The 72,089-nt window shown below is 40.2% G+C and overlaps 2 protein-coding genes across 2 annotated transcripts in view; one reads left to right on the top strand and one right to left on the bottom strand.

Annotated features, from left to right (window-relative positions):
- lrig3 (leucine rich repeats and immunoglobulin like domains 3) overlaps window positions 1-10,067 on the bottom strand; it is a 28,956-nt gene extending 18,889 nt beyond the window's left edge. The window contains exons 1-3 of the mRNA XM_022749396.1: window positions 9,648-10,067; window positions 5,390-5,461; window positions 5,217-5,291 (exon numbers count right to left, since the gene is read on the bottom strand). Of these exons, the coding sequence (XP_022605117.1) occupies window positions 5,217-5,291; window positions 5,390-5,461; window positions 9,648-9,844 (344 nt within the window). The 5' untranslated portion in view covers window positions 9,845-10,067. The remainder of the gene's footprint in view (window positions 1-5,216; window positions 5,292-5,389; window positions 5,462-9,647) is intronic.
- A 19,240-nt stretch (window positions 10,068-29,307) lies between these two features.
- On the top strand, window positions 29,308-55,123 carry slc16a7 (solute carrier family 16 member 7). Its single transcript, XM_022749081.1, has 5 exons — window positions 29,308-29,671; window positions 38,641-38,886; window positions 46,604-46,747; window positions 47,813-48,616; window positions 49,383-55,123. The coding sequence occupies exons 2-5, from the start codon at window positions 38,670-38,672 to the stop codon at window positions 49,655-49,657; spliced, it is 1,440 nt and encodes a 479-aa protein (XP_022604802.1). The 5' UTR covers window positions 29,308-29,671; window positions 38,641-38,669; the 3' UTR covers window positions 49,658-55,123.
- Window positions 55,124-72,089: the final 16,966 nt, after the last annotated feature.

The raw sequence follows: 72,089 nt of genomic DNA, 5'->3' as shown, positions 1-72,089 counted from the left end.
AAAACCGGCCAGCGCATGTCTCAGTGCTGAGGGGCTTGAGTCAAACTTGGTGCTGTGCCAGGGACATACGGTGGGTTGGGGGGCTGGCAGAGTGGGGGTGGGGGCAGCAGCTACAATAAGTGTCAAGCTTTCCCCAAATTGCATGAATTTGAGATTTTATGATGCACTGAACCGGCTGAATGAATTTGAATACAATCAAATCATTGCAGGATTTGGTGTTTGCTGTATAAACACAGTCCTCAACTTCATTTGTTTCTGCATAACTTTTCCTCTCTTCTCCATTCAGAAAATATGCTTAAAACATTACAAATATACATTGGCTCATTGTTTGCAATGAAAATGGCACAGGCAGCTCTTTTGTTTGGAGATTTGCAGAGGGCTTTCCACGCACCACAGCCCCCAGGTCCCAAACAAAAGCACTGCACACCACCTGTATCTCAGTTTTCATGTTCCCCTGACTGGTCGCTGAGAGAAGGAGGGCCTCCCGGGGAGAGAGAACCAGTCTTTCCAGTTTCTCTTAGGGGGAAAGTGGAGCCAAGGAGAGAGGCTGCTGTTCACTTCCTGCCTGAGAACGAGGAGATGGACCCTGAAGTTTGTCTTCCAGAAACCTGGCCAAGTAATTATTTCATTATCAGCCCTCTCAGATACATTCTGCAATGAAAAATATTTTCCACAGTGCACCTTAGAAACTTAACCATGAACTAACTGTATGTAACTGCATGGCCAGACAGCTCCCTTTAATCTCAACATCTGCACTGAGTGAGTACTCCTCACACACACAAACACTTCAACTCCACACTCTTCAAATTTGTTCATCCAGTTTGCTAGCAGATAACGTGATTATGGAGTCATTACGGCTGTGGTTGCGGGGCTTTGCTGCTGTTAGTGGAAGTCAATAGAAGGCCAAGCATGTGTCAATAACAGCCCGAGGCATTGATAAAATATGTAGTCCTTCTTAAACGGAGACAAGCAGCAGACAGGTACTAAATAAATGCTGCTGAGCCAGTGATCCCAACCACAGAGAGCATGTTACCGAAAGCTTCATCCAATGTAATAAGAGTGGATACAGCCTTTTCTTTTTTATTATTACACTGATATGATGAGGGTTTCACACAAGCACATACCTGCCAGCAATAGACCACATTCACACACTCAACAGTTTTGTTGTTATGTAGAATCCTGTGATACAGCATGAGGTTGTTGTTGTTGTTGTTGTTGTTGAGCTTTTAATGGGGGAAGTTCTTTAACTGGAAAGTTGCTTTTAATAAAACTGTCTTGCTTGTCTCTCTGTGTGTGTGTGTGTGTGTGTGTGTGTGTGTGTGTGGTATTTCCTACTGGAAAAAGAACAAGAGTTTTGAGGAGCCATCTGATGACTCCCCCTCTCTGCTGTGGCGCCTGTAATGAAAATCAGGGCTGGGACGCCATATTAAACCCTGCACATATCTCACTGTTGATCATCTTAACACGACGGTTCGCTGTCGGAGTGGAGAGAAGCACGGATCGTATTATATGTGAACTGAAGGACCTTTATGTGCAATGAGAGAGGAGCTGTAAAACACATCAGATTATGGTAGTTATTTAAAGTACAAAAATGCATTTACATTGGAATTTTTTTTTATTTTTCTTTGTTAGTACTGGGGTGTTTCTGCACTGCAGCTCTCAGAGATCACCTGTCAATCAAACGATGTGGGTGGGACTTGTCGTCATTTAATTTTCTCTTAATGACTAGCTACTTGGTTCTTCTTCTTCACATAACAAAAGCTAAAAGCTGTCATAAGCTTGAACCTAGTGCTGAAACAATTGATCGATTAATGGATCAACTGAAAATTAGGGTTAGTTTAAGTCAATACTTGTTGGTTCAAGGTTCTAAAATGTCAGGATTTGCTGATTTTCTCTGTTGTATCACTGTAAACTGAAGACCTGTGGGTTTTATACTGTTGGTTGGAAAAAAATGTAAAGAAATCTCCTTGGATTTTTTAACAGACTAAAAAATAAATTGATCAATCAAAAATAACCAGAAAATAAAAACAATATTCATTAGTTGCAGCCCAAGTTAAATCCCTACTGGACACATATGTGCTATAAATATGTCATGGATTATTACTATAATGGCTACCGTTTTGGTTTGTAATTCTCATTTTCAACAAGATTCCCATTTCCTCAGACATACGAAGAGGTTCGCCTCCTTATATCAGACCTGGAATCTCCAGGTCATTTGTTGAACCCCCCCATGAACACAGGCAGAGGGATTTAGCAGCGGTGGGGTTTACCCCCTCCATAAATTCCTGGGAAATTGTTCAATTAATTAAGATGATCACGACTCAATTACTACCAGCTGCAGGGTTATTGCCGTTTGTTTTTACTCGGAGCTGCGAGGTCAAAGGAGTCGGCGAGAGCTGCCGCTATGTCTGACTGGCTGTTTGAATAAGTGGTATCCGATACCCCGAGGTCTTTTTTTTTCTTTACTACCCTCCCAGCTCGGAGAAACTGAAGGAGGGAGAGAAATTCTGGAAAAATGTTCCACTGGAGGGAAAAATCACACTACGCCACTTAATCTGAACAAAGAGGGCAGCAGCCAACACCAGCAGTGTGAGTGAGAGCAAGTGTGGATGTCAGTTTCTTCTTCTTCTTCTACTGCTTTCTACTCATTTGAAACACAGCATGCTCCTTGACTTCACCAGCTGACACGGTTTAAAGGCAAAAAAGATGTCTGTATTCACTTCACTCTAATAGGGATGAAAAAGGCTTTACAGGAAGTTTTTCCTGTTACTCAATTCAAAACTCCAGTTATTTCACGTTACCAAGTTTTTGAATAAACACAACTTTTGAATTGCTAAACTTTGAATGGCAAATGTGAAACTTAAAATCTAAATATAAATGTCATTCACTTCCTTTTTCATAAATGACAATGACATCAGCTGTTTTTTTCAGGATTAGCATGTTAACAAGCTTGTAGCTATTAGCAAGAATAGCTATTTAACACTGTGTCTGAAATCATTCTCTTACTACTTACAGCCTTTTGAAGCTAGCAGTGGCTAATGTTTGCTAACGCTATTAAAGTTTAGGTAGACAAATCTTTTCTCCTTGTGCTTTTGTCAAACTGTACTTTTATATTTATCATCATCCTACAACTATCAACTATGGTTCAGCAAAGGTTACATCGCTTTACATATTGTTCAGTGACACCAAGCAATTCAGCATAAATTAGCATTGGCTATCACACAAACTACACACTTCCTGTCTTACTCCCTGTCCCTTTGCCTAATACATGTTGTTCATTAGCTTTGGGTGTCGTGTTATTCTGTTCTGTACTTAGTAAAAATTCAATCTGGAGTGTGTTAAGGAAGAGTTCACAATGACGACACAACTTTCAGTAAACCAAACTGAACAACATCCTCAAATCAAATCAAGAAATTATGGTTTGGAGAAAGTCTGGAATTTAAAAGAGAATCAGTGCAGGAACTCTGCACTTTATTACAGAGTTGCTCAAGGGCACTTGGACACCACAGATAGCAGTTGAAAATGATCAAGTGACCTCTTTCTAACCATTAGTGGAACAATGCAGCCATTCACGCCAGGTGTTTTTTTTGTATGTGGAACAAATAATGAAGAAAACAATACTTTTTACTTGGTTAAATCAGATATATCATGTGTTCCAAGGTCTACCTCAAATAATAACAGTCAAATATAACAGCTGAGGCATAAAAAGCTGCTTTAAATAAAACGACCATCTTGCGAATCTTCCTCTGCCGAAACTTATAGCTCGAGGTGACACTCCTGCGCTAAACGTGCAAACAAATTGTTGATGGCTGCGAGCCCTGCGGCTGCCGCACAGCGTCGTGTCAGGGCTTGATGAGGAATACGCCGCATCCAGCCAGACGACAGATACATTCTTCCACAATAACTTCATGTTGCTTGGTTTTGGAGAGGCACGCCACAGAAAACAAACAAAACTGTTGAGGTTTCACACACTAATATCTGAAGTTGCTCTGAAAGCAGGGTCTTCTGGTTAAAGTCTGACTGGGATGAAACATGATAATGGTTTCGAATGGTTTGTACTGAATTTTATCTGCAGGATACTGATCCTGAGTGAACAACAGTCAAGGTTGAAATGGCGCATGGAGCCCTTAAGGGGATACGGGGGAAAAAAAAAACTTGTGGGGAAAAAAATTTCTTTTGAGTTTCTGGTGTGCACGTGAAAGTTTTTATGGTCATGTAAATTCCGGTTCCAGAGTTGTCAAAGGCTCATCTCGACAGAATGGCAGCAGAGGTGAATTTACATGGAGCCCCAAAGGGGACATGGGGGGAAAAAATTGTGGGGAAAAAACAATCCGAGTTTCTGGTGCGCAACAGAAAGTTTCGTGTGCGCACGTCAAAGTTACGCTTGCTCACGAGAAAGTTCCGCGTGCGCACGTTAAAGTAGGCTTATATATGGGAGGCCGATTAGGGTGAAACACCATGAAAGTGTGCACATACACATCAAATTAACCACATACACAATGAAAACTTTACATACACACCAAAAACATGCATATACACACTGCGCATTTACACACCCCAGCATCTTAACACAGCATGATATGGGCTGCTTGTGTGTGTTAATGTACTGACTTATGGATCCATATGGGCTCATTGCGTTGGCACTGAGCTTTCTTGTACGCACGCGAAAGTTTCTGGTGCCCAGAAAGTTTTTTTTCCCATGTCCCCTTAGGGGCTCCGTATCTTTAAGATAGACCAAGGTGTTAAGAAAAACTGCCTTATGTCCAGATTGACCAGCGTTCCCATAACAGAACCATGTAATGGTCCTTCCAACCTCAAACACACAAATCACCAAATTTGGATTTTTGTCATTTTACATGACAGGTTTTCTTTCCTTCCAGCGTCATGTCACTGCCTCCAGGTTAAAAATACACCACCAGAAGCAAAAGCCACCAAAAAAAACCTTTCCATTTCTGTTGATGGCATTTGTCTTCGAACACGTGACCCGTCTGGGGCCGGCTGCCATGTCTCTGACTGGCCCGTCTGGGAACCGGCTCAGCCAAAGGGGTTGCTCTCTAAAGGGAATGAAGGGTGGTGGTGGTGGTGGGGGGGGGGTTTGGACCACTTCTCAGCTCACGATTTTAACCAGCAGTGACAACCCTGGCAGAGGATTACAATCCAGACACTCAGGAGAGTCCAGAGAGGTGTTAATCAGAATAAAGAAGGTGTTTACTTACAGAATTAGTGTTGTGATGTTTGAAGCACAAGGGCCCAAGTCAGGTACTGCCTCCAGTTCATTGTGGTTCAGTTTTCTGTGTGCAACAACAGTGAAAAGAAAGGTTTGTAAGATGTAGGACAGTGATGGAAGCTCTTCTCTTAGCTCCTCTATGAGAATACAGGGCAAACTTACATTTCACTTAGATGTTGCAGTTTGGAAAACAAAGTGCCGTCAAGCACCTGCAATTTGTTATGGCTCAGGTCCCTGTGAAAGAAAAAAAAAGAAAAAAGTAAGGGAAAAGTATACACCATGGACCCTATTTTTCAACTGCTGCAGTCTTCCATCTGGGTCTGCACACCAAACGTAATTACATACAAATTCTCTGTGTTATTGTGTCTCAACACTGTGAACAGAGGAAGTCGATCAAAGAAAGTCACTGTAATTAAACTGCAAGGTTCAGAGAAATGTTGCAAGATTGACGGTGATGAAATTAAAAGGAAAAAATAAGCTGAGATTTATTACTGACACAAAGTCAAACAGAGAAACCTGACACTGTCACCTGAAGTCCACTGTCATTGTCTTTTCTTTTTCTTTTTTTTTTTAACAAACTCTTTGACTGGGTGTGACTTTGGTTTCAAAGTGCATTTAACTTCAGGATAAACCTTGTCAAAGTACTTCTCTGAGGTCTTCATGAGAGACACCAGAGCCCGTCTCAGACTGAACTGAGTAACATCTGAAAGCAACAGAAGAACTTCCAAAACAAACTGCTTTCACATTCAAGCCCAAAAAAGGTTATTATGGGGTTTTAAGTTAAAGGTCTAGTGTTGGCTTTCCACCCCTTCCTTATAACACAGAGAAGTAGGACCATGCCAAAACAGCTCACTTCATATCCAGGCCTCTGCTGAGAAGCCAAAACAGACAAGCTGATAAGTTATTGAGGGGCGAGATTCTTTTGTGCTTAAAGGAGGGAAGTCATTAAAAGTGCTGGAGTTCAGGTTTCAGTACTCAGTCCAGACCTCATTTCTGGTGTCTGGACTTTCCTCTTATAACTTTAATATATAAAAATCTTCAAACCAAATCTAACCGAATTATAACATGCACTTTTATTTATATTTGTATGTGTTATATTCATTTTCTGCCTTGCACTTAATGCATTTTGAAGTTTTTTATTGAAGCACAGGACCTCAGACCTCAAGCAATCGATGTATTGAGTAGTCATTACCTGTGCATTGATGTTGAATGGTTTATATCAGAACTCCTTTAAGATTTTGCACATCTTTAGACCTCATCCTTTGTATATATAGAGGGATGTGTATGTTGGTTGGTTGTTGCCTGTTATAGTCTTGCGTTGTACTTGATTAGCTCTGGTTTGTGTCTTGATTTTGTCTGATCCCCCCTTTGGATCTGTGCCTGACTCAAACTTGACTGAGTCTGGTCCTGGACTCGACTGAGGCAGTCTTGGCTGCAGCTCACTGGGGGTGAGAGTCTTGTTTTTGCTCCCTGTTTTGAAAAGGAGACTGAAAACCAGCTCAAGGAGTCTGGCAAGCGGAGCCTCGTGCGCCATAAAGTGGTGGAGTTATTGACGCTGCTGCGCACGATCAACACCGTGGTGCCAGACACTTCTCTTTTTTTTTTACACCCTACTCGCCCCCTACCCCTCCTCCCTCTCCTTACCTCCCTCATCTGGAACCCATCAAGGAGCTCCGGGAGGAGGGGAAGAACCTAACAACTGGTAATGTATTCACAATGCCGGGAAAAGCGAGAGGGACGCCTTTCATACATCTGAAACACCCCTGTCGGATTTTCTGGGGCCTGTTTTTGTTCTTTGGTGGAAAGTTTCATAAACCACTCAACCAGAGTTTTACTTGCTTCGCTAAAGCCACCAACCCCCCCTCTTCCTCCTCCTTTTCTTTCCAAGCACGCAGCTGTGTGTTGTTGTTGTGATTCCAGCGCTGGGGGCCATATGGGAAAGGTGTCCTATCATACTCCCTAGATAAACCCTGAGTAGCCCTGACACTTCCACTTCCCTCACAAAGCAGCCTCTGAACAGAGCGAGATAACACACAGAGCTGTGTACAGGCTTCAGCCTGTATCTGCTGCTCTGGTGACTTTCTTATCAGGGACTGAAAAGTGAATGAATGAGCTTCTCTTTAGGCTGAGAGCTGTCATTAATGCTTTAGATTATGATAACAATGGGCCAGAGCAGCAGATTTTCAAATGAAGGTCCATAAATGTTTTTCAGAGGCAGGAAGAAATCTCATTGGTTGAGTTACACCACCTTCATGGATGGAGCCAAAGATTTTTTTTAAAAACGGCATGTGAACTAAACAGCAAAGAGCAAAGTTTGCCAAAAGCATAAATAGAAGTGTGTACATGTCTTTTTAATTAATGATGTTTGGAAGGGAGGAATGATAAACTGAAGCTTACTGGTTTACAGCTACTAGCTACAGTAGCTAGTTAAAACGTCTGATGTAAATTAGCATTAGCTATAAAGAACTAGAATTCCTGGTCAAAATCTATCTCTTTTTGTACTTTCTTGTCGTTTTCATTTGGCATTAATGTTACCTGGTCAAATAATTGAAGTTCTTTAACTTGGAAAAAAAAAGTTTGTTTGTAAAACTTCAATTCTCAAGGGACAAAACAGTTTATGTTCCTATTTTAAAATAAGCAAATTCCTAAAATTCAAGGCTAACCTGGAATTTAACGGTACATTAGCATTGGCTAAGATTCCTAATATCGTCTACCTCCTCTTGTACTTCCTGCCTTCTTCACTGAGCATTGATGTTACAAAATACAATCTTTAACTAAAAAAAACATCAAATTTCTCTGATAAATGTTTGTAAAACTATCAAAGGAGTCAGTATACACCCTGCTGAAAGAAACAGTTGTTACAGGTATTGTTGCGTATTTATTTAAAAACTAAGTGGTGGTGTAGTGTTTTGATGAACATATTGTTTTTAAGATGAAACTACTCCAATGCCTCTCTCTTAAACCGTAAAAAGTAAAAAAGCATTAAATCTTTAGCCTGTTTCCCTGATAGTCATGGCTTAATCCTTTCCCTTCGTGCTCTTCTTTTTTCTCTCCTTCCCCCTTTTCTTGCTGTGAGTTTGTTTCAAACTAATCCTACACGCTCCTCCTTAATCAGTACCATCGCTGGCTCTGGAGTTGCTAATTCAGCAGAAATAATGGGGTGCTGGAAAACAAAGGGTCGGGTGGTTTAAGGGGTTTAAGATGTGCTGGAGAGCCACTCGTAAATTAGCATGCCAGAGTGAAAAGAATTTTTCCCCCCATGTGGAACTTTTTTTTTTTTTTTTTTTTTTTTTTTCTTTGGAAGGCCGCCTCGGTTATGAGGCTCAGGCTGGGTCTGTTTTCTCTGGCAACGTCAAGTTTCCAGAGCAGCACATTTTAGAAAGAGAAAAACTAAACTCAACAGCTTCAACCAGGCACTGAATCAAGCTCTATCGCCTAACACAGGACAATAAAAACCAAGCACTCCATCTTAACGCAGGGCAATAAAAATCCCGTAAGAATAATTATCTGTAAAGTAGAACACACTGAGGACCATGCCATTAAGATTGTGTTTGGTATCTCAGCTCCAGCAGGCTTCAGGCCGAGCTCAGCCCCGTTTCATCTCATGGAGATATTACTTTAGGAAACTGTCCAGTGCTGCATCTGATTTATGCTTTTATGGCTTCGAGGGCCTCCAGGTCTGTGAAGCTGAAATCTGAAGACTGAACCAACACTTGAAGGCACCAACTTCAATCACTGCAACTGTGGCTGCGACCACACTGTCAAAGCAATCGAAACGTTATGGATGACTTTGAGTGAGGAAACCTGATAGGAAACTGAGTTTACAAACCACTAATAGCGTTGTTATTACCCCTACAATTACACATACTAGCACCATTACTACTGCTACAACCAACTACAGTGATTCACAGGGAAACCTCATTTCAGCGGAGAACCTGCACTGGAGGCCACACTTGAATAAAGAGGTTTGGAGGAGCTGACAAAAGCACACTGATGTGTAAAAACACACATTGTGCTTCCCTGCTGGTCTTCAGAAGAACCAACACACCGAAGAGACACACAACTAGATTAATGACTGGGTGTTAAGGAGGAGAAGTGAGGCAAAGATAAGACTTTCCTGATGCTCCTCAACTTCATCCTGTAACTTCACGTGAAGCAGGAAAGTTTTTACAGACTGAACCAAATCAAAGCAACTTAGTCAATCAAGTGTTGTTCCTTCTGCAACACCAGATTCCTTATGTGGTTTACAACCCGTCCCGATTTCACAACGACAGGAATGTAAATCATCCCATCTGAAGGAAAACAGTAAACTAAACCTCCTCAAAGAGCAGAGGTGTGAAGGGGTCGTGAAATAAACTTGATAAATTTAGGTGATCAATGACAGTTACAAGATAAACAAAGTCTCTTTAACTGGACTCACAGTTGAACTGTCCATTCCGGGATCGTGTCTGGAATTTGGCCCCTTTTCAGCCGACTGCAATCCACAAGCTCCCCAAAACACGCGCAGGGAGGGGGGCACGTCCCCGTGTTAGCACCAGATCCAGGCTGCAGAGTCAAAACCAGCAGAAAAACCACGACAAACCCTGCAGAGCTGCGAGGCTGTGTAGAGGAGCACATTTTTTTTTCCTCCTGGCCACACGAAGAGAACACCCCTGTGTAGTTCAATCTTCAATCCAAAGTGAGAAATCACCAAAATAAAAAAGAAAAATCCCAAATCTGACGGTTTAACACCACAGTCGGTCCTTATATCCAGTCCCGTGTTGTTGTGCGGGTCGTAGGTGTGAGACAGAAAAGAAAAACGCTCTTCTGAAACTCGTCCATTCCTGTGGAGAAACTTTTAGTGCCGTGCGCCTCGCTGCTGCCGCTGCTGCTGTTGGGGCAACTGGTGCCGAGCAGGATCCCCACAGCGCAGCGTGAGCACACACCAGAGGTATGTGGAGGGAGGGACCACAGGGGTGACTGGGAAATGTAGTCCGTAGTGTTGCCATATTGTTAATCCCTGCAGTTTCGGGACTACATTTGCAAGACCAGAGTGTGTTCTGTTTGTTGCACTTACATTATGTACTTTAGTTTAAGTAATGCAGTCCAATACAGCGACTGTTTGTTATCTGAAAACTGAACCATGTAAAAAGTTTCATATTCACATTCAGTTAAAGTCAGAAGTGTAATTTATTTCTTCTTCTTTTTTTTTAAACTTATTTTTCTCCTGTTTGTCTGACAGATTTAGATTTCACAATAAACACTGTTGTAATCTGGTGAAACATCATTTCTCTCAAGAATGTGAAATGATGTAAAAGGTGTGAGAGTTGTCCTCAACTGAAACTGTATGTTTTATTCAGAATAAGCTTTTACCAGCTAAAGTAATACTGCTTACATTTTGATTTATCAATAATTGAAAATAAATGAAAAATATTATTCCTGTACATTAACGCCTTTAATATAAGATATTAATATTTAAAGAGACAATCATTAAGATATTCATGAAATCAAACCCTGTTTTTGATGCTATTTATGGCCATTTTGTAATGACCTTTTGATATAGTGGTTCTCATCATTAGTGATAGATTCGTCTCCACCCTGGAGTCATTCAGAACATAGGTTTGTTAGGTTGCACTGTAAACAGATACACCAGTTGGTCTTCTGTTGTATTTCTGACAGAGGAGCTGCTCCAGATGTGTTGGCTGTAGTATTATACCACACTTTCTGTTACCATGGTAACTGCAAATCAACCAGGACTAAAACTTAAAGTAAAATTTGAACTTTAGAGAGAGAAATTAGAACTGAACAAAAAATTCATGAGAGATTAATCAGCCAGTAGTTTTCTTGATTAACTGACTAATCGTTTGTTCTATGAAATATCTGATAACAGTGGAAAATGCCCAAAGCTCAGACTGAAATATTTAGATTATGTGTTTTGTCTCACCAACACTGTAAAAAGACATTCTGGAACAAGTCAGTCTGTTATCAAAGACACAAAAGAAAACTAGTAATATCCACATTTAGGAGCTGGAACTTGCACATTTTGCATTTTGGCTTAAAAAACATTTTGTTTATTGATCGATTTCTGCTGATTACTTTTCTGCAGAGTATTTTCTGTAGTGGTCTTGTTAGTTTTACTTCAGTAAGTTTTAGCTTTGTTCGTCTGTACTGGTTGTTGTTACAGACTGACGTTGGTTAATTAAACCGTGACCTCTAACATTTGTGTCTCAAACTTTAATAAACCCACAAATTCTTTTGAAAACAGAAACATAGTTTTTTATTTTTTTATTTACATTTTATAAAAGAATAATAGGTTAATAGTTTTTTTGAAAGTAGCTTTAGTGATTTTCTAACACCAGCATTCAGTTGCAAAATAATTCATAAATATCAAGCTAATTAGAGGAAGGCTTTCAGCTTGTTGTAGGACACAAATCAACCTCATTCACCTTAAATGTAAAGTCACTAATAGAGGCTTTAATTGTCATTCTGCCCCTGAAAGCCAAAAGATATTTTCTCATTTGCAATTTAAAAGGTGTGTGCTTTTTTCATTTCCACATTAAAGGGCCCTTCATGGGATATTCATGTCCTGACAGATGTGTCAGGTTCCCCTCAGGCAAAGTGTTCAACAGTTTCCTGTTGACCAAGGTCATACTCTCACTGTCCGCTGGCGCTTCCTCCTCTCAGTGAGGACACAAGCTCATTAATGTGTTGACATGCAGATGAAAGTCAGACTGATCTTGATGGTAAGTGAATGAAATAACACATGTAAATGAGTCACTTTGTATGCTATGCTTGAAAGATGCAACACACACTGTGATAAGTCATAGAGTGAGTGTCAAAAACAAAAAGGGCTTATCAATAGTCAACCCTGCTTAATTTATTTAATTTCTCAACATATAGACAGGTATGTTGAGGTGTGCAGGTTGAAATAAAAAAAAATGCTATCACATTTTCAAACATTTAAGGAAATATTAATCACCAATTGGGTTATAACAGGTTTAAGTTTGTGTGTACAGTCTTGCCTACGTTCTTAGTAGCATATAGCAAGTTTGGTTGCATCCGGTTCCAGTGTTTAAACTTCAGGAATGTCTTAGTTAGCAGAAACTTTAGTAACATGTAAACTGGTTGTAACAGATGTTACAGTCCAGCTGCCCAGTCAACAAAAAGCTCTCTGCAGCATTTAGAGCTAACAGAATCGTCTAAAATGCTGTATTAAACTTAGCTACAGGCTCCTCTGTGAATGGTGGTCTCACTTTGTTTAAAGCACACATGTAGAAATGTGTGCCAGTGTTTTTAGTATCTGAGATGTTATTCATATAGTGTAGAGTTAGTTGGAAATATCTGCTAACACTAGCTGCTAGGCTAATGCATTAAAGGTTGAGGTATTTTTTAAAAGAATAATTAAATAGCATTTTATTTTATTTTATTTTTTTTTTACATTTTTTACATATGTAGCTACAATTAAACTCTGCAAGAATGAGTTTGAGTGGTCGAACACATAATTTAGTGACGTGTAACTAGGCTAAATTTGAACATATAAACAGCTGCTGCACCTGAACACTGAGGTGGTTTAAGTACATCTAACATCCTGTTGAAAAAAATAAGCATTCAGAGTATTTTCATTTTGTGGAGCAGACATACGGTTCATTATGACTACACTGTTATTTCTTTATTAAGACCTTGGCTGCAGCGCTCTGATCACAGTTTAACTGGCTCCACCATATTAATGCACATGATCATTTGATGTTGCTGTGCTCAGAATACACATCTATATAATGCTCCATCCATCAGCAGACATCAGCAAATACACATGCTGTGATGCAGGTTTTATTTATTTTACAAGGCAGGTGATTGGTGATAAGCGATGCTATTGTTTTCTGAAAGGTGTCTAGTGAAAGGTTTATTGCCTCTGTAACAGCTGCCCACAGGTGTGAGACTCGTCCTTTTGTCAGGTAGCGACTCATTTCTATTCAAAAAGGGGCAAATGGGGCCGCTTCAACAAGGAAACCCACACATGCACATTGCACACACACACATTCCTACTTAGTGATAAATGTTCTAACATTCAATCCTGTTGCTGCATCTGCTCCTGTCTTAACTCATCTGTAATTAACAGTTGTCAATAGATTGGATTGTGCCAGAAAAGAAATTGGGCCGCTGAGCAGCGTATCGATTCTACACTGATGAGCAGGGTTGAACAGGAAGGAGATCTGATGTAGTTTTCCTGAAAATGAATGAAAACTTTATTTCCATTTCCTGCTGTTACAGTTTGAAATGCCTCAATCTGATAAGAGCCGTGTGGTACGATTCCAGTTGGCTCGTCAGCTGTACACTGGCTGAAACATAATGAAATTTCATTCACTCTCAGCAGCTGAATAACTAGCCACAGATGAACACCTCCCACTAGACTCAGCTGATCAACTCAGTGGATAACAACTAACTTTTCTTTAAGGAAGCTGCTGTTTTTTTTGTTTTTTTTTTACAGTGTTTGCTGACTTCTCAGTGGGAAAAAAAAACACAAACTCTAGGGCAGGAATGGCATGTCTGGGTGTTTTGACTGCCTGGAGTGATTGATTGCGGTGGGGGGTGGGTCCCAACAGGCCCACTCATCGATGGGCTGATTGCTTCCTCATGGCCTCCTCTGCGGAGGCCTCATGCTGCAAACCAACACCAGACGGCAACAACACCTCCCTCCGAGAAGAGTCATGAGCCTGAAAACAATAGGTTCTGATAATTTCAGTTTTTTCCAGTCAACTTGTTTATCGTTTTTCTTTTCATCCTTGAAAGTCAAGGACAACCTGAAACATTTCATGAAAGGGCGTAGCTGGGAATTTCAGTCAAGAACCCCCGCACCCACCCCCACAATCTAAAGGCTGTAAGCCCCGAGAATCATCCCCAAAACTGATGGCGCTGATCCCATCCCATCTTTCTTGCAGTGTGTACAACAGCCTTTGCAGCGTGCCTCAGCACTCGCATTCCTCTCCTGGTGAAATCATATTTTCTAGCCGCCGCTGATTTGTTTGGTCACAGCGGCGCCTGCATGATAGATGTTTTTCTGGCTGTGAAACATCTCCCGTACCCCTCGCTGCACCTCCCCTCCCTCACACAGTTTGGCGGGTAGTGTGGAGGTATGTGGAGCTGCACGTCGGCCCGTCAGCCGAGTTACAGTGCCAGAGCCTCTGCAGTCTCCATGAAGCACGTACAGATGTTGGCAGCGAGCTCACCGAGTTGCTAATGCTTCGCGTGGCTGGCCGCCAAACATTATACTCAGAATAGCAACGGTGCTGAAAAATGCCTACCCAGCATGCTTAGCTCCAGGTACTCCTCTCTGCCAGTAACAACATACAGTAGAAGGCCAAAGTGGCAGGGAAGGTATATCTGTATACATATATGTTTTCAAAGGGTAAAACTTATATAAAAGAGCAGAATGACGCACAATGAAAAAAATTTTATACATCAGATTAAAACTGTTGTTTCTCAGTTCGGAGATGTTGATTGTGACATGAAGCTTTGACCTCTACTGTCAATCAAATCGTGTGGACAGGGTTGATAAAGTATTCGTTTCTGTAGTGGCTCTCTTTTTTTGTCAGTGCTGCTCATATTAAAGCTGCACTCATCAATTTGCTTGTACCAACATTTGGATAAAATTACTGTACAACATGGAAGGGGTCACTCATAGCAACGAACCCACAAAGAATCAACACTAATCATTCAACTATTTTCAATGGAAAGCAGTTAAAGCTTGATTAAAAATCATCCTGTTCCCAGATGATGTCACACACCAATTTGCATATACATTACATAAATAATATAAACCTATAAAATTAACAGACTGTGTATTTTGAAACAATAAAACTTACATAGTCAAGCTAAATCGTTCCGAGTTAAACAAAAGGAGGAGTTCACCAGACAAACGGTGGGGATCACTGATTGGTCATTCATGTGTCTGTCTGGCTTATGATCGGCCAACTGAGGCTACGTCCACACTACTATGTTTTAGTCTTAAAACACATCGCTTTTGCTACGTTTACGCCTGGCGTCCACACTACTGCAGAGTTTTCAAGTGTCTAAAATGGAGACGTGGCTGTACCCATTTTAGTTTGAAAACTCTGGGTTATTGAGGTCTGGGCGGGCAGAAACTGAGACTTTTGGAAACAATGATGAAGACACCCACGGTCGCTCCCTGATTGGGTCTCATCAGGCTTGACTACCAGTGGTGAATTCAACATGGAAAATGAATTACAAGCGTCACCGACCTTGTTGTCTTTGCCTTTAGCTGTTGAGGAGTTAAATTCTGTATTTTAACACTACAAGTGTCTTTGCTGTTCCTCATTTGTAGTATTTTGTGCAACTAAACAACTGCAGAGTTGACAGTCTCCTTCCTGTTTACACCGGCTCACCCATGCCAAGTGTATGTGATTGATCATGCATGCATATGTCTTCATGTGTGTTAGGGAGGGACAAAGATCATCTCTGATACGGAGCTAAAGCACTTTTCTGGATGGAGACGGTCGTTTTTGAAACACTGTTTTAAAACGAAAGTGTATTAGTGTGGATCTAGCCTGAATGTGGTGCTGCCCTTCCCCCCTCACTGAACACAATCAGTCAAATGAGCCACAGCCACCTCAGAGCACATTCACTGAGGAATATTGGTGACTATCCTCGAGGAGGGCCTGCTAGGTTCTTTGAAAAAAAAAAAAAAATATATATATATACATATAGGGGTCTTAAAAGTCACCAAATCTAGTAAGAAAGTTGCTAAATTAGTGACACTTTATGGTCTCTCTCGGCTTTCAGGAGCATTTTAGTGTCTTTTAGCTCATTGTTTCAGTTTTACCAAACCAATCTCATGTACACAGACCATTTAATGAGAAGGACTTTTGATTATCAATTAAAAAAAACTACAAACATAAAACTCATAACTTTCTGCACTTTCTCCACTGGACACTGATCAGCTTTCATGAACTTGAGAAGACTGAATATCAGTGTTACATTACAGCAGTCTATCATTTACTTGCATGAAAACATTATAAGTTATTATTTTAAGTCCATCATGCATCATGTCTGAAGGGTCCAGGTGTCGAGCCGTATTCAGGTTCTCACTGCCCAACACAGGAGCATTTAAACGTCAGAACAGTGTGTGTGTTGTCCGGGCCGTGCCTGTGTGAGGTTGATGTTGACGGGTGGCTGAGAGGCTCCAAAGTGGCCAGTGTTAAGGTCTGCGTTGTGTGGCCGCCGCCAATTACAAGTCTCATAGCCCGAAACAAAATGTGTGCTGTGTGAACCGGTCAGTGGGGATAAACGAGGCAGTGTGTGGAGCTCAGCGAGGATGCCTGCCTCTTATAATTAATGGGACGACTGACTTGGTGTGGAGTGTGGTGGCCCAGACTGATGGCCATATGGTCCACTTCTCTGCTCAACAGTTTTGCCTTTGAGCAGGTTCCTGATCCAGGACGAGCTCGCTCTTGACACCAGTGTGAAGGGAAATTTCACTCCTAATATGGAAATCATTACTGATATCAATATTAGTTATCTAAATGTGAGAAACACCAGCGAACACAGCACAGATTCATTCAACTTGGGTTCAAGGTCAGAGTATATAGGACTTTAGCCTGAGGTTTAAGTATTGATTGTAATTATCTTTCACCCTGAGGTGGAATTGCTTCTCATTTGTAACCCAATCATCCTCTATTTGTTTGCTCTTATTAGACTTGTGTGCTTTTTATCCAATAATAACTGTGCTGCACACGGACACACCAGCCAACATGCATACAAGTTTGTTCAATATCCAATTTAACTTCCCAATCAACCTTTGGCACTTTCCCTCACTGACATTTACTTCACAACATACTCCAGTTCTTGGCTTAATTAGTGTGTATCTATGCGTGTTTCACATGTAGATACATGCCCAGTGCAGCAGACAACCACAAGCAGATTGAGACGGGACACGATGGGCACACTTCCATCTCTTTATAAGACCACACAATCAATCAAGAAAATATCAGGCAGATCAATCTATAACTGCAATAATCAATCGTTGCGGCCCTACTTTTCTTTGTAGAGCAATAAAACACAAAGATGGCACAATGACTAGACTGTTTCTTTGACTTAGCTGCACACCTTGCCTCGAAGGAAATGTTTTTTGAATGCAGGTGTATGTGCTTTAATGGAAGTGGATCAAAGAAATATGAGAATGTTTCATTACAACAGTGAAACTCAAAATCAAGTGTTTAACCTCGTTAATATCCATATGATGTTTTGTTATATGATACAGACATATCATGAGCGAAATAAACAATCGACACCATGGCTGAGTGTTTCCACCTTGAACTGCAGTGAACCAATGATAGGCTCACAAAAACAGATTCAGGGTTTCATATGTCACAAACCTAAGGAACCAATCATGTCAACTTGAAGGGACGGGGGTGGGGCTTAATAAACCCAACATTGTCAGTACAGAGAGATAGTTAGAGTTAACAAAACCACTAACTGTGTTAGCCACTGTCAGTTTCAAGCTAACACACAACATTAACAAATAAAAGATGCTAACTACGCTAACTGGTCTAATACGTCTGCTTGTCTCTGATTCTGTGTGTGTGTGTGTGTGTGTGTGTGTGTGTGTGTGTGTGTGTGTGTCGTGACTCTCAAACAAGGCAGTAGTCACACTACACCAGTCCTCCTTCCTGCTGGGAGCCTCCAACTCCGGGACCCCCCACCTTCACATACTCACTTCACTTACCCCTCCCACCAGGAAGAATCAGCGGTGGGTCCACTGCAGTGATAAAGAAAGCCCAGCTGTTCAAACAGTTGGGAGCAACACAGTGGGGGTGGCTGGAGGGATACATCAGCATATTTAGTTTACATCAAGCTCCATTGTCAACAGACCAGAGAAGTAACCAAATGAATGAAGCTTTCACCTCTGTACTTGAAGGGTATATATATTCAAGTGATCTTCATTTATTGTGTATGTGTGGGTTGTTAGATTTGCATTTCAAAGAACACTCGTTAGATTAAACCATGCAGCGGTCAGCTCAGTGACGGGTTAAAGGGTCATTGCTGAAAACAATGCCCTGTTAACAGGTTAGTCATTTTGAACAGGGCAGAGGAAGTGAACACATCTTATGGGAGATGAGTGGGAGAACTCTCTCACCAGGCTGCTTATTATTTAATTTCAGGAAGGTGATGGTAGTGTTTCTAATTTCGTAAACGTGTGTTTGAACATCCGATTATTTATCTTCACTTTTAAAGGCTTTAATTTGGTGTCTGCTGCACAGAAACATGAAGCTTTGCGTCATTTTAACTTTGAAACTTTAAAACCACAAAACAATTGGTTGCAGGTGATCAACCCCCACCCACCCCACCCCACCTCCCTCTCCCCAGGATCGCCCACGCCCCCTACCAACTTTTATCCCCCGCAAACCTCCTGCTGCTCCTCTCCCAAGTGGATGCCCTCCTCCTCCTCTCACCTCCTCCATCCTGGCCTATTGTTTGGTGACTGACGATGCATGGTATTCAGGCATTGTGTCTCCGGAAAGGGAGGAGATACCTGGCCAACCACCTGAAAAAACAAGAAAAAAAAAGGTCATGATGTTTTTTTCTTTGATATTAAATATTACAATTAACTTTGAAGGAAAGGGCACATAATGGAAAGAAGGGTACCTCCTCCATAGGGCAACACAGCCCATCACTAGTCTGATCACTAACCTACAGTCTTTGTATATTGCTGCATTAAACCTACGTATATAGCACTTCAAATATTGCCCATGTTTGTTTCTGCAGCATGTATGAACACAACCTGGCAGAATACACCAAACAAAATCAGATTTAACGTGTGCACGGAGACAAACTGGAGGGACTGCAACCAACATGAAGCAATGGATTTGGCTTCAAACTCTAAAGTACAAACTTACCTCAACAAACATGTTGAAATTTTCACATGGCCTCTTTTACAGTGACTCTCAGTGACTGCGCCTAGAACTGGTTCAGCAATTAATGCCCCACATAAAACCACATGTCATTTTTACAATTTGGTTTTTTGTACAAAAGAGATTTAATGTGTAAATTAATGAGCTGTAGAGGTGCTGGTAGGCAGTTTTTGTTCCCTTTGGACAGAGCCAAGCTAGCTGTTTCCCCATATTTCCAGTCTTTATGCTAAGCTAAGCTAACCAGCTGCTGGTGGTAGCTTCATATTAATCGTACAAACATGAAAGTGGTATGGAGCTTCTTGTGTAAATAATAATAAACAAACTATTCCTTTAATTTGAATTTCTAAAAAGATAAGCCTCACACATAGGGACCTGAAGTGCAGACTTATTCTACACGATAATACAATCGAAACAGCTACTGAATGGACCTTGTGGTAAGATGTTTTGTCAGCAACTGTTTACAAGGTTCAGAGTGAACTTTAAAACTTAATCTTAATCTAACATGCATGAGAAATTCTTAAACGTGCCATAACCCTATTTTTGGTCACTTGGGGGCATTTGAAACAAACTTTAAACACAGCTCTCACATTGTTAGCTGGTGTTAGCAGATGTTAGCAGTCAGGGATTAGTAAGTACACATCCAGCAGATAGAGAGGAACATTTCTCTTTCATTTAGAGTCACATGATGAATACAAGTTTAAATTTCACTCTGCTTTTAGCTCTGACTTTGGTCTCCACCACCTCCCAGGGGAAAATATCTGGCTCTATAGCAGCTAAATGCTCCATTTTCTTTATTAGCTAGTTGCTAACATTGTTAGCCTGGTATTCAGTGATGTGCAGGTAGCATAGAGCTGTTTTATTTATTTATTTATTTTATTTTTTGCCCAAAACGTCTGAAAACAATGGTAGCGAGTGCATCAAGACTTGCCCAAAACATTAAAGCTACAAGTCGTCAAGTCAAAACAATGACCTGAAAAATGCTAAAAAGCTGCATAGAGTTGAGGGTAACTGCAGTTGCATCATATTCATTATTGAAATACATATAGCAGCTAGATAATTATAGAAGCTTAAAATCTGAAAATTAAAAAAAAAAAGAAATTTCAGTCTTTTTCAGTTTTTTTTTTTTTTTTTACAACAACATAAAAAACAACAATTTCAGGGCCAGACCGAAACGGAGCAGCAGGTGGAAGATGTCTTTGGATACAGCTATTGGATATCTCTTTACCCCTCCACCCTGCTCCCACCCCAGAGGGAGGTGTTGAGGTGAGAATGCAGCCCTCCCTGCAGCTGCAGTCTCTTCCTGACCCAAACAGTCACAGTCCTTGTTGCCTTTGTGGAAACAAGCTGACAGGAAAGGTAAACATCAAGGTGTGGACAGAGCCTCTCCCTTCGTTGGTGTCATCAGTCACACTGCTTTAAACATGTGAACATGAGCCAGTAGAGAGGAGGAATGGATGGTGCGAGAGGTGATGTGGTGATGTGAGAGCACAGAGCTGCTCTTCTCCTATTGTGTGGAGGAGATTTCTGGTATATAGTGACCTCTAGGGGTCAAGATAGTGTAGAGGAATCAGCTGCTGGTCTTTACTGACTCAGAGCTTCAAATTTCTTCTATGATTCATCTGTTTCTTTTGATCTAAATCTCCTTTTTTGTTTGGCCTGAGCTTATGTCATTATGGAGAGAGGCAGCTCCTCCTGAAATAAATAAACTCACAGCACAACTACTTTACTACTACTTTATTTGAGTATTTTTTTTATTTTTTTGGAAACTTTTGACTTTTACTCCACTACACTTAAAAGATATTTCTTGTACTTTTGACTCCACTACATTTCTATGAAGTACTCGTTACTTTTTTTTTCATTAGTGATTAATTTGCTTTTATTTTGAAAAATGCAATAGGCCAATCAAAGCCAATTTATACGCTGTCAGTCATGTTGTTCAAGTTCTTTATTCTCCAGGTTCTACAGTCAGTCCATTCATCCGATAGATTGTTTCAGAGTCATTAGGTTCTGTAAATGTAATTAAAAAAAAGTACTTTTGAATACTTTTTTAAATCAAGTACTTTAACTCTAGTAAAAATTTGACTGAACAACTTTCACTTGTATTGGCTTTGACCAGGAGGATCTACACTCTGACTCAAGTAATGGAGTTGTGGACTTTGCCCACCTCTGATCATATATAATATAATATAAAGTATAAATAAAATATGAAATAAAGGAAAATGACATTTTTCTACACCGCTTTACAACATCATGCATTTTTTTTATACCTGCAAGTTTCAGTACTTTGAATATACAGTGTTCTACATGTAGTAGTTTTAACATAACATTATCTTGAAAAAAACAAGATATTTCATGCATCTTTTATACATCTATTCTTGTTGTGTTCATCACATATCTGGCATCCTTGAAAGAGTTTGGATCTCAAGTGGAATTTAAAACCCTGTGTTTGTTTGAACACAGAATGCACTGTAAATGTGATGTGCAAATATGAACTGTGGGTCCTGGACTATCACCTGCCATGTGTATCTACTGTATGAACTTACACACATCTAATATATCATGTATTATAGAGTTGCTGCTTAAAGCCACTTTTTTTTTTTTTTTTTACCACATCAGTGCTCATAAAAGCTCGTAATATTTATGTTTGTATTTGGTGCACCTTGATTTCCCTCAGTGTCTTTTTAACTGTGAAACCCTGACAGCCCTAACCCTGAGTCTGATATCCATGTTTCATCTTCAGGGGAGGAGTCCACACTGCTCGGTTGAATTAATCTCCAAACCCACTGGATAAACCTAAAGACACACGGTGGTCCAGCTGAAAAAACACCACTTGAGACAGCTGAGACATGATGAATAAATAGAAATGCTTTTAAATATAGCATTTAATGACACGTCCTCAAGCAGAACGGACGGTGAAGATGAAGGTTGCTGGATGAAGATGGACCTGAATAAATCCTCCACTCCTCACACTCCTCACAGCCTGTTCATGTGTGACCTCGTGGAGTAATTGACCACACCGCCCTCTGCTGGTGGGATATGTCTGTCCACTAGTTGCTCCTTATCCATGTGTTGGAGTCTTAGCTTAGCTCCTCTGGAGTAAAGGAAAAGATATTGATGAGTTTACAGCTCTGAGCAATATAACTGAGAACATGTCAGTGTGCTGAGACTCACCTCCACTCTGTCTCTAAACAGAGTAACAGATGTTCTCATCCGACAGTCACACAGGCTTGTTACTGAGAGGACATCCGTCAGACAACTGCCTCTCCATCTAAGTAGGATGAGTCTTTGTCTCTTCAGTCTCTGTCTCTTCACACTGTCTCTTCAGTCTTTGTCTCTTCACACTGTGTCTCTTCACACTGTCTCTTCAGTCTCTGTCTTTTCAGTCTCTGTCTCTTCACACTGTCTCTTCACACTGTGTCTCTTCACACTGTCTCTTCAGTCTCTGTCTCTTCACACTGTCTTTTCAGTCTCTGTCTCTTCACACTTTCTCTTCACACTGTCTCTTCAGTCTTTGTCTCTTCAGTCTCTGTCTCTTCAGTCTTTGTCTCTTCAGTCTCTGTCTCTTCACACTGTGTCTCTTCACACTTTCTCTTCACGCTGTGTCTCTTCAGTCTCTGTCTCTTCACACTGTGTCTCTTCAGTCTTTGTCACACTGCAGTTTCTTCTAAATTTGTTGACGTATTGTTTGTAACTGAAGGTGGTTTCTGGACTTCATTACGCAGTCGTCTATGAAAATGTCTCAAACCCCTTCAGATAAAGTGAAATACGCAGAGCTGACTTTCTTCACTCCTTTCACACATCATATTCTCCTTCCTGTTTAATCATTTATGACATCACAAACTTTCTTCTGTCTTTCATGTGTCTGATTTAGACCTGTGCAGTCTGCCGTCCTCCTCTGAGACTACCAGAGAAGGATGACTGTGACACGCTGGTTTGGATAGAGCCTGGAGTCCGGTCAAAGTAGAGAAGAGGATGAGACGAGGATGTGATGTTTTAAGAATTTGTCTGGACAGTTTCTCTTGAAATCGGAGCTGTGCAGGACTATGAACCTTGTGATCCACAGGGAGACTGGTCAGGTTTTTACCATGAACAGATGAAGCAGCGGAGCTTGACCAGAGGTTGGTTGGTGGAGCGTGACATCCTCGCCTTCCCTGACACAGAGGGATCGGGTGATGGAGTCTGTAGGAGAGAGAGGAGGCTGCTTTGTGATGTGTTTGTTGTGTCCCCTGTATATTTTTTGGACAACACCCACTCTACACATCTGGCACTAAGAAGACCTGAACATGACACCTGATTCTCTCTCTGTCCTCATGGCTCCCTTTGACTGTGCAGGACATGGCACGGCTGGTGAGACTGTCTGAGTCCATCCACAGCTGTGCCATCTTGCACTGAGACTTTAAACCTAGCAAGTGAGTCCTCAACTTTACGGCAATATTTAGGATGACATCTGTCTGAGAGTCTACTCTCATCAGTTACTGTGAGGCATGTTCATTTCTTCAGATTATGATACTGAAGATATAAACACTGTTTAAAGCTTTCTTTTTCTTTTTTTTAACGTGTTCACTCTTATTTATTTATTTCTGATTTGAGAAATTAAAAGCTTTACAGTCCTGCCTAGTTATGTCTGCTAAGCTATGATTGGGGGCTTGGGGTATGGCTGAGAGCGGTGACTGCTTTGTGGTGACATCACAAAGTTACAGAAGTCCTGACATCTCGTATTAAGGCTTTTGAATACATATCTTAATAATTAAAAAACACAGAGGTGGTCAACCATAAGCATCTTTTTCAATTCATTATCTTTCTGTGCATTTATCTTTCTAGCACTTGAATATTCTCCTACTATATGATTTAATTTTCCATAAAAGCTTTCATTTCTCCATTCTTTTAGATTCTTGATATTAAATCTTTATACTTTGTTAATAATGTTTCCTCTAAAGGAATTCTGCCATTCCCCTCTGCTTGTTTTCCAGAGAGGCGTCTCTGGCCACAGGGGGGAGGTGCTGTGCCAGCTGATGTCCATCACCTTTCTCCTGAAGAAGAACAGTGAGAAGCACCTGGGTACAGGTAAGTGGCAGCTTTACGAAATGATGGACACAGAGAAATAGGCCCTTGAACTCCAGGTAGATTCCACACATGAGAGCCCTGATTTAATGCCACCACTGTGACTGTGTGTGGGCTGAGATTTGAGATGTGTGAGCCTCTAGATTGTCTACCACAACATAGGCCTGCGCTTGTAACAGAGAGGGCTCGAATACCAGGGGCACAGCAGTAATCTGCCCCCTGAGGTCCCAAGATATCCAGTGTCAAAAAATACAACTTTATTCTGTCCTGGTGACCAGAGAAACAGACATTCAGTTGGCCTCAACTCTACTAGATCAGTCAGTAACAAACCTGCCTACTTATTCAAAGCATGTGTTTGTCACAGCTAGATGTCAGTGAATAGTAAAACATAACTATAGGTCGCAATATGCTGCTTGCACAAACGACTTATGGGGTTGCTTTTTAATGGCAGGACCGACTCATTATGAAACATCCATTTTTGGGGCTCTAGTTTGACTGCACTAATTGCACTTTGTCATATTTTTTTTTTTTTTATGCTCAAATTGGAAAATGCACAGAAAACGCACTCATAGGTATTTTGTTATTCTTCAAGTTCATTTTTAATTTTGGTTAATTTCTTAACCTGTTGTGTATTTAGTCTGTGTGTGTAAATAAACGCTCTTGCGTGATACACTCCCTTGTACTGAACTGAATGAATCACTCGTTTTCCCTCTTTAACTTTCTGATTCAGGTTCTTTCCTGCGTGACCAGTGAAACCAGTCTGCCCCTGTCTGATCCAGTGCAACAACTGACTGGGTAATGCCTTGCTCGATGCAGGGACCCTGAACGCCTCACTCTGAAAGCTCTTCTTGTTCATTTTCCACACCACCACCACCACCACCACCACTGTGTTTCAAACCTGTGACTCTCCTCAGTGTTCGGAGCTATGAGGGAACTGAATAAGGCTCAACCAACCAGCTGCTGATATTTGGATATTTAAAACCAGAGAAATAATGAAATTTAATTAGAAACACAACAGGTGTTCTGTCTGCATCAGAGCTGACAGCATCAAACCAAAGCATTCAGTGATAAAATATGCAACTGATCTTTATTTATCAGTTTTAATAATATCCACAGGTTATTCTGATTGTCCCCTCAGAGACAGAAAAACTGTGGCAAAAGTAACATGAATGTTCCTAAAACAATAGCAACATTTACACTACTCTCTTTTCTTGGCTTTATCTCATGGATCATGTTCACCCTAAAGGTTCCCAGCTTTGGTCTAAGTTACACAAAAAACACCTTTTGTCTCGGCCTCCCCTGCGGGCCTCACCTCCATCTCCACAGTGCGAGCTTGTCTGAAGTTTCTGTTTGGATTCTGGGAGCGCCATACTTCATAATCTGAGCTCCCATGTTTGTGTTTTTATCTACAACCTGAAAGCCTATTGTTTACAGTGTCACACAGTGAGGATCATGTGAATTCTAACACAGTACAGCACATGATGTTGTTGAGATTAAAGTACCAACTGGAATGCAGTGCTATGTAGTCCCATAATGGCTGCTCTTAATACAGAAACTCATCGCTGTATCAGCTCATTCAGGCAGTTGTATTTTACTCTAGTTTGGAGTACTATTTAGTAAATTCACCTTTAATTGGATTAGAATAAAGATCCTGGAACAGGTAAATCTTCTCTGATTCCCTGTTCAAACTGTGAATTCGTATTTCAGGTAGGCTAAATCAAAATGTAACAGCCAATACTCCTGACAGTAGGAACGAAGAGACAGCATCACCATCCGAGTTATATCCAGCATATTCAGCAACTTCACTGTTGATGCAATTTAGGAATAAAACTTTAATGATCAAACTCTCGGGGAAGCTAACAGCCAGCATCTCCTGAGCTCAGACAACTGCAGTTTCCTCCTTTAGTTTGGTCCATATGAAAATGATGCAATTCGCCAAATAACAGCACACAGACCCCCAAAAGACCCAAAACGCATAGGTAAAAAAGAGAGAGATGCAGTTCGAACACAAAGAGGCCAAACAGAATAAAATGGTTTGAACTCAGCAGTTTTTATCTATTTGTCTGTGACTTGCAGAGTTCAGACACGTCCCTACTAAAGTTGCAGAAAGCAGAATATGATTAATTCTGAGTAGAAGCTGCTGAACCGAAATAAACCAACTTTAAAAATTGAGCAACATAAGAGGCGACAGATTATTCAGGATTTTTTTTCTGCTACTTTACAGTTTTTGTTCTTGACACATACAGTCGTCTAACGCATTAAAAGGACGACTCACACGGGGAACTGAAGAAATGACTCAGCAGCTTTGAGTGATTATCTTGCAAATCCTCCTGAAAATGAATTAACATTGTTATCATTAACATGAGTCAGTCACCCCCCAGAACCGGAATCAGTTTGGCCCACAGACGGATGACCGCGTTAGCAGCGGTGAGAGAAAAATCCTTTAACAAATTCAAAAAAAGATGCACTAATCAATATTTTTACATTAAAAATGGATCAAATGATTACATTTAATATGAAAGAGGTCACTCATAGAGAATATCACCCAACTCTGCAGTTCCTCCACAGCTCTACAAAGCACTATACTGTCTTTCAGCTCATTGTTTTAGTTTTACAACCTGAAACTTTCGACCGCGTCCACACTAATATGTTTTCATTTTAAAACTAAAACTATTTCTGTCCGTATCACGTGACCATTCACATGCACTTGGCATGCTCGTGCCGCTGTAAACAGGAAACAGATTATCTAATCTGAGGTTGGTAACAGAAAAAACTACCAACGAGGAACAGCAAACGGAAGTTGTAGCATTAAAATGCAGAAATTAACTGCACAAAGGCTGCTAGCAGAGACAACAAGGTCACTAACGCTTGTAATTCGTCATCCATGATTTTTTCACCACTGGTAGTCAATGCTGATAAGACCCGATCAGTGATTGACTGTGGGTGTCTACGTCATCGCTTCCAAAAGTCCAAGTTTCTGTCCGTCCAGACTAAAGCACAATCTGCAGTTTTAAAATAAAACAGGTCCAGCGGAGCTCCCAAAAGTCTCCGTTTTAGGGGCTTGAAGACTCGTGTGGACGCCAGGAGTAAACATAGAAAAATGATGCTAACTAAAACAGACTAGTGTGGATGTAACCTTAATGTTTTGATTCATTCTCATCCACTTTATCTCAAGCAGCAGCAGCAGCTGTTTTTAGCAACAACAACAACAACAACAACAAAAAAAAAAATCAGCAAAAACCATCTGTACATGACCTGCCCAGCACCGAACAGCTGTTCATGTGTGAGTGCTGGATAGGCAACTGTTAGCTAACACCTTCAGAATATCAACTTGATAAGGTGATAATATGTCTGTGTTGTGTTTATAGTTTGTTGCGTTTCCCCAAAGTTTCCAAATAGTCAATTGAATACTATTCTCTATTTCTCTGTACTCTATTTAAAATCACTATAATATGGCTTAATATATAGTCAACAACAAATACAGTGCCCATATTTTCACATTGAAAAGTGACAGCTGTATTTTGTAACACTACAGTTGGAGAATAATTTGTGTTTACAGCAGGAAAGTGGGGAGTTAAATGTGAAACAGCTTCAGTATAAGGCTGTGGTACTGTTAGTCTACTATTATATTCCCATAACAGAGATACACTCTACTCTGCTTTCACCTCCTTAATTAGACTCCATCAGTTGACTAATTATTTTTCATATTTTTACTTTATCTAACTCCCACTGCTGGTGTCTTTTGTTCTGACATTTCCTCTTTACATTCGCTAAGTCACTGTCACCATATGCACAGGCTCCACTGTGACCCTTTTAAATTAATCCCATGGATTGAGCTCAAATGACCCAGATTGAGTTTGTGTGATGCCAGCAGCTTTGTGCACACAAACATTTAGGAGAACGACTGCGTCTGAATCCAGATGTATCAGATGTAGTCTCTCCCACAGAAAAAAAAATCAATCTTCAAATATTGTCATCTACATTTCAACCGCTTTCAAGTCAGTGTTTTTATGTAGCCCAACATCTCAAATCACAAAGCGTTCGTCTTTTACCATTTAAATGACAATTCAACTGCGTTTACGGTTTAAACATTAAGTCACATTTCAACTGCTTTCAGCACTTTCACTTCAGCTGGTGCCTCGGCTTCCCTCACTGCTCACACTTGACATTTCAATTTCATTCAGTGTGAACGAATCGATCGCTGCTATTTGAAATAACTTAACCGCAAAATTTCTGCAGCAAGTACATGGGAATCTTCTTCTGAAAATGTTGCAAATAGAGATGAAACTTAGTCAATTAGTCAATTAACAGAAAAAAAACAACTATTTTAATCACCACTTCAACTGCTTATATATTTTACACTTAAACTGACGTTTAACCACTTTAATTTCTCACACTTTAAGTAACAGTTCAGCTACTTTCGGTGGTGACACATCCACTAACATTTCAGCTGTGTTCAGTACTTTGGTTTTCATCCTTTTCAGCGCTGCAGTTACAATGGAAATTCACCTTCTTTCAGCTCTGTCATTTCAACACACAAAATAATATTTTATTTCCTCTTCTGAGAATCACATCTTGAGTTTTTAGAGCTGAAACGGTTGATTTCTAGTAGACAGAAGATTTTTCTTTAATTATTTTAACCAACAATTGTTTTCATATTTTACACTTCGACTGCTTTCCTCTTTCACTCTTTAAATAACAAAGTATCTGCTTTCAGGCTTAAAGTTGAACTGAATCATCTTCGTGTTAGTAGTAGCAGTATTCAGAATAGTATGATTAATACTTTTTCTTTCTTCCTCTGTTTGAGTTTCAGATCCTACTTCAGTTGACATTTGAAACCCTTTCATTTCTCTTTCCTCTTAAAATAACATTTCAACTCCGTTCAGTGCTTCCAGTTCAACTGATCATTACTAGTGTCAGTACTAGTATTCATTCAAATGAAAATATTTCCAGCTTCTTAATTGTGATCATTTGTTGCTTTTGTCTTGTGTGATTATTTATTAAATATTTTTGCATTCTACAAAATTGTGATGTTCAGCTTTGCAATTTTCTGAAGATTTAAATACCAAAGGAATAGCTGAGTGAGATCACTGGTTGGTTTTCAGTCCTCGTGTTTCCTGCTGCTGTAACAGCATTATCAGATGAATGGCAACGGTTTCATTGCCTGCGTGGGACACACTGTGGAGGGGAAGTACTACAGTACCCAGCAGCAGGGTGGAGGATCAGGGCTGTAACGAGTAACGTCGACTGGAGGACTGGGTCAATCCTCCGGAGCTGCTCGGGGTCTAAAATAGAAACGGAGGCAGCGCCGCCCTCTGCAGCCGAAGCAGCTCCACGTCAGGCAGCGGCTCGCTCAGGAAATTTAAACACAGCCGGCCACGACGCGGACACACACGGGCATCTCTCTGTTCCAAGGTCACCGAGCCCGGCAGCCTGCACCGGACACACACACGCGCACACATACCTTCATCCCGCAAAGGTAAAGTAACATTTACTGCCTGTTTATTGGTGATCGGCAGGATTAACCGAGCTTTCGGCGTGCAGAGATGAGCATGTGCTGCGATGAATGAGAAACATATCAGGACCGAGGCTGAGAGAGGATGTTTGAATTCATTTCATGAGGCGTTCAGGAGCCTGTGGACAGAGGTGGAAATCCCTGCCCTCAGCTGCCATGCGGCCAGTTCGTGGAGGAAAGTCAGTTGGATAAAATTTATAATGTTAAAAACAAACTCCTCTGACTGTGAGCGGCCGGTTTAGCTCATGTAGGCCCTGGGCATTAAGACTGGCTTCATCCGGTCGCTGTCCTTACATCAGCAGCATCATATGATTAGGCTGCAGTGCTGAGGAATCACTCTGTTGTTGCATCACCCTTTCAGCTCTAGTTTTCCTAATGGAGGTCCAAGTTTTAAAGGTTTTCTCAGACTGGCACGTCACATTGAGTCTATTATTACCCAACTGATGTGATGAGGAGTTTTTTTCCTAAGCAGACTTGGCATAAGCTGAAGATATCTGACTCCTGGTCAGCTGGTGAGCTGTAAAAATAACTTCACATGGCACATTGTGCTGGTTTCCTCTGGGAAGAGTAACGCTGCTGTTCTTCAAGTCAGCTGAACAATTAGACACCAGTCATACCTGTTATCAGGCTGTCAACCAGATACTGAAAGTGAAGTAAACCATGAGTTTACACTGGCATGCCCAACTGGTTTGCTGCAGTATGGCATCACAAAACTTAATTCATTTTCACTTCAGAGCACCCACTGTGGCCAAAATAAAAACAACAACAAGATAATAGTAAACATAAAAGTAGAAGGCTTTATTTCTCCTCTGACAGTCAGGTACAAGAAGTGGGATAAAAGCTTATCTTTGCTACGTTTAGCTTAGCATGAGACTGGAATCTGGGAAACAGCTAGCCTTGTGTCCAAAGGTAACACTTTCACCTGCCAGCACCTCACAAATTGAAGCTCAAATAAAACTCTCAGATTAACATGTTATATCTCCTTTGTTTAATCTGTACACAAACTGAAGTATAAAACTGACACATAGTGGTTTTATGTGTCAGGCTATGGCTTGGCCTGATGAGGTCAAGTCCTGGAGCTAAACTAACAGGCTGCGGCTAGTTTTATTATTTACAGCCATGAGGGTTGAATCAATTTTTTTGTCTAACTCAAAAAAAAAAGAAAAAAAAGAGTTGGCATATTTCCCAATGGCAGACTTGATACTACAGGATGAAAGAGTGCATCCTTGTTGTTGAGGACCCTCTTTGAAACTACAGGAAAAACAGGAAGAGCAGTGTCCTTTGGCTGTTTGAACGGTTGAACTGTGATGCCCTCTGCTCATTTTGACCTCCAGTCTTTCAGTTCGTGCCTCTTGGGGAGGTGGTCTGCATTTGTTCCTGTTTTGTTTCAATCTTGTATTTCTTGTTTCACGCTGTAGGTAACCTGACCATGTCCACACTGCTTATTTCACTTCAGAGCAACCACATCCTTCATATCCTTCAAACACACTTGTGTCATTCTGGTGTGAATGGTTCACACTTTTGCTATGATATGATTTATTGTTGTTAAGGTTGCTCTCAGACACATGTATGACTCTGTTGTGCTCCAGTCTACCTTGTGGATACACGTCAGAGGGTGTTTCTTTAGGTTTGGATCAGATTTCATGACCAGGACCTCTTTCCATGTTCCATCAGGGAAGTTTGTTGTGGACACAAGTCTGCTGTGTGCAAACAACACCGCCTGATACAGGACAGGGATCCAGACGGAGAACACATCACTATCACACACATCCAAATCAGTTGTTATTCCTCATTTTAATTACCATAATGAATGGAGTCCAAGCTTGAAAACTTTGTGCTCTGTTTTCTCTGGAAGAATAGTGCCCTCTTCCTATTCTGTAAATATGTTTGCAACAGATCTCCCTCCAAATTTGACCTCATGTCTAACAAGGTGAATAGATATGATAATTATATACTGAGGCTGATAGAAGCTGACACCCATGAGAACATTCATAAATCTGTCAAGCTATAAATCATAATATTAAGAATCAAAGTCAAATGTCATTCATTTGTCATTCATGCGCTGGTTTTATGACCTACAGCTGGATTTGTGCCACTTTTTTTGGCATTCAGCACAATCTGAATACCCTCTCCGGTGCTGGATGTTTATTTAATTTTGAAGCACATACCTATGGTTTCGCCTGAAGTCATAACAGCCACAGAGTCAACATGCACAAACACAAGATGTAAAAAGATCCCGCGTCTTTGACCTTCACGATGTGTTCGGAGGCGTGTAGCAGAGCTTGAGCTTCGGATTGGGTGTTGAATGTGGGTGTTGGCGGCCCACATGGAAAAGTGAAGTGGATGTGTCCACACAGGTGTGTAGCTGTGTGTAAATGACGGGTTGATTTATCCTTTCATTTCATGCTGTAATGATCCAAATGAACACAACTGATCCAGAGACCACAGTCAGGAGAAGTATATCGTGGAGGTTTTCCATCCAGTTTTAGTGGTCAGAGGTGTGTTGATGGAAATTTATGGGACCACTAATAGGTTTTTTAATCAAGGCTCATTCCCAGGAATTCCCAGCTCAAAGACTTCAAACTATATGGGCTGACAATTAAGTAGAAAGGGTATTAGAGTCCTGGGACATTTTATGGGAAGACCCCCTGCTCGGTGGCCCTTTTGATCAGAAAGCAGCTCTTAGAGGGAGCCATTGTTCCTGTCGTATTTCACTCAAGACCAAGAGCAGGAGTGTTTACAGGATCGCTGTGGTGAGATTAGATGTCCTGTTGATAAAGAATGTCTGATTGAGTTAATGATGAACTATTCCTAAAACAAAGTGAGTTGTGTTACTTAGAGGTTACCTTAGCGATAATCTTGGGTTGCCATAACCTCCCAAAGTCCCATGAGTCCAAGGTGGGGTAGGGTTAGGGGGGCTAACTATAGAGGTCAAGTTTCCTTTTGTAGAGCTTGACAGGGCTAAACAGCACCAGTTTATTTGATTGACATTTAACTGGCACTATTGAATATTTCTGCTGTTCAAGGTCTCAATAGATAGCTCCGTCAGGCTCTTGGCGCGAGGTTTCAGGACATGAGACGTAAAGAAAAGCAACTGAATATGCTTGCTGTTTAATGTGAAGGCAGCTTTTGTGCTCGACAAACGTTGAAATCATTGAGCTGTAAACCAACCATTAGCTCAAAGCTACGTTCAACAATCTCGATGCATAAACTGACTCTTGTACAAAATCTGACTGACTGACTCAAACCTGAAGAGAAAGAGAAGCAGATCCAGCCGTCACATTGGAGAGGTTAGTGTGAAATATCTGTTCAATAATTTAGTATGGCCCCTGAAGAATGGCCCTTGATGTGAAAATGGTTCCTCACCCCTGCTTTAATCAGTGGGGAGTAATTCTTCTTCTTTGTCTGAGTGTAACCGTTGCTGTTCTTTTCTTCCTGCTGTAATGGGCTGACTCCATAATACAAAACTAGTCATCCTTCCATTAAAGGAATTTATAATGAAACATCATCTAAAAATAATGCTTGAATTAAACAGATATGAAGGCTTAAAGCTGCACCAGTCAATATTTTCACAATAAAGGTGGACCAGATGACTGTGTAATGTAGTAATGGGTCGATTGTAGTGATGAACCCTCAGAGAATCTGCAGTTCATGGTGCATTTTAACATTTTACAGCGAATCGTTTTGATTTTGAGCCACAACTTTTACTGTTTTGGTTGAGTCTCATGGCTCTCATTAGTTTTGGTTCCAGACGCAGGCAGCTGTTTTTAAACCCACTCTACACTTTCTCACCCAAAAGACAGAGTTGGTGACTAGCTGGTGAATGTAGTGTAGCGTTTAGCTGCACTGTGAGATCCAAATATTTCCCTCAGGAAGTGCAGAACAAACGGAGCTAAAAGGAAAGTAATATAAAATATTGGACTCAAAGCTCTGAATCAATGCTAATGTTGCTCCGTGTAAATAGACAAGTGCTTGCTAACAAGTTTGCCAATGTCAATAATACAGGATGATATGTCAGTGTTGTGTTCAGAGCTTGTTGCGCTACCCACAAGTAGGTCAATAGGCCACATTATATATCACACGAGAAATAATAAAATGACAGTGGCTGGATTGTGTCAGTTCAAGAGATTTGATGCAGGGGGATAACATAAAAGCTTATCCTGATGATATAACACACATCTTTTTGAGTTGACACTGTTAGTGTGTGGGCCTACAAGGAAAACAGCCTTAGTGGTGCTGCTGGTGTGTGGTGGTCTTTAGTCGCTGCTTGTCCCTCCTCCAGGCTCCAGGACCTGCCAACATGGTCTCAAAGTCAAATCCAAGCTTCCAATCCAAGAGTTGTGTTTTTGCCTCTAGCCTCTCACCTTGAGAGCCACACCCATCTACACCTGCTTCACTGAAGCTCACCTGAAATCCAACACTGGGGTCTCAACTTGGTCCCTTTTTTGAATTAAACCTGAGATCCTCTGTCTGTCCATGCTACAAAGAATGCAGTCTTTTAGGCTTCCTGCCAAGCTACAAAGTGATGTCCTTGGAGGACACGCACACACATACTTTCTGGGAGTCAAGTACTGAGTAATTTAGTCTGATGAGCTTTTGCCAGTTGGATGATGTTATTTTTTGGTTCTTGTTCTCCTGTCCTCCTCTTGCTGCTCACTCACTCTGCTCTGTTGTTGGGATAGATTCACCAAGGTGAAGGCAACTGGTCATTTCAAGTACATGCAGAGGACACTGGACCAAAACAAAGTGTTCCCAGCCCAACAACACATAAGGGTGTGCGTGTGTGTGTGTGTGTGTGTGTGTGTGTGCGTGCGTGCGTCCGTGCATCCGTGGTTCATGTATTTTTAACTGCGGTTCTTGTCTACCTTCAGTTTTCCCAGCCTCCTAACTGTGAGGATTCTTTGCTGTGCTTCATTTAGCAAAAACTTTGTTGGTTTAGAATTTGAGGCTTGACTTTGTATTCTGGTGACTTGTGGGTTCTGGTCATTGTTTTTGACACTTTAAATGAGCTATATGTAAGTTTTAGCTATTGCTACATAGCTGTTAGCGTTTACTTGCAGAAAAAAAGTGAGCACCAAACTAGATGGGAGAGACGAGAGGAACTGTCTCCAGTGGTGGAAAGCAACCCTCTTCTTTTGCTTCTACTCCTTTTTTTTTTCTACTGAAGTTAGCGTGCTAACCAGCTAACCCCAGTCTGGCCGGCCTGCTTCATCACTTTCTGAAAGCGAGTCACTGTAGCCTCCAGTAAGGCTGCTCAGAGGCTCAGATTATAACCTCTTGTCTTGTAAACGCAACAATGGCTGAAGCTCTTGGCGAACAGTAATCACCACCACCCGCTCCCGGAAAGAAACCCCGTTCGGTGGTAGAGAAAACTTGCATATAGCACCTTTTTATATTGAATTGATCAAATGAATTAATGGCAAAGTGATATGGCGCTATGGATGGGAATGTCTGTTCATTTAATCCACCTCTTTGGTTCAGACTGAAATATCTGTAGAACTATAGAACTTTAGAAACCAGAACTTCCAGTTTCCAATTACCTATACTGAAACCGCTGCTGCTGCTCTGCTATTGTGCTACCATCACTATATAGATGCTGTACAGAGATAAGATGGAAAAACAGAGTCAAGGCATAACATCTTTAATCACATTTTATAATGATAATGGTAAGTAGGCCCTTAGTAATTATGGTAGGAAGTGATGCAGAGATACCCACCAGGGCTGCTGGTATTTCCAGGCACCTTGGTGTCTCCATAGTTCAGTTGACTTGGTTCTTAACTAGGTTTTTATAAACCTGCCGACCGTGAATGCAGCCTGTCAGTCATTAGTCTATTAGCTGTTCTTAGTGGCGTCAGGTGAAGGACACAGCAGAGGTTGCACATGATGAGGATGTCGGCTTTGAATCCAAGTGTTGACATTGTAGTGACTGAGTGGTGACTTTGCTTTGCTTTGACGTCTTATGTACTTATATTGGTTGATCATAAATTTGTCACACTTGTCTGAATCTTTCCCTCCACCCCACAGCTGCTCTTTTTATGGTCAGTCTTTTTGGAGCTTCCTATTCCAACCCATCAATTTAAGCTGCTTATGAGTTCCGAGGCTCCTTCGTGTATTGTCGTCACGTTCAATCAATCAAAACCAGTATCTCCACCGAGTGCCGCTGCGGACAGCCTGTAATCTGATTAGTATAGATTAGACCCACTGTATAGAACTCTGGAAAAAAAAAAAGGCATAATCTCTAACTTTGATTAAAGGGGCAATGCATGGGTGATACACAGAGGATTATATTTCTACTCAGCAGGCTGGTTTTAGCAATTAGATATGTTTTGTTCAATCCAGCTCAGTGTTCCAAAGCTGCAGTACTATAATGTATAGGTCACCACCATTACAAGATAGACCCGGGACCCAAACAAATGCATGTTCCTCTTGCTGTTATTCCAAAAAATCAACTTTAGTCATTCATATTTTATTCATCATTGTGTTTATTGTTTCAAATTTTTGTCTTATTTTGAAAAAAACATTTTTGTAATGTGAAAGGGGTCACTTGTAGTGACCTTCACACAGAATTATCACCCACCTCTGCAGTTCAGCATTTAGCTGCTGAAAGCCAGATATTTCCTTCAGGAATTGTTGGAGACTAAAACAGACTTACATTTACACTTACATTTGTCAGGCAGCCTCAAACATAAATGAATACTATGTTCCTTTGTGTCTGCTAAATGTATAAATAGACAATTGTTTGCTAACAATTATGCCATAATAACTTTACAAGATGATACCATGTCAGTGTTGTGTTTACAGCTTGTTCTTCTTTCCCCCAAGTGGCCAAAGAATAAATCAGCACTGGTTTAAATAGTCAAGTCAAAGCCAACTTCAGTAGAATATTCATATGTAATTTCATTCATTTAAAATAAAAATAATCCATGGTATACTATTTAGGCAATAGAATACCGATTGCTTTGTAAGTTTAAAGACGACTAAGCAACATATAAATATATAGAACACTATATAAAACTATTAAAAAGCAATCAGAATCATAAATGAAATATGATATTTAATCATCTGAATGCAAATATGTGATGAATTATTTTTTATAGTTATTGTTTGTAATTATTTTGGCACTCTCGGGCCTCCGCTCAGGCCTTTTCCTCTACTGCTAAAAAACTTCAAAGCACATCTATTTATGTTTTTAACTAATAATTTCCTGTTGACACTCGTGAGACTCATGTGTGACTCTCTACAACACATTGCAATATGATCTTGCGAGAGTGGCAACAAGAAAAGAGAACTTCATCATTTATTCAATATTGGTCGCTGATGTTCACGGGTCATTGACGGACAATCTGCGGACTGAAGTGTGCTCTCCACTTGTGAACGCCATGTTTATCTTACATTAGGCCTGCAGCTGTAAAACGTAGCTTTTACACCAGATTCCATTCCACTGGAAATAGAGTCGCTATAATACATTGGTAAATAAACCTAAACTATTAATAGGGATGTTTGCCTAGGAGATAAAGCCCAGGGTGATTAGTGTTTAAGTATAAACCAATGATATTATGAATTTTTTGGGGGATTTATTTATTTTATTATTTATTTTTTAGGTTTGAGTAGGGGTGTTGTTTGTGTATTCTGTGGTGGGATAATGTTGTAGACAAGGCTGACCAGAGACTTGTTGGAACAGATGAATGGCAAAGGGGTGAGGTATGTATGTCTGCAGGTGATAGTGCCTAGAAAAGAGTCTGGTGTGAGCATTTAACTGCCATGGGGAAGATGTTATCAGTGGGAGTGGTACCTACCAGAAGAGTAAAAGAAGTTAATATTTACCAGTGGGGAACAAGAAACTCCCTCCACAGCAGACATCACACTGTATTTATTGCGTAATCATGAGGAGTAAACTGACCTTGATGTGAAAATGAGCTGCTGCAATCACTGGTGTCAATTATTTCAAACCCACATCGAGTAAACCACGTCTAGCTTTGTTAATCACAAATAATTGCTCACTTTGTGATGCAGCACAACAAACATGAGGAGACATGTTGATTCTTCCACAGGCTGTTCATTTATGTGAAACCGTCATCTCAGTGTGAACTATCAGATAATTATACAGCTGTAAATTGTTCATGGTTGATTTTAGAGGTGAAGCTAATGAGGTTAGACAGAGCTAAAACATAACAGCTGCCCTTTTTGCTCTATGATGTGTCCATGAATATGTGTGTCTGTGTGTGTGTGTGTCAGTCACAGTGAGGTGTGGCTGTGGACAATTGCCACTGTTGGTTTGTCACAGGTAATTAGGGTGTGTTTGCTATGTACACAGCAGCACCTGATTCTGAACGGCCTCTATGTTTCTATCAGTTGACGCCTTGTTTCCATTACTTCCTGAGGGCTTTGCGGGGGGGGGGGGCTGCTCAAGGTGAATACTGGGCGGTTCAGGTATAGTCTTGAGTGACTGCACGCCCTCTGGAACAGATGATTACTACTGCGTGTGTGAGTGAGTGAGCGTTTGCACACGTCATCTCCAGGATACAGACCGCTTGTATGTCCTTCTCCCTCTCAGTTTTTCATGTAAACGTCATATGAAGGACAAAGCTTCTGACCTCCTTTGTAATCCAACAGCCATCTGTATACTGTCAATATGAACTGCTGCTACTGGTCATCTGATTTATCTCTATATTGTAAGTAATGATCTGTGACATTTTCATGTAAGCAACTGGTCAGGTTCAGGTTAATTTATTTCTAACCCTTAAGTCCCTAAAGACTTTAGAGAATTGAGAAAGCCTCTGCCTAGATCTGACTAATCGATAATCAATCACAGAACAAAATGAAGTCATGCATTATGTAAGAAATAAAACACAAGGAGGGAAAACAGCAGTTTTAGGTTTTCCATGCTGCAATTTTTAATGTCCTCTCTGTCCTTTTCTTGTCTGTCGTTGCAGTGAGTAGTTTGCGTTGAGCTGGGCCAGTGATGCCGCCCCCAGGCACAGGTGCCCCCACTGTGCCCCCACCGGACGGCGGTTGGGGGTGGGCTGTGGTGTTGGGATCTTTCATCTCCATAGGCTTCTCGTACGCCTTCCCCAAGGCCATCACGGTTTTCTTCAAAGACATCCAGATCATCTTCAATGCCTCCTACAGTCAGATCGCATGGATCTCCTCCATCATGCTCGCAGTCATGTATGCTGCAGGTGAGTCATCGGTCAAGGTCAAAATTTTTCCATAAGGCTATGAACTATGATAATTTTGTTTTTAAATATTCTCCCATTTTATAAAGAACACAAGCATGTTTGGACATATTTGTGAAAACAGTGTCTCACACCTTCAAGCCTATGTCAGCAGATGACTGACATGGGAGAACTAACAATGCTAGTAGATGTGCTGTCAACTTCTGTGGTGCGCTGCTGACTGAACCATATGAAAATGTAGTTTATCACCATTCATAAAATGTATTTTTTTCCTTTTGCAACAAGCCAATGTAGCATTTTAGCCATCAGTGACTGAAGCTATCGGTCCCTTCACATTCAACATTGAGCTAGCAAGCTAGGCTAACTAGCTTCCACTCTTTGTGCTAAGTGGGACCTAATTAGCCTAGCTTGCTAGCCTAAAAATGGATTCCCACTGGATATTAGCCTATTTTTTGTTCATTAAATTTTAACACAAAAGTGTTAAAGGGACAATCTCCTTTACACTCGTTGTGTAACACCACAAAGAAGGGTGGCTAGCTAGCTGTTAGCTGTCTCTCTTTCATGGCTCCAGTTATAGTGATGGAAAATGACCACACTGCCAAAACACAGAGTAATGAGCGACCCTGTAGCCTCAGCACTTAGATTCTACTACGTATTGAGTCACTGGGTAACGTGCAGAGAGTTAAAATCACAGACGGGGCTGTTGGCAACAGCTAACAGTGTCTATGCCCCAGCTGGTTAACCTCCTGTGGGCCTGTTGCAATTTAAGTGATACTCTAAACTAATTTTAGTCCACAGGGATAAGGCAGCAATCACATAACCTGTAGCAACACTGTCAGCTAGTTGCCCCTGGAGCACACTAAAAGATATATAGATATACTATACAGCAGAAAAGAAATCCAAATCTCAGTTTTTACCAAACAAGCTTCTGGTTTTTATTTCAGTCCACTCCTCAAACAGGAAGTGACTCATCAAAATTCAACCAGTTTCCTCAAAAGTATGAGGTTAGCTTATGGAGCATTTATTATAATAACAGTTATGATATTTCTAACCTCAATATGACTAAGGAAATGAATTCTTGTCCTCTGTTTTAACGATCACCCTCCAAATCACAGTGTTAGGCTATTTTTAAAGGAATCTCTTTAAGATTTCATTTATTACCCGTCGTCGTTGTTAAGGATTACATTTGTTTTAGGGGGGGAGATGTGTTCTTTCCTGGGAACGTTTTTTTTTTGTGCCTTAAGATACAGAGGCCAATAACAGCACAGAGATAGAAGTAGGTTGTGTCCTCAGATCATGACCTGAATCTGAAACCATAGTGTCACAGGATGCAGGCACAGTGTCACATGCTGGGCCTCCAGGAAACCAGAACTACATGAACAAATGACAATTCATTTGACTATGAAGGCTTCATTGACAGGCATATGATATAGATGTTGATTTTGGATAATAATTTACTAGGAGTCTGTGGATTTTGCAACGATAACAGGTGGTGTGGCACAGGGCTTTAGTTCAGCATCTATTATAAAAACATTCAGCATGCAAACTAGCAGAAAATGTGTATATCACATGTTTCTAAGGAGATTGAAGCTGAATTTTCCACACATTAAAAATCGAGCTGAGTCACTAATCACATTCAGACCAAAGGCAAATATTTTCTCATGTGAAATACTGACTAAGCTGGTCCTTAGTTGTTTCTTGAATAAGGAACCTTTTGAAGGGTCAGAATATGTTTTCAGCAGGTCGTGTTCTCCACCATATTGCTCCAGTCACCTGCTGTGTTCCTCACTTTGGCTTGGGCCCTGTACCCTTCTGCTTGGCAGTGCCACGGTTGCCATCTGTCCACGCTGTAATCCTCCTGTCACTCGATCTACTGCTGCTGTCACCATCTGCACTGCTCGTCAGCCGGCCTGGAGAGCTCCTCTCCTCCTTTGTATATCAGAGAGTCCACCAAGAATTTAGCATTTAAATGCCTATTTTCTTCTAACTATAAATACTCAAGAATTGAATAGGAACATGTGGCACAAGCTGAGGTAAAACGCTGACTCATATTCTAAAGAATTATAATTATGTTTTGTGATGAGGGCAGTCAGAAATAATTGGAATTTCTATATGAAGTGCTGGTAAATTAAGTTAATTTACCACTTTCTGAGACTCATCTGAGACTCAGAGACATCCTCTGTTGCACCTGACACTGTTCCATTACCTGTACTAGAGTTTTGCAGGTTATCGACAAGTCATTTCAGCTCTAGTCTCTGCTGTTTTATGGTTCACTGTACCTGCTTTTATACAGTAAAACACCACTGAAAAGGGAAATGATTTTCCCTGAATATTAGTTTGACAAACATGATGTATATTCTGTTTGTGGGGGAGAAAATGTGTCTCTGCCTCATCAGAGGACTTCACTTATGACCAGCTGCCGCTGTAGCTTTACAGTGACTGTGTCATTATCACGTGGTGATGGTGACGGTGTGTGCAGTTGTTAGTCATTCATTCATATTGATCGCACTCATCAGCCATTCATTAAACACCTGCTCTCTTTTTCTGTCTCTTATGCTGATGAAGAAATCACTATCTGAATGTTTAGTAATGCTTACTAATTCTAATTGTGTGTGTGTGTGTGTGTGTGTGTGTGTGTGTGTGTGTGTGTGTGTGTGTGTGTGTGTGTGTGTGTGTGTGTGTGTGCGCGCATGTGTGTGTGTTTACACAGCTCTGTCATTACTGCCTGATAACGAGCAATGGCTTCAGACAGACAGGAAAATAATAACCCAGTCAATCCAAATTACACAAATCCTTTTTAACTTTCCAACATCATCCATCTCAAACCCCGGTGTCTGCAACCTGCCAACCAGCTTCTTTTTAGAGTATCATTAGCCAGAAGTTAAGGAGTGTGTCATCCCTCAGTTTAAGAGATGACATAAAAAATGATCTAAAACAGAGACGCAACGTCAATGGATGACGGGAACTTTATCTGTTGTAGAAGACGCAATATTCAATCAGATTCCAGACTGAACGATCAATAATCATTTTAGTGCTTCATCAAGTAGTAAAAGTGCCACACCTGTGCTTGTTAGAGCCTCATTAATGTACTGTGTATTCTAGCAGCATGGCTGTAGTGATGGGAGTGTTGAAGCACCACTTTGGTGCAGACTTAAATATCCTGGTTTAAAGTTTTGTTCAGTTATTGATTTTTGTCACTTTGTCCCACACTTTAGTTCAAGGTCTGCGAAATCAATGACAGCTGTACTTTGTCTTTGGTGCTGATACGTTTACAGTAGAGTTTTCTTTGCTGATATGTACAATATATCATAAATAATCAGTTCATAAAAATATGGATAGATGAATCAATAATGAACTGCTAATCTGTTGTGTTTGTTTAGTTTGTGTCTTGAGCCAACACAGCTGCTCAGTTTTGATGTAGGACCATAAGAGGCAATGTTCTGTGAGACCTTATCAGCTTCACCTTATCAACAGTATAATATAGTGTTTTCACAGCCTGTGAGATCTGTGAGACTGTAACTGAACTAACCAACCAGACTCCAAAACTAATTTAAAACGACATCACTCACTGTACATTTATGTCTGACTACCTGTTGGAGAACAATGTTATCTGCAAACCTGCACATGTTCCCACCAATGAGATATGACAACCTTATCCCCTCTGAAGATTTACATAGTCAGATGACTCAGCAGCCATGCAAATCAACTGGCTAACAACGGGCCTTCCAACAAACAACCTTTTTAGGGATAAAGAGAAGAAGAAATGTTTAAAATCCATGCTAAGCGTATTTCTTTATTATATAGCCTAATATATTTTAAAGCACGATTAGTATTGTAATAAGCAAGTGCCCTGTTTGTCTGAATGAGGTATAAACTTAGAGGCATGTGCGGTTCAAAGCTGTAAAGAAATTAAGTTAGTTACCATCTTTCCTATGAAAATCAAACAGGACTGAGCACGTCTCAATCTTTCATAGCATTACATCAGACAGCTGTGAAGCAAGCGTCTGCCTTCCCCTCAAAACAGCGACTCTGTGACGTCAGGATCACTCAGTGCTTTAAGCCATTTCACCAGAGCTTGTCCCCGAAGAACGTCTTCTTCAACAGCACCTTAAGGTTCCCTTGATTTTGCTGCATATAAAACTGACTGAGCATTTATTCTCTGTAGTCTTTTAGTGTCAGCTGTTACAGACATGTTGTTGAGATTCTTAATTTGACCTTTTAAATACAATTTAATACAATTCAGTGTGTTTTTGACTGTTTTATGAACAGTTAAAATGTAACTAAACAACCAAAATCCACAGCTAGGTTTGTTTAGTTGCCATCAGGTGCATTACCACCACCTCTCTGGACTAGACTGGTGCTGATCTGCATCTAACCGGAAAAAACCAAGACAGACTGGAATCAGATATGAGATCTGGCCAACAGACATCTGGGTGTGGCCAAGTGTAAATAAGTCTTAGTATCATACCTTTTTAAACACACCCTTTCAACCAGCTGTGTGTGTCATATACTACAATGCAATGTTAGGCTAGTGTATCTTAAGTGTGCAATTTCCTCATATTACAAATAACATCTTAATTTAAAGGCTTTTTTTTCTTACCTTTCATACAACATGAGATAGATGCAGAATTATCAAGATGGAGGCCGTTTACTCTTTAAAAATCTTTAATTTTTCTATTCGCTTTGGATCAAAGAGGTTCTTCAGTGTCTCAGGCCTGAGAAGAGAAGATATTCTCCCTCCAACCTTCTGCTCTGAAGGCTCTGCTCTCACTCAGCAAACATTGCTGACATTTGTAGAAGAAATGGAAGCCGAGAACATAACCCCGTAATATTTCAGTTTCTCCTCTTTGGTAGTCGTCGACAATGACTGACTTTGATTCAGGCAGGTGGGCTGGGCTGATATTTGATACTAGATTGGATACAACTTACTGTGAAAATACTCAATTGATATACCTTGATCAAAAACAAGCTTTGTTCATACAGGGATGTTGAGAGCTCTGTCATTCAGGAACAACTTGCTCAGTTATACACGTTCACATGTGGAAGCTGCCCAGCACAACCACAGGCTTATCTGCCGGCCTCTGAGCAGCTGCACGAGAGCAGCGGTGGTGGTAACCGTCCCCACCCGGATTTATCTTGTCAAACTGGCAACCTTCCTGTCAAGACCCTGTTTCCTAAATCCTGAGGCCACCATGTGAACATCATCCAGTTTGCTACGCAGCTCTAAACTTTACCTCAAAGCCTCATGTCAAGCCCAGAAATATGGATAAACTCTTATCAAATGAATGAAGTAGGTGTAGGCTGGTTTTACTGATCTCTTTTAAAGGCTTTTAAAAGTTTCTTTACCCTATTTGAAGTGTGATGGTTGGTCAGCATCCTCACAACATGAGCTGTACCAGCCTCTATGCTGCAGCTCACATTAAAGGGTTGTGGAAAAAACTGTTAGACACATTTCTATATGTGTCATTCCCTTTTGGGATATAGGTGGTTATATTTAGTTTGGGGTTTTGTCCACTGTGTAATGAAGTCCACGCTGTGTCTGGCCAGGGGACGATAAGCCTTTTTGCAGGGGAGGTAATGTGCAGGCTCAGGGGCTTCCTCATCTCAACCGATTCGGGTCCCACCGAGCCCCTGAGAATACTGATCACTGCTGTGGATGCAAATGAGGGGAACTTTCCTCAAGGTCGAAAAAGATTCATGCAGAGCAAATTAAGTCAGATGACTCCTTGCCCGTAGTGACTTTTTGAATTGCACTGGGCCTGGCAGAAATATGATATATCTTCTGGTTGGTAATGAGAGCATTATTATTTTTTTTTTTAAAGAATACATTTTTCATTACTTTTCTCTCTCCCTATTTGATTTACATCTCCTGTTCTTAAAATTCAGGGATAGGAGATAGTGTCAGTTATGAGATGCATAGATTCCTCAAAAGTTTAAAGCAGCCATATTCTTCATAGTTACTGTATGTACAAAAATGTATTCAAAACAGATCAAATGTTCTCATATAAATGTAAACAAAAGAATGTAAAGCAGCATTGTAATGTAAAATACAATGACTCCACCATTTTACTTAAGTGAACAGAGTCATAATTCAGAAACTTATTTAAAACATATTGAGTATCCAAGTATAAAAAACACCACAGTCACATATTGGCTTTACTGAAGTTACAGGTATGATTCATCTTGTTAAAAGATTGTAACATGGAACATTTACTTAGATGAAAACTGAGAATCCAGATTTTAAATCCTTATTATTGACAAAATGAATGCTCAGAATATCATATACTGTATTCTGTGACTGATTTTAATTTGTGCAACTTTAATCAAACAAGTCCTGTAGTTTTCATCCCTGTCAGTCTAATGATAAGATTTTAAAACTGCACTAATCAATATTTTATATTAACTTTGGGTCAAATTACTATATATAAAGTGCAAGAAGTCATTAGTAGTGACAAAATTAGCAAAGAATTATCACCTGTCTCTGCAGCTCCTATTAGCTCAACTGTGCAATTGAGCATCTTGAATCTGAGCATCTTTTGGATTTCCAGCCTGCAGCTTCAACGTTCTGGTTCACTGTTACTTGTCTCATCCACCTCAGCTCCAACAAAAGCTCTCAAATAAATCTACTCTAAGTTACCTGCCCTGGACCAAACAGCAGACTGACAGAGCTAGTGGTTAGCTGCTGAGCATTTAGCTGCTAAAGAGCCAGAGTTTGGTGGAAACGGAGCGAAACGAAGAGTGGCTATTGGACTTGTCAACTTGACTTGGATTTGTCAGATGGCCAGAAACATGAGTCCAAATAAATGCTAATGTTGCTCTATCTGCTGGGTGTGTAAATGGGCTTTGCTAACACTATTGCCATAAAACATTATAAGATAACATTATCAGTGTTGTGTTCTTACCTTTATACACCATTTGGGAGTTCACCATCATCTGAACCAAATTTTTTTGAAGTTTAAAATGAAGGTGAATGGATGCACTTTTTAATGTCCATTACAATTCATGGCATATATTTCAATAATGACAGTTCATAGCATAGTAAAAGTGTATACACAACAGGAAGTGACAGTGCTTGGCCTAATAGATAATTACTATGGAAGGTCAGGGTAATAATATTAAGATTGACCCTTGTTTTCACTTCTAATTAAATCATTTATATAATATGGCTAAACTGGGATTTGGTGACAACCTAATTAACCTGATGTAAGGCAGAAACATCTCTGACACGACGTTGCAGTTGCCTGAATATAAACCTCACATGTTTACACCAGGTGATTCTTAATTAAGTGACAGGGAGAAAAAATTGCTTTGTTATTTGCTATTCTGGGTTTGTGAATGAAATGTATTTTGATGCAAGCTGCACATTAAACACAGACTGGAGGATTAATAGTATCTTGATGCACCATAACATATATACTGTACTGTATGTTGCATATTATGCACAATACATATTATATACAACATGAAATGATATTCTTATATGCAGAGCTTTTCTAATTTGTTACATTGTCACTTAATTCTCTTAAATTGTCGTGACAGAGGATGACGGGAGTGCTGTGTTTAAAAAATTTAAACGGCCATATTGCTGCTATAAATAGAAGCGAGGCTCCCGCTGGCGTGCAGCACTAACCAGATTAAATCATTATGCATTCACTTTCAGTGATCCTGTACTGTAAACATGCCACACATGGGTTAATTTTCTGTTTTCCATTTGTTCCAGGTCCCATCAGTAGCATACTCGTCAACAAGTACGGCTGCAGGCCCATCGTCATGATGGGGGGTTGCCTGTGTTCCACTGGCATGATCTTAGCTTCCTTCTGCGTCAGCGTGGTGCAGCTTTATATCTGCATAGGAGTTATCGGTGGTAAGTCCTTCTGAATCCACTTAAGTCCAGTTTCAGTTAATTTGATTAGCCTCTGCTTCTAAATAGCAGGTTATAAATAAAACTGTCTAAGCAGGAGGAGCGTTTGTTTTGTTTATTCAGTCTATTTCGGTTTTTGCCTTAGATAAAAAAAGTACAGCATAATAAAAATGATGTGCCAATTTACAACTTACAGTGGGGTTTGGTAAACATCATCTTAAATCTTAAAAATTACCTGGTCCCCTCATCAAAGATGAAATTTCCATAATTGGGCTTCATGTATTCTTATTCTAATATTTCACTCTACTGCCAATACAGTACAACAAAGCATTCCATAACCTATGAGAGCAAACATATAACTGTCTTGTTCAGCACCAAGACTAATTCTATAATAAAACATATTTTCATTAATCAAGCTTTTATGGCATCGTATTGTGATCGATGTGTGCAAAATTCCTTTTGATTACAATAAATTATTTGGAGATGTATCACATAAATGGAAACAATACTCTCAGGTTTAAATTAATTTATTTACTCCCAGACTTTACTTATTTTTGTAATAACTCCACTATCATCACAAGTAAAATCAAAATATGATAATAATAATTTTCATGCATAAGTTGCTGCTAAATGAGAAAAAAAAACACCAAGGTCAGGTTATAAGTGAGATTGGTTTGTTTTAACAAGACTAAGAGTCTGCAGCCATGCTAGCTGCTCTGTGAGGTTGTGCTTAGGCGCAGTGGTGCTTTGAACTAAATGCTAACACTAGTATGCTCGTATGCTCAAATTGACAGTGCTAACATCCAGGTGTTTGTTATTATCCTTTGTTGTTATTGTTATAAGTGCTAATTAGCAAACAGCTTAGGCTGATGGGAATGTCATTAGTTATTAAAATTCTGGAACTTTCGCATTTGGGGCAACGAAGTAGCTTAGAGGTGCACAGTTACTTCTGATGAAGTGATGTTTTCGCTTGGTTTCTGCCTCTAAGTGTTCTTTTTTGTTATTACATTAACAGTTGTAGCATGACTAGCATGAAGTTTTATTTCCCTCTGCCATCTGTCCTCATAGGACTTGGACTAGCCTTCAACCTGCAGCCAGCGCTGACTATGATAGGCAGATACTTCTTCAAGAAACGTCCCATTGCTAATGGGCTGGCGATGGCTGGCAGTCCAGTGTTCCTCAGCACCCTGGCTCCTCTCAACCAATACCTCTTCAACCAGTTTGGCTGGAGAGGCAGTTTCCTCATCCTTGGAGGTTTGTTGTTGAACTGCTGTGTGGCTGGTTCCCTCATGAGGCCTCTGGGACCTCCACCCAGCAAGGCCAAGAAGGACGAAGAGTTGGCTGCCATCGCCACCACAACGAAAGAGAAACGCACTGCCTGGGAAACAGTCAACAAGTACCTAGACTTGACGCTCTTCAAACATCGTGGCTTCCTCATCTACCTATCAGGCAATGTCATCATGTTCCTGGGCTTCTTTGCACCTATTGTATTCCTTGCAGCCTATGCCAAGGACATGGGTGTGGATGAGTACTCTGCTGCTTTCCTGCTCTCAATCCTGGCTTTTGTCGACATGTTTGCCAGGCCGTCCATGGGACTACTGGCCAACTCGCGCTGGATTCGGCCCAAGATCCAGTACTTCTTCAGCTTTGCTGTGTTGTACAATGGGGTGTGCCACATCCTCTGCCCGCTGGTGGAAAGTTACACCGGTTTGGTTGTGTATGCGATCTTCTTCGGCTTTGCCTTTGGCATGGTAAGCTCAGTGTTGTTTGAAACACTGATGGACCTTGTTGGGCCTCAGAGGTTCTCCAGTGCTGTGGGACTCACCACCATTGTGGAGTGCTGCCCGGTGCTCTTTGGTCCACCACTAGCAGGTACGATCTTTCTCTCTAAGAGTATATTTCATTCACTTACATCTATGATTTTAACTGTCTTCACTTTCAAGTGTTCCTGGTTTTGTTGTACATTAATGATGTTTATTCTTATGTAACAATGTGGCACATATCTTTTGTTGCCATTTTAGCTAGGTCTAATTTTGAAAGATGTAATGCATCTCAAAAGAATTATTCTTTAAATAAAAATGAAATTTAATTAAACTTAAAACATTATCAAAGCCTGGTCACAACAGAAAGGTACAGTGCTTTTAAAGAAGAGTAATCGCAGTAGTTAGATGACCAGTTGCTGAGCTAACCACTAAACCTGAACGTTCCCACATTTTGTTTAAGAATCTCATTTATATCATTGTCTTTTCTCATATCTGTCTGAAAACCAGGCCTCTTTTACTGTGGCAGAGGAGGGTAAATAAAAGTGGAGAATTGCAATATAGCTAATAAGTTACAATAGAGCCTCCTGTTTGGGTTCTGTAGCTTTCTGTAGCTGAACTTGTTGTAAAAGATTGGTACAGTATACTTCCCTCCATGAAATCAAATGATTGTGGCAATTTCTACTGAAGTGAATAGATCTCACAACAAGATTTTGCTGTTTTTAAATGTGGATATGACCAGGCCTTTACTCACATATTAATAATTGTCAATAGTTGGAATTGAGAAATGTTTTCTGTAAAATATATCTCAATTCTATGTGGCAACACTTTCAACACGCAGATACTTTAATATTTTTAAATTTTGTGCTGTCTTACAGGGAAACTGGTGGATGTCACAAAAAACTACAAGTACATGTATTTTTGCTGTGGAGCTATTGTGATTGTAGCAAGTATTTGGCTCTTCATTGGAAACTTCATTAACTACAGACTCTTGGAGCGTGAGCGCAAACACGCCGAAATGTACAAACGGACTGAGACAGAAGATCCAGACCAAGTTCAGGATCAGAAGGGGTCTGATGGGGAAGCCCAGGCCTCTGAGGAGCTGGTAAACAGGAAAAATGAGGAACCTATGCAGCGGGAAACCAACATCTAGATCCCTCTGTTCTGCCAACAGCTCACCTTCACCTCCAGAGCAGACCTTGCAACACTTTCAACCACGATCAAACTGAGCTCCCAGCCAAGAGGTGCCTCTGGGTGTTCAACCAGGCTCAACTTGGGGTCCTCTGCACATCTGTAAAACTAACTGCCAAAGTAACACCTGTGTTGTAGGAAGCTGTGAGGAGTAATATCTGTTTGTCAAAGAGCATCCGCTGTGACTATAACAGAAATATTAACCTGAGAGAAAAGTGTAAGATACTGTATGCATGTGAAGAGGCTAAAAGTCAGAAAATGTTTGTGGAAAACAGTGTCGTACTAACTCCATTTTCTTTCTTGCCACGTTCACCTCATATCGGATTTACTGTCAATACAAGACTGCAACTGAGGGACTAATACCTTCACGGCAGATACCTAGTTGTAGTTAGAGACAGGATATGGGATTATCGTTTCTCTAGGAACTCCAAAATTGTGTCAACTGAGAGCAAACAAAGCAGCAAATCCACAGATGTTGGCAAATAATTAGGAAATCGGTCACTCTAAGACAATCAACTCTGCTTAAGAAAAGTATTATCTCTGTTTAGTCGTTTCTGTCCCAACAAGTTAAAATATTCCAAGTAGCAACAAGCGTCATTCTGTCTTTCCTCTGGTGTCTTCCGATATGACGTGAATGCAGCATCAGCGTGTTGCCAATGTTCCAACAGCACCAGCAAACTGAGTTCACAGGTTCAAAATGAGATCTCTTCACAACACACGGAAGTCTTGGTAAAGAAAAACGGTTCAATTAAGAAGAGGACACAGTGAAAGATTTCTTGATGGTAAGAAAGACCTTTCTGTGACTGAAAGGTCACTGGGTAAGAGCCAGTTTTGTACAGCATCGATCCCTAATGGTGCGTTCACACCACAAGCAACATGGTTTACGTGTTGCATTTTTGATGAGTTGACAGAGTGTGGCAAGTTAGAGGCTCTGAATGTACCAACTGTACACTCAGATCAGAGCTAATGCTAGCTAGTGCTAATTCATTAGCATAGAAAATGAACAGATACAGAGTTTCACAGATTAAGCATCAAACTTTAAGATGTCTCATAGTCAAAGACCACAACTTTAAAGCTTTCAATGGTTGGAGTCATCTGCTCCTATTTTAGTCTAATGTTCCTGAATTCACATCGATAGGAAACAGTGGAGGAGCTTGTGATATGACTCGATGCTGGCAGCTGTTGAGAAAATTTAGGTGAGTTTCCCTGGTTGCTCAGCTCTGTAGGAAGCAAAAAACTTCTTATGACTTGTCGGATGTGTTGCTTGCGCTGTGAATACAGCGTTAGCAATGTCAGTGCACTGGAAATGGTTGATCCATGCGGCGATACGTGTGGAGCAAGAATGCAAAATCCTAATTGCAGTGTTTCATATGGCAGTCAAGTGTGCTAAAATTCCCACTTCCATAAATAAAAAACAGATGTGTTCACAGCTGGTGACGCTGGTGCCCACGTATTATGCTGCCCACCTGAGCACTGTAACATTGTGTAGTAAAAAGCTGCACCAATGTACCACTTTAATACTTTCTATTAAGTCATTAAATGGAAGTTGTCACATGCTCCATATTGCACTCATATACAGTATGCTGCATTAAAAGAGAAATGGCCATACTTCTCCCCAAACATCTTTGTAAAACTGCTGCAATTCAATACATTTAATTATGGTTGAATGTAATTTCCTCTGTGGGCCTTAATAAGGTATTAATGACCAAAAGCCATCTGCATAATAGTGGTTTTACTACACAAACAGCCCCATGAGCAACATACTCTCTCATATTTAAATGCAGATATACAGGGAAATGTATTTCTTGTGGTGAGTTTAACAGTCCCTTCTATTATACATTGCCTTAAATGTGATGTAATGTGGCGACAGTTGTACAGTGAATACTTGATAGTATTATATGAAGCTGATACACCTTTGTGTTAAATGTGACCCACTTCTTTTGCTGTTAACTTAACAAGAAATCAATGTAATCTGCTCCATTTGTCTCCTAACATGTACTGAAACATTAAAATAATGAGATGCTGTTGTTCTATGTACTCTCTCCATTAACTAACATCTGAAGGAATAGTACTGATACTAATGAATGCTAATCAAGTCCACTTGTATTGTCGTATTGTGTGCATTTACATGTAATGGGTGAACATATCATGTAACAGTTTGTCTATCGCTATAAATGTCAATATTGTTCAATATTCTGTCCATTCCACATGTTAATTTTTGTATATGTCACCCTACTATAACCTGAAGCTAAGCGCTGACCAAATGGTGTCCTGTCTCAGATGTCCTAACAAAGCCTGACACATTTTAATAACAAATGCTGTTTTGTTTTTTGTTTTTCAAACCAATCATGAATGAAAAAAAAAGTTGTCTTTTTTTCATCCTGCATTCAATGGTTGAATGTGTATTCAGACTTATGAAAATAGATTTCCAGCTGTGCAGCAGTGGCTCTCAACAATGTACCATCTTTACCCAAGACACCAAGTCACAGAGGAAATGCTCTGAATGAGATCAATCAGATTTATCCTCTGAGGGTATCAATGGACCACTATTGAGAGAAACTGCTCTGCTATTTACTGTTAATGAGATCACTTTGAAAGATTTTCACAGTATTGTGTTCTTAGTTTTCTGAAACACTTGATCTGAGCTTGCTTTTGGACCTGGACTAGGTCTCAAATATATTTCCATACGGAGATGAGCCAGTCTGTTTTGAAGCAGCCCCAACAACATATAAACATACCCAGGTTGTCATTACTTTATTAGGCCTTATTTGTTGAGGATACCGCTCATTAGACAGTGACTTAATCTGTTCATGTAGCTACGTAAACTCCCAAGATGCACTTTGGTCACCAGCATTTCATGCTGATATTAGTATTTTCATGTATTACCATGTCTGTACCTTCCTAATGAATAGCATTAATACCTTATGAATGTTGACTTATCCTGCTTGCACTTAATTAGTGGAAAGAGGGACTACTTTAATTCACTATGCTCACTGTGCATGATGACTCTCAATGAGGGAAACAGACTGCTGTACAATCACTTTCTACCAAATAACGCTGCCCCCTGCTGGTGTAAAAGCCACCTAGACCAAAAGGTAAAGCCAAGCTTACCTTTCAACACACTAGTTTTCATAGATTATTTTTTGTCAAGCCCATATAAGGTTTCAGTTTCATGGGTAATGTAAATGCATCTGTGCTTTATTTTTTATTTTTTATTTTATTTTATTTTTTTGGTGGGGGTATTGTCAGTATGAATATACTTTCTTGGTATTTATAATGTTAAAGTACACAAGTAGAACAAAACACAACCCTGTAATGCTTTGATGGAACTAAGGGGAATATCACTGAATTTGAACATTTGTTTTTCAAGCCATGCAGTTTTGTTTTTCTCTATAATCAGTAATAAGAACAGAGTAAAAAGAGTGGGTTATTCCTTTTGCAGATAAGAGTAGAAATAACAGCAGTGGTCCAGGGAGCATATAGTCCGACATCTGCAACGGTTCAAAGCAGCGGTTCCCAACCTGGGTGTCAGAACCCCAAAACGGGTGGCTGGATAAACCTAAGGGGTCATGAGATAATTAACACAATGAGAGAGAATCACGAACAGGCTGTTTTTTTCTGTAATTGCTATTTTCTTTTGAAATACTGGATAGTTTATCTCCTGAGGCCTCTAAAAAAAATATTTGCATTTCAGAATCTGTATACCATATACAATTTGTGTGTCATAAGTAAATTTGTTTTATTTTGAAGGGACATAAATCAAAAGGTTGGGAACTGCTACTTTAGAGGTCCCTAACATCCCCCATGTCATTTGTTGTTTCTACATGGGACATCACATGACATACAGTAAATTTTGTGGTATTCTCCTTATTATACATTGTACTGTAAAACCATGAAGTGTTTGTCCAAATCTAAGCAATACATTTGTATGTATTTTGGTACAAAATGTTTATTGTAAGAAGAAAAGGAAATATGTTATAATAATTGAATCCAAATAGAGATAAGAGTGGATTTAACATGCACCAATAGCCTTATTAATTCTATTGCTTAGGATCGCATATATTTTGTTTCTTCTCTTTTTATAGAGATAACTGTATTTAGAAAGCTTTTGATTTTGATGATGGCTTAAGACCAAATTTAGCAGAGAGGTTAAAATTAATTAATTTATTTACTATTAATGTTTCTGTGAACACACATAACTTTTATTTAAAAAGGAAATGTATGTTCACTGGCTGAAAATTGTTGTATTAATTGATATATAGCTTGACTGTTTTTTTTGTTGTTGTTTGTTTATTTTATGATGTGTGGAACCGATACACAGAACGTTAAAGGATTTAAAGTTTGTAAGGGCCTGAAAGAGATTGGAAGAGATGTTTGTTTTGGATACATGCAAAATATTAAGTGAAAACGTGGCATAGTGCCACCATTTCTGTTTTTCAGGGTTGTCTTGGAAAGCACTTAGCAGCTGACACTCTCAGCGTCTGACTGAGTTTAGCTGATAGAAATGACAGATTGGAGTTTCAAACATTCATACAGTTTTAGTCATGAAGGAGACATCGTGATTGGTTGAGTTTATCATTGAAGAAAAAAGCTAAGAAAACACAGTTCTTGTAAACTCAATGGAAAAAAAGTGATGTGTCTTAGAGACATTAATTTAAATTATGCTCTGATTTTCAGCTTGTTTGAATTATGTGTTGTTTTTAAAATCTCTCCCCGCTGAGTCAGTGCGATAATTTCTGCCTCTGTAAAGTGTTTGAACTCAAGTTAAGTAGAACGAAATTCCAGTCTGCAGGATGAAATCCTCCAGCATATACGAGACTTTCATTTCTTCTCGTCCATGTGGGGAGAGGATCAGTGTTGGTGTTGACTGTATACAAGGTGTTTTGCTACTGGAAGGCTGTAGGACTGTCAATAACACCTCTGGCTGTTAAGCTAACTGTGCCTTACTGTGCTACACTGACCATTATAAAAAGCTCTTTGAGAACACAGGAAACTTGATATTGTGTTGCTCAAACATATAAGCTCATTAGTTTGTCCTTGCTCCTACTCATCTGTATGTTTACAAATCACTGCACTCTCTCATTTTATGTAAATAATCAACGTGTGTAGCTACCAATCCAGAATCCACTTGTGTCTGCGTCTTCACACATTAACACATAAGAACAAATAAGCTGTAAGAATGTGTAACACCATATGTAGTCTAATTATTACTAAATTGTTATGTCTTTGGTGCATTTACTGTATATTGTGTTCATCGGACTTTGTACACATAGTTAAGGATGCAAATATTTCTGTGTGAACACATTTGAGGACGGTCGTGTTCACATGTTTGGACCTCCATACTGTAGTTTGTCTCAGAAGTGAACTCAGTCCATTATGTCCTTCCAGTAGCAGACGTACTGTGTGCTTTCTCATCAGGGCAACTCTACTATATTAGAGTAGAGGCATTAAAGCAATTTTTCAGATTGTGTCAGTCTTTCCACTACCTCTGCAGCCGTCATGTCAGAACGAGGAAAAGTACCACACGGGTATAGAAAACTGATATGTTTTTTTGTAATTGTAATATGAAAATATCACCTATCACAGTAGTAAATAAATAAAGTATATATCCAAACAAGCCTTTGCCACATGACTGTTTCTAAATTTATAGTTTGACTGGTGTTTTATGTCTTAAATTTGAACCAAGTTAACATCTTGTCCCCCTGCTCAGTATATAAAACATGATTTCATCATCTTTCATCTGAGTTGTACTGTCGAGGGGAATATTATACACATTATACACATATTAGTGTGATTACAAGAATAAATGGAAAATTAAACAAGTAAAATACCCAAAGAAAAATATTCAATATGGTTTTTGTGGTCAACTTGAAATGTCTACTAAACTGACCATGTTCAATCAATTGCTTTCAACAGTTGCTTATAAACACATACACACCAACATTACCATTCATTAGGACTTTGTGTTTTTGGGCATCAGAATATTTGTACAATTTACACTATTTAAATTATTTATTTATACAATATCTACTCTACCTTTAGCTCTGTTTTTGTCTCCACCAACCCCTGACAAAAAGAAATGCTACCACTAGCCAGTGCAGTGGAGCTAGCTAGTTGCAAACTGTATCTGTGTGTTGTGTAGTGCTGGGCTTTTCATGTACAGTGGGTTTATTGGTGCGTTTTTACTGAAAACAGCTGCCTACTGCGTCTGGAAATGACTTTAACGAGAGCGGTGAGATTGACTCAAAACAGTAGTTGTTGTGGCCCATAAACCAACACAATGAGCTTAAAGACGCTAAAACTCTCATTAAAGCTGAGCAGTGATGCAGAGGTGGGTTAGGGGTGATAATGCTTTCTGGGTTTATGTGAACACTTTAGTTACACATAATCATTAGAGCCACTGTAGATAGAGATATATTGAATTGTGCAGCTTTAATTTTAATAGAAATGTAGAATTTGTATTTTATTGTTACTGTTGTGTATTTGTGGTTGATTCTACCACAGGGGGAAGCCAAAGTTGGACATTTTCAAATTCTAGTGGTGGCTTTAATTAAGATTGGTTACAGTTAGGATTTTAAAATCCCACAGAGGTACTTTATGGCTACACAGACAACAAGCCAGAGAGCCTGATCCAGACACACTGTATACATCTCTACTCAAGCAAATAATTACAGTGATACACTATAGACCATTGTGGCACACCACAGAATAAATCTGGCCAATCTGCCCACAGAATTTCAAGCCTCACAGGTTTTTTGAAATAGCTGGCTGATGGAGAGGCAAACAAACAAACCACCAAATAAAAACAGAAGTTCCATGGTGCAGATAATGATCTTTTAGCAAGTCAGCACAAAGCATGATCATTATCTCTGTGTGTGTTTCCATTAACAGTCAGCACACGAGATCACCTGGATGGGACCAGCAGCTCTCATTACACTCAAAGTGCAACTCCTCCTGCTCTCTTCCTGCATCAAACCCACTAATAATTAAGCACCAGTCTGTCATTAATTCTGCCTGGCGTTCAATCCCAGCCCATATTTTAAAGATGCAAAGCAGACCACCACCACCACCGCCCCTCCCCTGTTTCTCATTAGTATGCAATGCTTTGGCGGAGCTGTGCGTGCCGATGATTGCTGGAGACCCTCAGGCAGAGTTTGAGGCTTGATTTTAATGGGACGGTGAGGGTCAACAGAGAGGAGAGAACAATGAGCCTCTCCAGTTCCCTGTGATCGGCGTTTCAGCAGGACCGGGCACCCTGTGGGGGGTGGGGGTGGGGGACCTGTTGGGGTTTGAATGCAGAAGAAGTTGACCTTCAAAACAGTGTCAAACTCTATTCCCTGTAAAGCTGCTGAGTTTCATGGCGGCTGCCTTTGATTCCTGGCAGTTGGCAGTGGTCCGTTGCATTGGCATCCAGGCCGACCACACTTCACTAACAATGTTGTGATGGTAGGTTAAATACTGAAGGGATGCCGGCGGCTCAGTGGAGATGTTAAAATTCTTTTGATGTGGCAGTGAGCTGGTAAAAACATTACAATTACCTGCCTCCAATAGCTTTTATTCCTCTGATTTCCTGTCACAGGTGCTGCCTGAACATGAAAACAGAACTATATCTTTTTTTATATATATATATATATATATACTGGAGGTGTAGCATCTTAAGATTCTTCTTGCTTTTTCTAACTATTCAGATTAAAATAGGCTAAAACTGTGAGTAGGGCTTGTAAAGGGCGTGTTTTGTCTGACAGCATCTGAAACCACCTTCCTTCATAACTCTGAAATGTGATTCTTCCAGGACTGACAAGAGCAATAACCCTAAAACTGTTCTTGTTGAAGAGAGGAAGAAGGCATACAGTAAACAATAACAGCAACACTTGGAATGACAGCATGCAGCAAAACCTAGAAGCAGGAGAGACACCAATGGAGCTAAGAAGGGAGAAACTTGCACTTGCTTATTTAGTCAGGTTAAAGGGAAGTGGGAAAGAAAATCCTGCTAAAGAAACAGAGTTCACCAGGTGTTCCCCAGTCATTAACATTCCCCCATGGTTTTACCCAGAGGTAACGATAAACATGAGTATTCTAGAAAAGAAAAAAGAATGGGGACTGAATGGAGTGGGAGTTGAAACAAACATTTACCTGAGGAATAATTACTAAAACTACCTCAAGATATACACGGATCCAAGAACAAGCAAGAATGTATAGGAATTGGTGTGCATGTCTCAGAATTTAATATATCCATCTCTGTGCATAGACTCAATAGACGTTCTGGAAAGCATACAATCAATAACATCTGTAAGAGAAGATCTGATCATTGAACTTTATCATAGTTTGCTAAGACTTCACAGTGGTGGTATTGATGTTCAGTTCTGTTGGGTGCCAGCACATGAAGGGGTGAAAGGGAATGAGTGTGCAGATAGATTGGCAAAAAAAAAAAAGCATCGCTAATGGAAATAGCAGTGCCAGTTCCACTTGGAAAAAGAGAGGAAAAAGCTGTGATTAAGAAGAAAAGAAATGGAGGTATGGCAGAAAAGGTGGGAGAAAGACCAGGGGCTTATCACAAAATTCAAAAGTCATAACAAAGAACTATGAAGAAAGGAACAGAAGGGAGGAAATCATTATAACAAGACTCAGATTAGATCACACTGGATGAAATGGCACTGTATTTGTTTTGGGTCAAAGGAACATGGACAAGTGTGGGGATTGTGGTGGTAAACAAAACGTTGAGCACATTATAATAAACTGTACAAAATATGACACAGGAGTGTAATTTGGCAGGACAGGAAGAGGGGGTGAGAGACACCAGAAAGGAACTCTTTACTTTCTTAAATAATACTATGTTGGTGGGTAGAATTTAAGAGCTGATATGATGTTGCACACTCTTGTACAGTAGGTGGCAGTATGCACCTTAAGGTTGTTTGCATCCGGCAGTAAACTCAGAGAAGTAGAAGAAGAAGAAGAAGAAGATGAAAAAGAAGATGAAGAAGAAGATGGCAGGAAATGCAGGTGCAGCAACAGGTCGGCGGCGACTTGTGGATAAAAACACACCATGGCAGGTGAATGTATGTATGGTGTAGATATTTTGTATTTGACACGGATCATCAGGGATAAGTTAATGACAACGAAAAGCCAGTATGCAAACAGTCCCGCAGGAGGAAACACCTCCAACTTCTCTAAGCAGCTCAAAGCAGGACATCTGCATCTGTACACAGAATTCAGGGTGAGTGAGTTTCAGTTGTTAATTTTATATTAACAACATGTCCCCAACACGTTCATGTCCTGAAATGTTACTGTTTGTTTGTGAATTGTGACAGTTGACATCTGTTGTAGCAATGTTCCACACACACAATGGCTTTACAATAGCTATCTATCTTGTTTAGGCTAACGTTGGCTTGTTTAGGCTATCATTATCTTGTTTAGGCTAACGTTAGCTTGTTTAGGCTAACATAGCGACAGCTCATAACATGAGCTGCATGCTCACAATAGCAGACTACGGTCCTCACTGTTCAGTCTGTTAAAATATGACGCTGACTTTATAAATTAACATTTTCACACCATGGGTCTGTCACCTTGTTAGTCCGTGTAAGCTACTGCTTGCACACTGACTATATGGAGGTGTGTGCGTGTGTGTTAGCACACCGTGGGCAGCAGCCTCTGTTGTTTTCTGTTTTTTGCTGTGGTATTGATAATGACAACCAAAATTCAGGTGTCATGACATCCCTAGTCACTACAGTGAATTAGTTAATTTCAAACATTTCCTGGCCTTTTAATAATGCTGTTTTGGATGCATTTGTCACATCTAATCGTTGTTTCAACCTCATTTCATAGTGTATTTTTGACATGATACTCAATGACATAGCCTACTATCTAAAAACTGAGCTAAATTGTACCTTTAACATCTCAACTTGTTTTCTTGCTGAGAGGGGATGAGCAGATTAATACTGCTCACACCTGTCTGTTAAATCTGAGGCTGCAGCCAGCAGCAGTTAGCTTTGCTTATCATTAGGACTGGACACAGGGAAACCTGTAACTTGAGTGTGTGAACTATTTCCTGGCCAGGTGCAGTGAATGTCTGCTTTCTCATTAATCTGCAAATCAGTTTTCACTTTTTCTGTAAGGCAAGAATACTTGACATGCTGCAAAAGTGCAGGTTCCAGTCTGTTTCTGTGTATCAGCGCTCATTGAAGGGCTCCCTTCATATCAGAGGTGGATATCCAACATGTACAAAGCCAAAACTGTCTGCTTCTAGTATTACAGAATATGTACTGAAGCTATAGCAGAGGATAATTTGACCTGGTAGAAAGCTGCTCTCCAAGCATCATTTTTGAAACCCTGTTATCGCTCTGCACACAGTGAATGTCCAAATGAAACCAATAAACGGCGGCCCGAGGCGTTCTGACCCAAACTGGACCTCAAAACCGTCATGCCCAAAAGCTACAAGCTGCTCTAGTGTCTCAACAAGACACACATTAACCTTTCCTGCGTTATTTTTCTGTGGAGATCTCCCACTTTGAAGTGCTTCCATTTAACCTTCATTTAACTTTTGTGTCATGCACTCCCAGGCGCCCCATTTTGACAGCGGAAGCCTTTAGAAGTCAGAAAAGGCCTGCGGCTATAGATGGCATATCAGCACATCTGTCTGCTCCGGCGCCAGGTTGTGGAGTGAAGAACTGGCTGTTCATTCTGCCGCTCACTGACTGGATCTCAGTGAAGCTCAGTGTCAAGAAGACGCTTTAAAAAGGCATAATCCTGATCTTACAGGGGCAGTTAGTTTTATTTTTACTGGAAACTCTATAAACCCTCCAACCCACCAAAAAATATGAGCTATAGCATGAAAAAAAAAACCCTTTCAGCCAATCTCATTTAAATCTGCGTAATTGTTTTTTCCTACTTGGGTGCATCTGAACAAGCTGAACAATTATCACCTTAAAGTTGTTTCATTTCTGGTGAACTAACAAATGTAAATACAGTATTCACTCTGCTTTTAGCTCTGTTTTTTGTCTCCAATAAACACTGATTGAAATATCTGGCTAGCTGCTAAATCCTACACTATGTTTACCAGGTAGTTGCTAATTTTGTCTGTTTAGTGCTGGGCAGGTAGATTTCTTTTATTTCCTATAGGTGACTGTTCACTTGCCAGAGATCAGTCAGGTTGAGAAAAGTTAGTATCACTCTTTTAATCGAGGAAGATCCTAACAATTTCTATTCACACTGGCTCTCCAAAAACTTTAAAAATAATTCTTATTATGACTTTAAAAACATTTGGCCTTCACTATGTTATTAATCATTTTTAAGTATTTATTCTACACTCCATCCTCTGTAGTTGCTTCAGATACTGTTCTATCCTACCTACTCTCTAACATATGCTCATACCTGAGTGTTCGTTGATACAGCTGTTCCCTTATTTATAATTTTATTTATTATGACTGTTAATTTGTTTAGCATATCGGTATGAGTCACTGCAGGTGACAGACCCTGTCTTTGCTTAATCTGATTGGAGAGAATCCGGTGGGATTGTGACACTGACTCCAGATTTCTGCAGTTTTAAGGGCTCTGTAATATACTTATTATCTAAACAAGTATTCACATGGAGAGCTTTGATTTGGGTTACACAGCCGTGACTTGTGTGTGTGTGTGTGTGTGTGTGCGTGTGCGTGTGCGTGCGTGTGTAGCATCATCCGGCACTGGAGGGAATAATGAGTCCGGAAGGAAAATGGTTTTTGAGCATCTGAGGTTGTGACAGGGTTTCGCGGGCTTGAGCAGAGATAAAGTCAGACAGTGAAGATCTGCTTTACTGCTTTGATCTGGCCTGCCTTCCCACTTAACTTCTGATGACACTGCACTTCGAGGGGGCACCCGGAACGTGAAGCGTTCCCTCTGACTTTTACCTGAGACGCTCTTGATTTTGAGCCTATCTGGAAATGCGCGGCGTCTCAGCTGCTTAAGAGGCAGGAATGAGGGAGAAACAATTTACTGATACAAATTTGAGCCAACTCATCCTGTGTTGCTGCTCAGTATCTGTGAGACATGCCTGATTCTGTACATTCGGTATATGAGGTTTTTTTTTTTTTTTTTTTTTTTTTTGCATGACTGTGTGCCACATTACAGACACAGAGCGACAGCCTGCACGTAGAGGGCACTCTTAGCTCGGTTTTCTCTGCACTCCCTCCATGTAATGCCACTGGGAAGTTATTTATAGAGGCTGGCTTCAAAGGAAGGGAGAGCAAGTTTTATTGAGGTGATTTTGCTTTTGTGTGAGATAGAAAAGATGGCCCGGTGTCTTTCGTCTTCAACTTTACAGACTGCCTTTACATTTCTTGATCTCTATCATTTAGGAAAAGAAAATTATACAGGTTTCCCACACGTCCTGGAAAACCTGGAAAACAGTTGACCAGTTTCCATAATGGAAAACACATAAAAATAAGAGAAATTGTCCTGTAAAATATTGTCTATAATATTCTCTTGTTTTTGGACAATGTTATGTTCAGGATCGTGTTGACGATCAAAAGGTAGGCTAGTTTATGGACAGCAGTAATTTGAATAAGCTGCTATCTGTCTTGGCAATGTTGTAAACGCACCCCACATCACATGTGCGCAGGTTGGATGACTGCACAGTTTATTTTAAATCAGAGTTCCACAGATAGGAACATTTTGGTGCATGGCGTGATTCCTGTCTGTCATATAAACTCGATCATGTCAAAGAGTGGGAACCCTGTTATAGAATGCTAAATGCTGAATATGATAACTCTATAAAGTCTGAAATGTCAGCATACATTTACCCTGAAGGGGGGTTTGTGTTTGATTTTAGACAGTTGAGTTTAAAAGAACAGACTCCCATCATCACACAGACTTTCTCTGGCTTTATTGATAGTGAGTGGGAGGCCAAATGTGTGGACTCTTGTCAGTGCTGAGGGTGATTTTTTTTTTTCCTTTTTTTTTTCTTTTTAAAGTTTATGGGCAGATTTTGTGCTGCAGAACTCTCAGTGTGACTTTGAAATAAGCCTTGGGTTAAAAAAGCTCAAAAACAGTAAGTAAGCTCTTTTGAATCAATCATCGTCAGCTTTCATGTCACTGTCTGCAGCAAGCCCCTACAGTCATTGGTTATAATGGTTATCAGGTTGATCAGGTGTATTGATTTCAGAAAGAGTCAGCTCTCCAAAGTTCCTGATGAAATGTCCAAGTTTAGACATCATCACAAAACCACACACAAACAAAGCCATAGACAAGAAGACTGGCAGCTTCAACCGGTGAAATGCCAGAATTTATGTTCATAGGTTTCAAAAATATCTCTCCCTGGCAGCGTGTCCTTGTTTTGTTCTTGAGTTGGTTTTTTGCTTCACAGGGAAATTACAGTTTAATAACTAAAGAGCAGATTTTACATCAGAGTCTGACACATTTCCCTTAAAGTCACTAGTTTGTCATGTTGTGAGAAATTAGGATTATAAATGAGTTTGATCTCTGCTAATTTTACAGAAACAAGCCGGTTACTTTCATTTCTTTGTTATCAGTTCAAATGCTTTTCATATGTTTGTTCAACATGTTAAAAGAGCTGTTTTCTACTCAACTCATTAATGTTCCACAGATTTTAGCCAGTGATGGAAATAACTGTGTACAGTCGCAAGTATTTTACTGTAATTTTGATTTACACGTACCTGCTTTTTCTACTGCACTTGTTTCAGAATTAACTCCACCTCATTGATTTCATTTATAATGGAGTAGCTTTGTAATGTAGCATTGTTGCTGTATTCAACAACAAGCTATGAACATGACAGTGACACCTTTTTAAATTGAACTTAACACATCCAGCAGAAATATCAGGCTCTTTAGCTGCTAGATTCTTGGCTACGTTCATCAGTTAGTCACTCACTTTGTCTGTCTGCTGGACTGGACTATTTGGTGGGGAGCAGGATGTGTACAGTTGGTATAGTGTCTATATCAGCTCCATTAGTGTCATTCCTGCAGCCAGTCCCGGAGGATAAGTCCAAGTATGAGTTTTTTTCCCAGTCTGACTGTGGAGCCTTACTAGCTGCTAAAAGGCTTCAGCTTGACTCAGAACTGTTTTGTCTTCTCCTCCATGTGTAACAAACTTGATGGCTACATAATGTTACATGTCTGTTTTCATTACTGAGGGGTATAGTAGAAATGATAAGGTTAGCTTACTTGCTGTTACCATATTATGAATGTCTTTGGCAAATGTTGCTATCGCTTCGCTAGCTGGTTTACTGCCAGCACCACTGTGGAGCTAATCACAGCAATGCTAGCCTGGGATAATGGTTGTGGCTGGTTCGTTTGTTGTTGGCTCTCGTGCACGCAGGGTAACTTTATTTAGTCATGCTGGTGTGATTTGTGGTCAATTTCACTGGGCTTCATAACACCTCGCTAACTGAGAACATGAGGGGAGGTGTAGGTTAGGGAGTCTTTGTTTTGCTCTGAGGTGCTGTTGGTGTAGTGCGACATCCGGTGGCAGTGAATATCATATAACCTGAAAACACTTATTTTAGCTTGTTACCTTGTGTCTTAATAAAGAGCATATAAATATAAGCTTCCTATTAACAACAGAAAACCAAGCAGCTGAGTTCATCGGAGTTGTCAAAAATGTCTAATTGTGTATGTGTTATGAATTGTTATTTGCAATAACGGCACAGTAACAGTTAAAATCTCTCAAAAAAAAAAAAACAGGGAGACGAGACAAGGATACTCAACAATATAATAAAACAATCATAATATTGAAGGAGACGGTAAAGTAGGACAGGCAGGAGCTGGCGGGACAAACCAGGAGCTGCAGAGAGCAAACAGCATAACAAATAAGACCAGAAACAAATAGGACGAACACACCATTAAACATAAAGCTACAGTATCTGCTGACATCAGAACATCAGAAAACAGAACAACATCTGCAGACATGGCAGTGGAAACTCATTTTGAATTGACACTGCATCACAGGGTAGTGTTTGTTTAACCTTTATTTAACCTGGTTTGTAGACGATGACAGCTGGACAGGAGGAAAAAGCAAAGAAAGCAAAGTTGGGAAAAATGAATAAAGTAATGATAACTAATTTTTCAGTTTGTGTTACTCCAGCATTTTACCATCTGAGCCACACAGACCACAGAGGTCGACTGGCTGCTGGAGCATTGCTCTGCTATCTCTAAAACCCCATGCCTGGAATTAATTTTAGACCATCACACACAACTCGAAGATAAATCACACCTAAAACAGAGGGAGGGAAAAATCAACAGACAAACAAAAACAACAGATGACAAAGACTTTTGTCTGCGTTTCACATGCTGATGTCATTAATCATGTCCTTCAACCCGACTGTACGCAGATAATTTACTCAGCTGCCAAAGTTGGGCCTAAAGTAGGGCACCAGTTTTGGTATTTAATTACAATCAAACTGCTGACGTCCAAACGAATATGCTGCAACTCACAGCAGTTTCTCTGACGCTTGTCTCACCAGCAGCCCTGCAAAGACACCTCGCACTGTCTGTTTCTGCTATAATTTACTCCTCGACTATTTCACATAACCACAAAAAGACACTGTGATCCTGAAAAACCTTGACTCACAATGTGCCTTATGCATGTGAATTTACATAATTATTCGAGTAATTAACTGGTAGCAGATGTACAAATATTGAGGACTGAAGCAAGCACAGATCTTGGCTGAATTCTGATCTGTCTCTCATATAATTATAGTCGTCCGCCCTGCAGGAGCATCACTGCAGGAAGTTCGAATCCGCAGGAAGAGTTCACTTCAGGCTCAGGTGCCAGCACGTCTCCAGCCCCTTTCCATATCGCTTCTTTCCACCTCTCAGCTTGCTAAAGCCCATCCAGCTTCACTTAACGTCACTTCACATCATCATATAGTGATTCCTGACCGTGCACTCTTTGCATGAATTCCGGAAGATTTGAACTGATGTTTCCCACGTGTCTTCCTGAAATGCAAACACAGGTTTAAGCAGGACACGAGGATGCTTTAATCACAGAGTGATCTTTTTTGATGAGCAGGACGCCTCCTGACCTATCACACTGCAGGCAGCTATACTTAGGCATGTCCTGTCTACGGGGCAAGGTTACCCAGAATTCATACAGCAGCAGGTTGCATCTTTCATGCCATGACGTGAGGTAAGAAGGTCACCTGTCTGGGCACCCAGTCAGACTGTGGATGAACAAACACCAGGTTTTCTCTTGGAAACGAAACTTCAGCAGATACTCATAGACCTCTGAGGTTGTAATTCATCACACACCTGATATTCTGTCTTTTTTTTTCTTTTTTGTGCAAGGTAGCTGTATAGTACGGCTGTGCTTCTTCATAGATACAATTTTCTTACAATAGTATTGCACGTCCTAAAGCCCCTGAAAGCTTTGTGTTGTCTATTTCTCTATAACTTCAAATATTTACAATAAGATATCCAACAATAATAAAAAGGTAAACTTATTAACATATTTTTGCTACTAATCAAATAAAAGTATAGGCATGGCCATTGGCGAATTGTCACAGTTGTACCATTTTTATACATTTACGGACACAGGATTGGACATAACCAAGAAGAAAACAAAATAGCAGTGGAAGGAAACAAATGAGGTTTTATTTGAAACTATGAAATTGTAAATTAGTCATGCATTTTCACAGAAACTGAGACAATTTGTGTCCCAGGAAGGAATATTAATTTCCTGAGACAGTCGCTCAAAAAAGAGAACAATCCCGGGAAAACCAGGGCAGGTGGCAACTCCAGTCATCACATGAAAAACCAATCTACTCACCAGTCCACCTTTACAGCCGCACTCCGTTTACATTAGTTCTTGTAGTGGCACTGAACATTGGTAGCTGACATACAATTTGAGGTGTGAAATAGTTCAATATGAGACCAGCAGAGCTAAAGCTTTAGGGAGGGCAGTTTAGCTTAGCCTCTGGGAAAAATGACATCAAGGACAAATGTTACCACGGGACTCATATTGAAGAGAGCAGCACCATCACTTCCTTTCTCAAAGAGAATTGAATTTGCAATTTCAGCATATCTCTTTGCTAATCGTCTTCCCCTAATTGGCAGAAGTGGAAGCCATTTCACTGTAATGAACACCTCTCTGCTCATTATGTGAAGAACAATAGAGCATAAAAATGAATCACTTTCAGCGTGTTCCCCAAATTACCTCACAGATAGAGCACTTTCCCTGCTGGCGCACTGAATCCCTCAGCTCCGGCAGCAACATGCTTCTTAATGGCGGAGCGTGCAAGCTGCTTTAGGTTAGGTAGCATCGATGACTCACCCTCCTCGAGTTTACTCCACAGGAAGAGGAGGACCAACTCTTTCCTTCAGCCTCTTTGCCTTTTGTGGATCTGATGTTCCTCACCCATTAGCTTGCCTGATGGTAACACTGCCTCCCTGCAGACCCGCTCCCACTCAGCTCGGCTCAGAGAGGCCAACTGTGGAGTTGCAGCAGGACCTATGTCAGAACGTGTGTTAGACAACGCCCACACTACATTTAAAAATAGTTCGAATAATAAGCATTGAAGGAATATCTTATTAAAGTTTAAAGGAAGGCCGTCCAGACCTGCTCAAAAAAGAGAAATGGAGCACAGTTATAATCAAAAGTCAGGAAATAACATTATTATAAGCACAAAGACCAAATATAAATGTATGAACATACTGAAATGCAGATAACACAGGTAATGAAAGTGATATTTGGTGATGTATCTGCTAATTTTAAGTTTAAAACAGCTGTGGCACTGCATGTATTACGCGTCACTCTTCATCTGAAAGTCAAAACTTCCATAGCAGTTCAGGTTTTAAACATTTAAAGACCCAGTTAAATAAGTTGTTATTGTCCCTGCATTCATTTAAATATCGTTAACAAATATATATCAAACAAATCATTTGAGTATTTATATGTCACATTTTCTCTTTTCCCTTCCTGTAAAATGTTTAAATATATATTTTTGTCTAGTCAAATGCGATTTGGGTGACAAGCGAACCCCTCCATACTCGACTAGTGGTTGTGTTGTAGTAGCCACCAGAGTTACGCCATGGTCTGAGGTTTTTGTTTAAATATCATACTTGACAAACACTTTGTTGAATTGTGGAATTTGTAAAGTGGTTGGTACAGCTATCATGCAAGCTAATTTGTTTATTCATTTTTCGAGCCATTACTACACTGTGGTCTTACAGACCTCACTGGTTTGGGTTTGGCAGTGTTGCTTCATAAGTTTTTATTTAAAACTAAAGTTACAATGAAGGAATTTCATAGGAATTGATTGACTGTTATGTAGGGGTGAATGATCTGGCAAAAAGATCATTTGACAAATTTTTGGGTAGAATTGTAATCCATGATCTTAATTACGATCTATATCTTGTTTCTGCTCTGACTTTATTGTGAAAGTCCTCTGTCCTTGTGATTCGCATCTTTCCACCATTTTGATGCGTCTTTCAGATGTTTACGCGCCACTACTCTGCTGTCTTGTGTTTACATGTTGTGTCACAACCAATCACACTTTTTGCTTAGTTCATGTGGAGTATTCGTTTGGACAGCACTGTTATTCATTTATTCATGAGGTGCAATATGAAAGTACTACTTAACAGCTAACAATGGGCTAGTTAGCAGCAACTTAACTTTAAAAAAGAATATCTAAATATAGCACTGTGTTGTGTGCTACTTCACTGATTATGTCAGTAGTACAAGAAGACAAGCGTGCAGTTTAATTTTGCGAGCGGAAATGGTTCAAAACATCACAAGATACCAGAAAAAGTTGTTACTTCTTTGCTGTATCAAAAAAGCAAAAAGCGACAAAAAACAGTGGAAACAGACTGGAAACAGACTGGAAACAGGCGTACGTGAATCATGTGACTTTAACGTCCAGTGAAGCTTAGATCTGCCAACTGTCGCCTGACTGAAAAATTACCACCACTGACTGTTTAAACCAACTCCTAATATTCGTATAATGGTAGCTGATGAGATGCACATTACATTAGGATGAAAACCAGCTTGTGTCTGTATTTCACTGCAGGTAGCAGACCCTCAAGACTCTCAGCTTTATTAGGACTTTAGAGGCCACTGCAGGATGTGTTAATAATAGCTTATTCATCAGACACAGGAAATCTGAGTTTGACCAACTGGTAGATCTCAAATTAAAATCAAAATTAAAATGTCACTCAATTGGTCCAACAAGAAGAACAGTAAGACCTTGAGAGAAGGTGATAATTGGAATATTTATGGTTCTGACAGGAACAACACATTCACTGTTAAATTATTTGAATTGGCACAATAAGCTGGTGAGTTTTAGTTGAGACTGAATTGTTGACATTGAATTCCTGTATTTGATGTATCTTTCTCTTCTGATAAAAATTCGGGCAGCTGCTATTGTAACCAGTGTATTTACACTGTAGCTGCAGTGGCAGTGAGGTAAGTGACCAGAGACCATAGCTGGGGGCCTTGTTAGCGCCGTAACCTGTGGTCATGAGACAAACTCAAAGGACAGGCTACACAGACAGTGAAAGCTCCTCCACCCCTCCAATGAGTCTCATTTTGTCGTGGCAGAACTTGACGTGTCCACGGGCCAGAAAACCTTTATGCTACAAACAGGTTCCGTGAAGCCTCTCTCCCTGAGGCCTCGCTATTCCTCAGAAAACCTTCCTCCGCTCTGAAAGACAGATCTGCATCGAAACATGGAAATATGGAAACATACTTCCCTTACTCCTTCCCCTCGCCAATTTCCATCTCACTTTCACTCTGTACAATAGAGTTCCCTCTTCTCAGTCCTGTTCTCATCAACAAACACTCTATAGCAACTATCCTCTTATTATATCTCATGAATAATTTAGGGGGCAACTGTTTTGTTTCCAACACACAACTGTTGTTGTGCAGCAGTGCAATAATTCATCTTTCAGAGCTGATTCATGCTAATGTTATGCTGCTGTTGTTCAGGCAGGATTTGTTTCTGGACAAACTTTTTAAGTCTGATCTGATGGATGGATCTGAATCAGATTAATGTTTTATTTTACCTTTATTTTACCAGGCAAGACATTAAGAACTATTTCTTGTTCCCAAAGACAACACTTTGAGGAGCAAGAAGGGGAAACAAAAAAACATAAAACAAACAAAAACAGAGAAGAATGAGAAGAATTGATCAAATCGAGCAGAAGTAAAACATTTACTTATTTAAGCATCAACATAAGATTAAATGTCTTTTTCATGGTTTTTCATGTGACCGAAGGCTGATTAGACTTTCTTTGGCTGGATTGCAACAGCAGGGCCGACCCTAAACCTGAATGTTGCTGACTGACTGAGTGATAAAGTTACACCATTGATTGTTGCTTTCAAAATGATTTAGCACAAACAACCAGTGTTTCCAACTTAGCGCTTTTGTCGCTAGAATTTCCAACTTTTCAGACCCTTTTACTGGCTTTTTTTTCATGAAAACACTCAGTGATGAATCTTTGGACAAACCTTTGCTACTCTCTGTAGAAGAGAGTCGACTCTGCAGACACACCTCTCTATCATACTTACTGTATGTGTCTGGTGATTTTATCAGATGACATCATGGTTATAAAATCAGGAGCAGAAAAACATGTAAATGAGAAGCTTCATTGTGAATTGAGCTGCATTAAAATACTGTATATGTGAGCACAGAGAGGAGAAAACGTAAACAGATAAAGGGCTGAAACCAGCTGACACTAGGCTGAATGTTAACATATATAGGCTTTGACCTGGTCTTGTTTTAATAAAAAAAGTACTTGTGTGTTATTTCACGTTGTGCGTACATTAGTATGTTATCATAGCATGATGAGGGCAGTTTCGGCTGGAGGGACGGACTAGATGAAAAGATCACAGGATTATGAACTACATTAGTCATTAGGATACAGTGTTTGGAAACAATGAACATCTGTACAAAACAGTAGACAGATGGAGAGAGAGATATTTCAGCCTAACTGACCTTGCCGTCCCTGTAGCCACACCTCTATCTTGGCTACATATACAGTCTCATTAGCTTTAAAGGGAAACTGGTTTATTATGACTTTGTTTTTATTTGCATAGTTTTTGCCATTGGTTCTATTGATTATGATAAAACTGTATGATCGGAAGTAATTGTTGAAATGGGGCAACATACAGGTTGTAAACAAGCTAGCAGGTTCAAACAGTTTCCGTGGAGATTTCCTCTCAGTTTCCATGATTACGTGAAGCTACCAGGACAAGTTTAGAGCTACATAATGAGTTGAGACAAGATGCTCTTCTATGAGTAGATTTATTCTGACACAGTACTCTTAAGTTCCTGCAGGATCTCTGTTCATGAAATGATATTGAACAGCAAATGTAACAGATGCAATGCCAAGATCATTATAACTGAACATGTCAGACAGTGTAGGTATGCTCTAATACAATCACACACAGAGACATAATTTAATATCATTACCTGTCGCAGAACTTCATTTTGCCTTTTGCTTTGTCTGCTCCACTCTACATTTTTCATGCAGCATTAGCTGCTTCACTGCTGATCACTAAACCAGACATCAATCAATGCAATGTAATGGGTGCTGAAGCACAGACAGAAACTCTCTTAATTAAGGGATTCAATTTAAACCATGAAAATTGATTTTAGTGAAGGGCCTGCACAGCAATCAGATAAACAAGGTGACATATTCACGTAATCACTGTAATTAGTTTTGTTCTGAGCATTTGTAATAAAATTTTACCTCATGGAAAATACTTCATCCCAGCCATCATGTTGTTATGGTATTGTTTCACAGATAGAAAGTTTACATCATTTTACAGCTGGTGCAGGATCCTCTGCACAGTTACATTTATGTCACTGCTAATGTTTGTAATTGTCAGCCGAGCGAAGTATAAGAAGGTGTGTTGTGTGTTGGAATTGTGTGGCAGCCGGCTGTGATGCCCTTCACAAGCTTCAGGCGACAGATTTCCTCACAACTGGAACAGGGCACTGGGGGCAACAGTATCATGGGGGGTGAATGCCTGACGTTCAGGGACAGCTGGTAATAACACTAAATGCATATATTAGCCATGTGGGTACTGTCAGCCCTGGCAGCAGTTAGGAATAGACAAAAAAAAACCTGCTAGATTTAATGTGTAATTCGTTCTGTGATTATCTGAGGCAAACACTGATTCATCAGCTCCACCTCTTTGGAGTTCACTGCCTTCTTAACACAGTCACACTGTGAGGACTCACCCACCATGTGGGGACAAAAACCAGGTCAGGAAACCATTGAATTTCTTGGTAAAGATTTGGACTTCATTTATACCTGGTGTTATCATGGGATCTGTGTCTGGTGTCAAAACGTGTTGTTAATGGATCCCAGCCCGGTTTGAATGCAGTCTATTCTGTGTGACCACATGCTTATTCAAAGTAAAAAAAAAAAAAACTCAAGACCAGCAGCAAAGCTTCGAGGGA

This window comes from Seriola dumerili, unplaced genomic scaffold (assembly GCF_002260705.1).
Source record: "Seriola dumerili isolate Sdu_G_001 unplaced genomic scaffold, Sdu_1.0 BDQW01000138.1, whole genome shotgun sequence".
In the NCBI taxonomy this organism is placed as follows: Eukaryota; Metazoa; Chordata; class Actinopteri; order Carangiformes; family Carangidae; genus Seriola; species Seriola dumerili.
Note: the sequence above shows the minus strand (reverse complement) of the source record. Positions and strands in the feature narration are given on the sequence as shown.

Excerpts from the sequence above, each read along its gene's own strand:
- slc16a7 (XM_022749081.1), top strand. The coding sequence starts at position 38,670 with ATGCCGCCCCCAGGCACAGGTGCCCCCACTGTGCCCCCACCGGACGGC. Across the intron at positions 38,887-46,603 it reads CGCAGTCATGTATGCTGCAG|GTCCCATCAGTAGCATACTC; the intron begins GTGAGTCATCGG and ends CATTTGTTCCAG. Across the intron at positions 46,748-47,812 it reads CTGCATAGGAGTTATCGGTG|GACTTGGACTAGCCTTCAAC; the intron begins GTAAGTCCTTCT and ends CTGTCCTCATAG.